General features: G+C 38.4%; 1 protein-coding gene and 1 long non-coding RNA gene across 5 annotated transcripts; both read left to right on the forward strand.

The window, feature by feature from the left end:
- Positions 1 to 12150: 12150 nt before the first annotated feature.
- On the forward strand, positions 12151 to 47385 carry LOC114308709 (uncharacterized). 4 transcript variants are annotated; one of them, XM_082878078.1, is made up of 6 exons: positions 12151 to 12270; positions 14822 to 14918; positions 44968 to 45022; positions 46243 to 46464; positions 46582 to 46659; positions 47125 to 47385. In XM_082878078.1, the coding sequence occupies exons 1-6, from the start codon at positions 12171 to 12173 to the stop codon at positions 47323 to 47325; spliced, it is 753 nt and encodes a 250-aa protein (XP_082734204.1). In that variant the 5' UTR covers positions 12151 to 12170; the 3' UTR covers positions 47326 to 47385. The 4 variants fall into 4 exon arrangements, with proteins under 4 accessions (XP_082734204.1, XP_082734202.1, XP_082734205.1 ...); XM_082878079.1 differs by having other exon boundaries at positions 12153 to 12270; positions 47128 to 47385; XM_082878076.1 differs by having other exon boundaries at positions 12152 to 12270; positions 46243 to 46659.
- On the forward strand, positions 17914 to 19290 carry LOC145795138 (uncharacterized). The gene is made up of 2 exons (XR_014335450.1): positions 17914 to 18175; positions 19242 to 19290. It is a non-coding gene; the product is annotated as an uncharacterized LOC145795138 (long non-coding RNA).
- Positions 47386 to 72089: the final 24704 nt, after the last annotated feature.

Consider the following 72089-nt stretch of genomic DNA (forward strand, 5'->3'; position numbering starts at 1 on the left):
TTTCAGAGCTGGAACATGTGTCATTGCATGCCATATTTCACCCTTGTCATGCTTTGGTAGAGTTGCACTTTGTTCCTTAGGTTTGATCCCTTGCATTTGTGCATGTTTGCATGCACCCTGTCGCCTCATTTTTGTCGTAATGGCCACTGATTTGGGTGTGGCTGAGCTCCACCTATCTTGGTTTAAGTCCATCTTGCATTGTGTATGCCCTCTAGTCCATGTTTTCGCATGTTTGATCATTGCATTGCGTATGCCTCGTTCATAACATTGCGTATGTTTGTGCATTGTGTATGCATGCCACATAATCCATGTGCATTGAATATGCCATTGATTAGTCCATAGCATTGTGTATGCCATTTGCATGCTTGCATGTCATTCCATGCATCTTCGCATCACTTAGTTGCATAGCATTTAGGTTGCATACTTAAAGTTGCATTGTGCATGCCATCGTTTGTTGCATTGTGTTCGGAATAGGAGTTAGTACGAATACGGGAAACGAGGGACGTTTCGTACTCAAAGTGACGAAACGTGCCTCGATTCTCGGTCGTCGACACTCTTGACTACACATGATGGAGTGTAGGCATTTATGTGTTCATATGTGCATTCATTCTATATTAAGTTGTGCGATTCGATTCCTCGGCCATCATGCATCGAGATGCGTGATTGGTGGCCCGAGGATCGAGACCTACACTCCCTAGAGCTTATGCAATGACGGGGAGAGTGGTCACGGACACATGTGTTGCGAATACCTTGTTGTGCCTCTCTCTTTCCCTTTGTTGCAGAAAAACAGAATCCAGGAGCAGAAACTGGTCGGCCGACCAGCTTTTCTGGCAGGCCGACCACCCTTTTTGGTTTTTCTCACATAAACTGGTCGGTGGGTGGTCTCCAAGCCCAATAGCTGGTCGGTGGCCCTCCCACCGATTCCCAGGGTGAAGTTTCAGCCCTCTGGAGCTTTGTGCAAATTTCTGAAATCAATTGCAAACAAAGGCGAGTCGAGGCATCGCAATGGATTTCTCGACAAGGCGACTCGGGTATGCATGCATCCTTTATCATTCGAGGTAGAGCTGAGGCAGTCCATTCCACATAGTTTACATGCTAGTTTATTTGCTTCCTTAGTTAATTTGTTAATTAGCTAGTGTTGTGTAATAATTAGCTGTAATTCATTATTCATTCGGGTTGTGTATTATCCATTCGGACCCTCCGAGAGAGGGCAATGGTGTAATAAGTGTGCGTGTGTGTGATGCATGTCTTCCAACCCCACGTCTTTCTCTCTTTTATTTACTAGCTTATGATGGTTACTTTTAGGGCATGTTTCAATTAGCATCTATATGTTCGCATGTTTGCATTCATTCATCTGTATTGCATGCACCGGGCTCGGTGCATCATGCTAACTGCATTGTATTTCAATTCTAAGTTGAATACATGTATCGATTGTTGCATCTCATATGCCATCTTAGAATAGCCGAGCCTATCTTAGTTGCATTCTTGCATGTGTTGCATTAGGCATTCTTAGCATAGTTAGGATTCATGCATGATTTCTAATTAACTTCTTTCTTTGTTTTGGAGTACTTGGTAAGTGCTTATGCTTTAGCATCCTTGCATGTGTGTGAGTGACTGCCATGATAGCATGCTTACCATAAGGCTATGTGTTTATGTGATATAACTGTCTGAATGCCCGTGGCTGAAGGTTGGGTTGCTTGAGTTGGAATAATTCGTTGAAACCCGTGTTTTAGCCTACTTGCGAGTAGCAAACTTCAATCCATTTTCAAAATAAGTGGATACGCGATGCTTTGTTCCAACTTAGGCAATCCAGTCTATACTTGTATGCTGTGCGCATCACATAGTAATTCTAGGCTAATAAACCGGAATAAGAGCACATGTGTTTTCAAAAACTCGATATCGTGCTTAGTAGTGGCCGATCTTCGATCGGGCAAGCGGGGGCGCTCATGAAATGACCTTCCCCAATCGTACCCAAGTTCCTGAGCTGAGGCCACTTTGGTGATGACGGACACGTGGCCTTAGGCACGAGTCGGGGTTTCCTAAATTCCCCTAAAATAAAATATTTAGGTGGCGACTCTGTACCTGGCAAAGCAGTCCATGTTTGGTACTTCTTTCTAAAAATCAATTTTTTTTAAAAACGATTTTCCGGATTTGGACTCTTTGGTGATTTATCGATCTTGCATTGCACTTTGTGAGATTAGATTCAGAACCGTGACGTTTGAGTCCGAACTGTAGTGAGCTCAATGAACAAAATGAGATTCCTCCCGGGATGTTCGGGGACGTCTACACCTAGGCACGATTTGGGTGTAAGCGAGTCCACTTGTTTGGCCGTCCCTTTTGAGGTCTATCAATGTCACTGACCGGTAAATAACCGGGAGGTGGACATAGGTGGTAAGGTCTACAAAGCAACAAAAGGGGAATAGTCTGGTGTTCAATCCTTGTGGTTGGGTAGAAGGATCTCTTTGGGGGATTCTAGATGTCTAGTCTAGCTATTAATTCATAGAACCTTGTTGTAATATTGTATGTTATGTTACTCAATTTGTTTTGTATATGGTTGATTAGTTGATAGAAGAAATGGGTGTGTGTGTGTGTGTTTTTACTGGGCATTCCAAGCTCATTGTGTGTCAGGCCAGGTGATGAAGCAGTTTACAATGGTAAAGGTTATTTCGAAGGCAAATAAGATGAAGTGTTGGAGTTGTGGTTCATATGAAGACTTAGACTAGTAGTTTTTTTTTTCCTTTTAACTTTTGGTTTGGCAATGTTTTGGTAATCCTGTAATGGAACATAAACAAATTATCTGTGATATTAACTCTGGTTATATATGTATATTAAGATGTTTTGGTTATCTATCCTACTTGTGTTATATTATTGTATGTATTTAACAGCCCGGAAGTTGGGGCGTTACAGTTTGATAATTTTTTGTAAAATACTAACTTTAGAATCTAGAGTGGTAACCCATCTAATGAACCTTGTTATAACTAGTTTGTTAGAGGTATTAAAATGATTATAAGGTGATGATGTTATTACTAACTTGTTGGAATGCCCAAGGATGAAAATCGATCTGATATGTTTTCCATAGGTATGAGGGGAATATTTACTTTTCAGGCTGAACCACTGCTCATTATTAATAAAAAACTAATCCATTGTCAAAAACTTGTGGTTGCCACAGAAAACAACATTTAGGTGTATGTGATGCCAGCATTTGAACTCTTTGATGATCCACATACATAAGAGCTCATTTAATTCAAAAGGCAAAATTACAGTCACAATGCTAGGTATGACATCCCTCTCATGGGTTACTTGAAAGCACATTTATCGTGCATGACACAATATATTTAAAGTCTAGAAACCAACCTATATTTGACAATTGAGGTTGACCATTTGTGACTATACGTTCTTTAAAAATTTCCTCAACTATCAAATTGAACACAATAACACAAAAGTGGCAAATAGAATAACAATTATCACCTACAGAGGGAATTGGCAAAAAGCTGACCATTCCCAATGCTCTCTCGATCAACACTATCAGCACCAATGTTGCCAAAACTGAAAATCAAATCTCCAAACAAGGCTCGGCAAAGGAGGAATCTGGAAAATACACAAACACAAACTTAACATTAGCAACATCAAATGAGAAAAGCAAATGGGAAACAAATGCAAACAGAAAGACTAGAACTCAAGACCCCCACCAACATAAGATCACCATTAGTCCCAAAACTTATGATTTTATAAGTCCAACAATCTATAGCAAGCTATTCAATATACCAACTAATAACAACCCACATGCATGCAATTTTTGAGAAACCAAGATAAATACGGACTCATGCTCAATGAACTACCTGTTCCATCTGTCCCTAATGCTCTCTCGAATTATAAACAGCTTGTATGCTCATGCGTGCCAGCCACTAGTTGATGATGTTTAGGGATCAACATTCTTAATATAAAAAATTTCAATTAAAACAACACATCCAAAGAAAGAAAAAAACATACAAGTAATAAGAAGGAAAAAAGAGAATGAAGTATAAATGTCAACCTCTGGGTTCCTGCGGACCCAATACATATCCCCATCAAAATCACCATTTGCAATTTCACTACCTACTAATCTCCGAACCTTAGTTGAGAAAAATATAGCATATTTAGCATTTCCGACAAAGTCTTCCAAGGCCTTTACATAGACAGCTTTCAAAACATGAATATCTACAAAGTGAAGACCAGGTTCCTGTACACTAATACTTGCACTGAAAGTTGACCGTTTTCTTTGCATATCTCATTAGAACAGGAAAAGATAAAATGATTACCTTCTTCATTTGTTTTGAATTCTTATATAATTGTATAAATAATCACACAAGTTTCAATTGTAATTACTTACATAAGAAACTAAATTCCTGTATGAATATAGTTCATTTATCAACTTGTCTGTCTCCACGGAATTTTGGTTCAAAACTATTTGATACGTGACAGCCTTTGGAAAGTGGATATCATGACGTTCAATTTTTACTTTTTGAGCTTCTTATTACCATCAAATAATTTGCTAAACTAAGTAACAGTTAGATATTATAAACATCTTGGCAATGAATATGCCTACAAGATAACACAAACTTCATCACTATTTAACTCTTCAGTTGGATCAGCTGTGCCCATTAAGTAAAAGCTTTCACTAATTGGAAGCTTTCCTCTTTTAAGCCCTTTTCTTTCTTCCTTTACCAACACGGACAAACGATATTGTATGTACGGTTCATTCAGAGGAGTTCTAGATAAAATCATTCGCGCCACAGTAAAATCATCATCCATTTTACAATTGAAATTAAAAAGTACTTTTCACGACATAATTTTGCATGTCATAGAAGGTTGTTTATAATATATTTATGACATACTTTGTAAGCCGTATATAATCTTTTACAATATTTTTTTGCTTGCCATAAATCACTACACTTTTCATGGCATAATTTTGCATATCGTAGAATGTTATTTTTAATATATATAGATTCATTATATTGTTTCTATATCTTCTAGTATATTTTACCTGTTCTATTCAATTCCTTATATCATTACAAAATCATTTCGTACTCTATACAACATTAAACAATATTACAAAAAAACAAAAGCCTAAATCGAATAACTCCATTTTCAGATAAATCGAACTATCTCTCGCTATGAATATTGAATTATGAACAAACACATATATAGAGAGAAATTGATGAATTGTATATGACCTTCCTCTTTGAATTTCTTGGTGCATGGTCTCAATCTCAGCTTTAATAGCATCTCATTGTTGCCACTCCGAGTGAGCCCTCACAAGGTCATTATTTTTTCTCTTCTATTTCTCACTTAAAAAAAGAAAAAAGAAAAAAAAAGTGTTCAGGTATCCATAAATTTGAACCTATAAGCTAAACATTTAATTTTATTAGTTTCAACCTATTTACTTTGTTCTAAACAAGCCACATTATGATGATTACTTGCCCACTTCTTCATTCAACAACAGCATAGCAGAGAACATAGATGACTTAAAAAGACTAACACACAATTTCTCTAGAACTTACAGAGGCAATTAGACAATAACACAAAAGGGGCAAATAGAACAACAATTGTCACTTACAGAGGGAATTGACAAAAAACCGACCATTCTCAGTGCTCTCTTGATCAATACTATCAACACCATTGCCGCTAGAACTGAAAATCAAATCTCCAAACAGGGCTTGGCAAATAAGGAATCTTGAAAATACACAAATACAAATTTAGCATTAGCAACATCAAACGAGAAAAGCAAATGGAAACAAATGCAAATAGAAAGACTATAACTCAAGAACTCCACCAACACGAGATCACCATTAGTCCCAAAACTTATGCTTTTATGAGTCCAACAATTTATATCAAACTATTCAATATACCAACTAATAACAACCCACATACATGCAATTTTTGAGAAACCCAGATAAATACGGACTGTATGCACAAGGAACTACTTGTTCCATTTGTCCCTAATGCTCTATCAAATTATAAACAAACCGCATACTCATGCGTGCCACCCACTAGTTGATGATGTTTAGGGGTCAGCATTCTCAATAAAAAATTTCAATTAAAACAAGATATTAGAAGAAAGAAAAAAAACATACAAGTAATGAGAATGAAAAAGAGAATAGAGTATAAATATCAACCTCTGGGTTCCTGGAGACCCAATACATATCCCCATCAAAATCACCATTTGCAATTTCACTGCCTATTGATCTCCGGCCCTTAGTTGAGAAAAATATAGCATATTTAGCATTTCCTACTAAGTCTTCCAAGGCTTTTACATAGAGAACTTTCAAAACATGAATATCCCCAAAGTGAAGACCAGGGTTCCTATACACTAATACTTGCCTTGAAATTTGACCGTTTTCTCTGCATATCTCATTAGAACAGGAAAGATAAAATGATTACCTTCTTCATTTGTTCTGAATTCTTATGTAATTGCATAAATAATCACACAAATTTCAATTGTAATTACTTACATAAGAAACTAAATTCCTATATGAATACAGTTCATTTATCAACTTGTCCGTCTCCACACAAATTTTGGTTCAAAACTATTTGATATGTGACAGCCTTTGGAAATTGGATATCATGACATTCAATTTTTACTTTTTGAGCTTCTTATTACCATCAAATAATTTGCTAAACTAAGTAACAGTTAGATATTATAAACATCTTGGCAATGAATATACATACAGGATAACACAAACTTCATCACTATTTAACTCTTCAGTTGGATTAGTTGTTCCCATTAAATAAAAGCTTTCACTAATAGGAAGCTTTCGTCCATTAAGCCCCTTTCTTTCTTTCTTTGCCAACACAAACAAACGATATTGTATGTACGGTTCATTCAGAGGAGTTCCAGATAAAATCATTCGTGCCATAGTAAAATCATCATCCATTTTACAATTGAAATTAAAAAGTAATTTTCATAACATAATTTTGCATGCAGTAAAAGGTTGTTTATAATATATCTATGACACACTTTGTATTCCATGTATAATATTTTACGATATTTTTTTACTTGCCATAAATCACTACACTTTTCATGGCATAATTTTGCATGCCGTAGAAGGTTATTTTTAATATATATAGATTCATTATATTGTCTCTACATCTCCTGGTATATATTTTATCTATTCTATTCAATTCCTTATATTATTACAAAATCATTTCGTACTCTATACAACATCAAACAATGTTACAAAAAAACTAAAGCCTACATCAAATAACTCCATTTTTAGAGAAATCAAACTATCTTTCACTATGAATATTGAATTATGGACAAACACACATATGGAGAGAGATTGACGAATTGCATATGACCTTTTGTAGCTCGTCTTTTCGCGTTCCTTTCGGAAGACGACATGCCCTTCAATTCGAACTCTACCTGTGGTTCTGAATCTGATCTCACAAGTACAATGTGAATTAGATAAACACCAAAGAGTCCAAATCCGGCAATTCTTTTTAGAAAATTGATGTTTTGAATAAAATGCAAAAAATATACTGCTTTGCCAGATTTTAGAGTCGCCACCTAAATATTTTTTTGGAAAATTTAGGAAACCATTATTTTTTTAATGCAACTGTGGCCGACCGATAATTAATATTTTTTCAATGTTTTCAACCGAGAACCGATCGCTGCACCTAATGAAGCCGACCGTTGTTCAACGGTTCGGTTCAGATTGAACGATTTGACTGGGTCAATCAATTTTTTGTACAGCCCTACCATCAACCAATTCCAGTGGTTCCCGCTACTCATTACATATGTGGAGGAGTTCGTACAGGGCTACAAGGTGAGACAAATGTGCACGATTTATACGTGGCTGGTGAGGTTGCTTGCACAGGTTTGCATGGAGCTAACTGACTTGCTAGCAACTCATTGCTCGAGACACTAGTTTTTGCTTGAAGATCTGTGCAACCTTCAATAGATCACATGAAGAGCTCTAAAATTGGCCATAGTGCTTCAAATTAGTGGGGTCGACTAGTTGTGCCCATGTCGTTTAGAAGGGATGTATTAGGTAAAATTGTAAGGAGAACTATGCAGGTAATGAAGGAATTGCAATAAATTATGTGGGAATGCGTTGGCTAACTTTTTTTGTGTCATTTTACTTTGGTCCAAATCTTAAAATAATTATATACCATTTATTATTATTATTATTATTATTATTATTATTATTATTATATGATGTATTATCACAGACAACCATAATTATATATATTTATGTGGTATTTAATTCAACGTTTAGGGTTTCATAAGCTATAAAAAAAATTCATTTATTTGTTGTCATCTGTCATAGTCACCAACATTAACATTGAACCTGCAAATGTATGAATTGGTATATTAATTAGTGTATCAACATATAATATTGTCATTTTAAAATTATGATTCAACCTATTATATAAATTATAAAGACCTAAAATTTCTAAAATTATACCCACACTATCCATTAATACACTAATTAATATATCAATTAATACATATAGTATTATTCAAATACAATACAATCACTGTATATAATTCGGCCGGTCGGTTATAATATTTATATTTTTTTTGTTTAAATCCGACCACCGACAGAAAATTGATGAAATTTTTCAAAATGAAACCGCAGTTGACCGTTAAAGTGGTTGAGACCTTCCGTATGAATAATGGGTTGGGCAGGTCCAGGCAGGTTCACAGGTAATTGGGATTTTTGCACACCCCCTAATTTAGATGATCGAAACATGACCCATGATGGACCCCACAGGTCTAACCTCACCGTTAAAAAAAAAAGACTATTAAAATTATTTTATATCGAAACAAATGGAACTTTAATTTATAAATAAATAAAAAAAAAACAATATCATTAATGACAAAAAAAAATTTGACTTATTTGAAAATTCTCAAAGAGCAATTTAATAACCTTGAATCTTAAAAAGCAATTATTGTATACAATGGCCCTGTTTGGGAACTCGTTTAGGAACAAATTATTTTAGTAATTTTTTGACTTTTTACGAAAAGATGTGTAGAAAAATAGAGAGAGTGATGTGATAACTTATAATGACTTTTTGACTAAAATATATAGTTGACAAACGAGATTTAAAATTCACAAAAAGACAAAATAGGCTAAAATAGTCAATAAGACAAAATGTCACATTAAATCCACAATCATTTCATATTTTCTCTCACAAATATCATATCTAACTACAAACAAATCCAACCATTTTCTCAACACATAAAATTTTTAACCTCCTAAAATAGTCAAAAACTAAAATAGCCTACTAAAATAAACAACTTCTCAAATGAGGCCATTGTTAAGTGAGTAAGATTAGACTAGTGGTTCATGCAGATATTTTTTGGTGCAGTGAGAATATCAAATGTTTATGACTAGAGTCAATAGAATGATTACAACATTTTCTTTATAATTTAACTTACTAACTCCTAATATCCTATCATATGGTAAAAAAAAAATTGAAAAAATGCCCCATCTTGAGTCGGGTCGGGCATGATTTAATAATGGTATATATATATACCAATCTAGCTTGAACCCAACCCGATTGAATGTCCACCACACGTAGAACCAATTTTGGTTTTGGCACCATTTCGCTTATGTCAGCATCATATTTTGTATGCCAAAGTAGCAAAAAGCTTCTCCAACAAGCTTCACATTTCACTCATGTTACTCTTGCTCTCCCTTTCTCATTCTCTCTCTCGTTCAATTGGATCGTCATTTTTGTTCCTCACGAAACACTCGATCCAAGTAATTTTAACTTCTTGTTATTAGGATGAAGAAAGCCTCTCGGAGATCTTCCATTTAGGAGATAAACTGTTTCCAAAGTCAAAAAAAATCTTGAAAAGAGTTTTAAAAGCCATATCAAACAAACTCTTAAGACTTGTTTGGCAACCATTTCGTTTTTATTTTATATTTACAAAAATTTAAAAAATTGCCATAAAGTTTTGTTTGATAATTTTTTTTGTTTATAAATAGTTGTCTTAGTTTGTAAATTTGAGGAAAAAACGTAAACTTAAAAAATGAGTTTACGTTGATTTTTAAAGAGAAATTTAAAAATTTGACTAACAATTTTTTTTCCAAATATTGTTTGGTTTGAATTTGAGAGATGAGTTTTAGAAAAAAAATTTCTCAAAAATTGTTTGGTTTGAGATTTTTCTCAAAAAATTTCCAAAATCACTTTCTCTCTCTTACACATCAATCAATCACTTTTTCTCTCTCCTCTCTCCTTCTCAATCACTTTTTCTCTCACACACATCTACTAAATTCTTTTAAAATATCAAATCATCCCAAACTCCCACAAAAAATTTATCTCTCAAAATATACAACCAAACAAACCAAAAAATTTCTAAAACAACTCTCTCAAATTTTTTTCAAAAACAACTCTTCCAAAAACAAACCAAACAAGCCCATATATTTTTCAATTATTTGTTTTTTCAATTAATTTGTTTTTCAAATAATTTTTTTTGAATTATTTTTTTTAATTATAGTGTGCATGATCCTATTGTCATAAATAATAAAAAATAAATATAAATATTTTAGGTCTGAACAAATATATTTTTTAAAATTTTCAAACATTTTGTTTAAACCAAATGCGGTTGTAGTTTATGTTTTTTTTTAAAAAAATAAACAAAAACTAATTAATAAAATTTTGTAAATATAAACTAAAACCGTAAACGTTATCAAACGCTACCTTAAATTTTCACTTTTAAATCGAAATTTAAAAAATAAATCAAAGACTACCTATTTTTCTTTCTCCTCTTCTTACATCAAGAGAAATAAAAATAGAATAAATAAAAAAATAATCTTACCGGTAAGATAAAAAAAATAAATAGAATTTTTTTCTACCTGTTCATCTCCTAAGAATAGTTTGTCTATCTCTTGAGAGAGAGAGAGAGCCCACCGTTGCAAACCGTCATCATTGTCTCTCTGTTCTCTCTGCCTCGCATTCCACCGGTGAACCTCTTCCATGGCAAACCGCCATTACCGTCTTCCTCTCCCTCTGTTCTAAATCCTCTTCTCCAACGATCGAAACCCTAACCCTAACTCTAACTCTAACCAAAATGATCCTCTCCATCTTCGATCTATGCCTCCCTCTGTTCTGAACCTGTTCTCCTATCCTTCTCTCTACCCTCTCTGCTGCCACACTCCACATGACAACCACGCAACCCCCACCGGCGAACCTTTCCGATCTGGGTTCCTAGATATTGAGAGAAAGAAATTGAGAGATCAAGAGAGAAACCCCCTATCTCTCTCCTTTTTCCCACCGTCTTCTTCTTCGACCTCTCTCTTCCTCCGTTCTAAACCCTTTTATCCAACGATCGAAACCCTAACCCTAACCAAAATGATCCTCTCTCTCCCTCTTTGATCTGTCTCTCCTTCTGTTCTGAACCTGTTCTCCAATCCCTCTCTCTAAAAATTGATCCACACCCGAAACCCTAATGAAAACCATCAAAAGAAGATGAAGAAGATCAACCCGAAGCCATGATGAAGATGATCCAAACACGAAGATGAAGCCAAATTCCTCCTCGAATTGCAGGCATTTTTTATGATGTTATATCGCTAAAATTCAATTTCTTTGTTTTATGAGTTTGTTTTTTTGTTTTTGAAAATATATTTTATAAGAGTTTACTTGAAATTTTAAAAAAATAAAATTAGTTTGACAAAAATAAATTCTTATATATCAAAAATTTGACAAAAAGAAACCTAGGAATATTTTAATTGTCTTCTATCCTGTTTGTTTTTGTCCTAATTTAAGGATTTCAAAAATCTTCTATCTTGTTTTTTTTTTGTCTTAATTTTTCAGTTTGGTTGTAGGCATGGACATTTTTTTTTTTTTATACATTTTCAAATTCAAACAATTGTGCTTTAAGTTGTGGTTGGTTGTTTATTTTTTTGCTAAATGTTTTTGCTATTTGTTTGTTTACTATCATTTGAATTAGTGCTGGGTATAAGATTATCCGACCCGCACAATCTACCTTACCCGATCTTACCCGCACATGTATAGACGATTTCACAAATACAATAAAATAGAGTATGATTTAAAATATTTTAATTTTTCGGATTGAGGGCGGATCGTGAGTATGACCCGCACCCACCCACAACGGCCCGCACTAACTTTCTTTCTTTTTTTTTTTTTTTTTAAGCTGGACCGTTCATATTCCATCATCCATGTATATTTTTTGCCCCAAACAAAACCAATTGAGAACAAAACAAAACCCTAATCTCACTCTCATCTCACTGAGAGCACTGAGAGGGAGCTCTCTTCATCTTCTCATCTAGGAATGGCAATGGGGGGCAATGGGGTGGATATTTATTCCCCATCCCCATTCCCTTATAATAAATTTTCCCCATTCCCCATTCCCCATTCCCCATGGGTACCACCCTCCCCATTTTTTAATGGGTATGGATTTTCCCCAACCCACTTTAATCCCCATTTTTATTTTTTATATTTAATGTTAACAACCACTTTTTTTTTTTCTTTTTTTTTTTTTTTTTTTTTTTTTAGGTTCACAACAAAAACTAAATATACCTTCAATCTTTTTTCTTTCTTTTTAAATATATTTAATGTTAACAATTTTTTTTAAAATTTTTTTTTATTTTTATTTTTTTTAAGGTTCACAACAAAAGTTAAATATACCTTCAATCTTTTTTCTTTCTTTTTTAATATATTTAATGTTAACAATTTTTATTTATTTATTTATTTTTTTTTTATTTATTTATTTATTTTTTTTAAGGTTCACAACAAAAGTTAAATATACCTTCAATCTTTTTTCTTTCTTTTTTAATATATTTAATGTTAATAATTTTTTTTTTATTATTTTTTTATTTTTTATTTAAGGTTCACAACAAAAGTTAAATATACCTTCAATCTTTTTTCTTTCTTTTTTAATATATTTAATGTTAACAACCTTCTTGTTTTTCTTTTGTCTTTTTTTTATAAAGGTTTTAGCTAAATATATCTTCAATCTTTTTTCTTTCTTTTTTAATATATTTAATGTTAACAACTTATTTTTTTATTTTATTTTTTATTTTTTTAAGGTTCACAACAAAAGCTAAATATACATTCAATCTTATTTTATTTTATTTGGTTCAACAACAAAATCAAATACACATTAATTAATTAATTAAAAAGTTTGTTTTATAATAATCAAATATATAATTTTGAGAAAATCAAAAAGTTTGTTTGAAGAAAGTGTTATAAGACTCATATTAAATTGCATCAGGGCATAAACAAGGAATTGTTAGCCACGGACAATTTAGACATTAAACCATCTTTCTCTTAGCAAATTTGAACAATTCATTTTAATTTATCCAAAATCTAATTATACCTTTAACAAATCTGAACCACTCATTTTAAGATATCTATGTATTACCACACCCAATCCATCATCCATCTTCTTCCTTTAGTCTCCTACGAATTTTGTTGTTTGTTACTTTTAAAAAACAAAAAATATTTTTTCAATTAAATTTTTACTAATTTCACAACACCATCACCACTATTCTCACTTTCACTGTCACACTACCATCACCATAGCCACTACCATCATCACTGCCGCCATCACCCCACCACTATGTAACAATTTCTACTTTCACCTTCGTTCCATCACCACCACCACCAAATATAAAAAAATATATTTTGAATTTTTTTTATAAAAAATATTTTTCATTAAAAAATATTTTCTATCTAAATAAATGAAGCATAACATTGGGAAACAAGCTGATTTCAGTTAAATCTGTTCATAACTAAGAAAAATTCTTTTAATTTAAAAAAAATTATTTAGTATGACTTTGTATCCCCTTTTTTGTTTTTCTAGCAAATAAATCTATGTACCTATCATTTCTAACCAATCACAACTCATGCTTGTTTTGATTCTCTACAATTTCCTTATTTTCAAATACATTCATATATATATATATATATATATATATATATATATGTTGTATAAATTGTGTGATAACATAAAACAAATAGATTCATACTCGTTAATTAAAATTTCAGAACAAGCAAACCATTCTGAAAATTACAATACACAACAAAATAAAATAACATAGAAAAGCAAACCGAAACCTACACTAGACAATGTCCTTAATTTTTTTTAAATAAATTTAAAAAATTCTAGATATGCATAAAATTTGACAAGAATAATGTGACAATGTTAATTAATGTGTATTTGATTTTATTGTTGAGCCAAATAAAATAAAATAAGATTGAATGTATAGCTTTGGTTGTGAATCTTAAAAAAAAAAAAAAAAAAAAAAAAAAAGAATGGTTGTGAACCTTAAAAAAAAATTAAAAAAAAAAAGAAAAAAAAATTAAATATATATTTAGCTTTGGTTGTGAATCTTAAAAAAAAAAAAAAAATGGTTGTGAACCTTAAAAAAAATTAAAAAAAGGAAAAAAATTAAATTTATATTTAGCTTTTGTTGTGAATCTTAAAAATTAAAAAAAAAATGGTTGTGAACCTTAAAAATAAAATAAAAAAAGATTGGAGGTATATTTAGCTTTGGTTGTGGATCTTAAAAAAAAAAAAAAAAAAAAAAGAAAAAAAAGAAAATTGGTTGTGAACCTGAAAAAATAAATTAAAAAAAAAAAAAGATTGAATGTATATTTAGTTTTAGTTGTGAATCTTAAAAAAAAAAAAAAAAAAAAAAAAACATATGGGGAAATTAGTGGGTACCCATCCCCAACCCATCCCCTGTGGATATTTAAAGAATATCACCTACCCTACCCAATAGATAAGAAAAAGTGGGGAAAACCCATGTATTTGGGTTGGGTCTCCATGGATACCCACAGGGTAGGTTATCCATTGCCATCCCTATTCTCATCTCATCTCATCTCTCTCTCGTTTTTCATCTGCGACGATCGACCTTTCGCAATGACTCTCTCTCTCTCTCTCTCTCTCCGGCAACTCTGAGGTAAGGCTCTCTCTGTCTCGCTCTCTCTCCCCGATCTGTGATTTGTATCTCTGTCTCTGTCTCACTCTCTCTCCCCGATCTGTGTTTTTTTTTAGGCAATCAGATCTGTCTCACCCTCTCTCGTTTTTCAGCTGCACAACTCGCACCGTTCGACCTTCATCTTCTCATCTCTCTCTCCCCGATCTGTGTTTTTGTTTTTGACTGCAAGTCTGGGTCTATTAAAATAATAATAATAAAAAAACAAGTCTTTGGTTTACATTTGCAAGTAAACTTTAATTTGAGTGCCCGCATATACACTTTGCTGCTGTTGTTTCAAAATGTCGTTCATAGTCTGATCTGAACAATTTGTTTGATTAGGAGTTCTACAATTTGTTCATGAGAAGTGTATATTGTGTTTGAATTTTCATTTCTTAAAAAAATAAATAATAAAATTGTTGGGGGAAATAAAAGGTGAACAAATTTACTTCACAAAGTGTACAAAGAAACTGGATCTTAAGTTTTTTTCCATTTAAAAAATAAAATTTGATTTGTTAATAATTCGTAGGGTGTGTTTCACGCTGACTTTTCTTGGTGTAAGCAAAAGCTGATGAGTGCAAAAGCTGATGAGTTCAAAATCTTATGAATCTCAAAGAAGTCATATGATATTGCCAAAGTGGATTGAATCTGGTGGGTGGGTTTGTCTGTTTGAATTTTAATTGAATTTTAGAAGTGGATATTGAATCTGAAATTTGCTATTCTGGTTCTGCTATTCTGCTGCTATTATGTTATATTTAAATTGAATCTGAATTTTTTTCTTCAAATTGTATCTGAATTTTTTTTTGAATCTGAATTGAATTTGCTATTCTGCTGCTGCTATTCTGTTACTCTGTTAATTACTTACTCTGGGTGGGTGTTATTGAATTTGAATTGAAATTGAATCTGAATTTTTTTTTTTGAAATTGAATCTGATTTTTTTTTTTATATTTATAATCTGAATTGAATCTGAATGAAATTGAATCTGAATTTTAATTCATTAATTATTAATGTTGGAGCATTTTAGAAAATTGAAAGAAAATTACCCAAAATAAATATTTATAAAATGGGGAAAAAAAACTTAAAAATTAATTTTTAAAGGAAAATATCCAAACCGCAAACCGTCCGTAACCGTTCGCACATCCGCAAACCCTATCTGCACAAACCGCAAACCGCATTGCGGGCGGTTGCGGTTTGACATTTCCCCAAACCGCATACATGCGAGCGGGTCAAAAATGAACCGCAACCTGCACAAAATTGATCCGCGAACACCCCTAATTTGAATAACCATGCATTTTACTTGATATAGTCTTATATATATAATTTTTTTTTTTTGGGTACCAAATTCTGAAGTCATTCTGTGGTTGGCTGGGCTCTAGAAATTAAGTCAGCCCAAATTATTTTTAGATCCAAACCAAACCGGCCTTATTTTTTATTGAGTGGGCCTCTGAAGGCTCCAACTACTTGTGTGGGCCTCTGAGGGCTAAAAATTGGGCCTGGCCTAAATTGTTGTTTAATTTATTTAGTGGGCTCTGAAGTCATTCTGTAGTTGGGTTTCTTTTTCTGCTGGGGCTTTAGAAATTAAGTCGGCCCAAATTATTTTCAGATCCAAACCAAAAACGCCTTATTTTTTATTCTGTAGGCCTCTGAATTTTGAAAATATTTTGGGCTGGCCTAAATATTTGTTTAATTTGTTTAATGGGCTCTGAAGTCATTGCAGTTGTGTTTCTTTTTGGGCTAGGGCTCTAGAAATTAAGTCGGCTCAAATTATTTTCAAATCCAACCAAAATGGCTTTGTTCTTTATTGTGTGCCTTCGAAGGTCCCAAATATGTGTGGGCCTCTGAAGGCCGAAAACATTTTGGGCCTGGCCTAAATGGTTGTTTAATTTATTTAGGGGGCTCTTAAATCATTCTGCTGATGGGTTTCTTTTTTGTGCAGGGGCTCTATAAATTACGTGGGCCCAAATTATTTTCAGATCCAAACCAAACAAGCCTTATTTTTTATTGTGTGGGCCTCTGAAGGCCAAAAATATTTTGGGCCTGGCTCAGACTGTGCCCTATAGTTTACAATTTGAAATTGGGCGAATGTATGTATAGCTTTCTCTCTCTGGCTCTTCTGTATTGCTCTCCTCTCTGGCTCTCTCTCTCTCTCTCTCTCTCGCACGCGTGCGCGCGCTGTGTCTCTTTCAATATTCGACTACAACTACCGATGGCTGTTGTGAGTTTCCTCTCTCTCGCTCTCTCTCTCTCTTAAATACTTTTGAATACTCTGTCTGTCTCTTGTTTGGTTTGTCTTTCAGAATTTTTTTTTGAGAAACTCTCTCGTAAATACTTTTGAGTACTCTGTCTATCTCTTGTTTGGTTTGTTTCTCAAAAAAAAAATTTTGAAAATTATTTTTAAATTTTTAAAGGTAAAATAATGTAAAAATGGTAAGTATTTTTTTTATTTTTTTAAATTTATTTCATCAAATTAGTTTAAATTATTTAGAAAAAAATTTTGAAATAAGTTTATGAATATCAAACCTTTCAGATTTTTTTTTTGGTTTTGAGAAACTCTTTCTCTCTTAAATACTTTTGAATACACTGTCTATCTCTTGTTTGGTTTGTTTCTCAGAAATTTTTTTTGAAAATCATTTAAAAAATTTTAAAGGTAAAATAGTGTAAAAATGATAAGTATTTTTTATTTTTTTAATTTCTTTCATCAAATTAGGTTTAAATTATTTAGAAAAAAATTCTGAAACAAGTTTCTGAAAATCAAACCAAACAGGGTGTTCACCATGGGGGCTAAATAGTTTAGTAACTTGCTTTGATGACCATGGGGGGCTAAATAGTTTAGTAACTTACTCTGATGCCATCCTTTGGCCCCCTTAATATGATGAAATCCTGCCTCCACCCTTGGTGTTTACTATGATCGAAATAATTTTAGTTTTTGTCTTTTGTTATATTGTTTTGTTTTGCTAACCCTTTTAATTTTTCTATGTAGCTACACACCACTAGCCTTCTGAACAACTTGCAGAGATGGACTCTTGATGGTAGAGTCCTCAACAAGTTGACAGGGAGTGACTTTGATTATTTTAGAAATTTAGCACTTGATCTTGGGTTAAATTTACCTTTGATTTCTGCAATGATTAGTAAATATGATGTAAATGATGCCTGCTTTAAGTTTGGGGGGTCGCTGATCCTCATACCCTTGTTTTTGGGTTAGAGGATATATTATATATAACCGGGTTTCTCGTAGATGGTAGGTGTGGGTGAGAGGTGTGGTTAGAGGTAGTCCGGGAAGATGGCGGGCACTTCGATGGCTTGGGATCACCGGAGGTGGAGAGGAGGAGGTCAAGGCAAGCTTGGAGAGGGAGAGGTTGGCAGTGACAGACCTTTGAACACTAATATAAAGTATGAGGGAGTGTTTTAGCATGGAACTTGGTTGTATTGTTGTTGTTGTGTCTCGCTGCATATACGATACGTTATATAGGCCGCAGGAGTATTGGAGCCCAAGCAAACTGTTGGACAGGTGGCTCGTTCTCCTCAACCCTGCCAGAAGTGATATAAGCCCTTCTGCCGTCTGTGGCTTGCCGGCAGGCGGAGAGCAACGTTTCGTGGCAGGCAGAAAGTAACGTTTCGTATATGCATCGGATGACATGAACGTAAGGTCATTGTTGCCTCTTCTCCAAGCCTGGTCAAGATAGAGTTGTCTTAGCAAGAAGACAACTATCTCGACGATCGCATGACCTCAGCTGCCAGTCCAGTATCCTCTGATGATCCCGAGCAGTAGTGCCCGGGTCCTGCTCCCAACCCAGGCATCCAAGTAGATAAATGGGCCAGGGCCCACCTTAGTGTTTAAGAGAGCCAAGGGCTCGCTTCCAAGTGACCAAGTAGGAGAATGGGCCGCGGGCTTAACTCAATGTTTAAGAGAGGGGCTTGCTTCTGAGTGATCAAGTAAGAGAATGGGCCGCAGGCCTATCTCAATGTTTAGGAGAGCCATTGTTTATCAATCCAAATACAAGTGAGCCGGGGGCTAATTGTATTGTTGTTTGGCCTTGGAGCTAGGTATGAAGGACCATGGGCCCTGCGGGGCCATGGTGCTGCCTGTTGCAGGGCTCTTCATATCTAGATATATTTGGGCTTGTATATATGCTCCCGCTTAGGCTAAGCATATAGTTTTGGTTGCCTTGGCACATGACGCCCGTAGGGCTCGCCATGTAGTAAACATGCGACATGCCCGACGTGGTGCCTTATTGGTCTGCCACGTGGGTGGGGTTTTGGTGATGTGGGCTTGCCACGTATTAAGCTTGATACAAGTACCCACAGTAGGCCTGTCACTGGATGGGATGATTCTGACCCTGCCCAAATATGTAAGACATATTTGGGATTGAGTAACATATTGAGAGTTATCAAGAAGGGGAAGGAGGTGACTACCTCAAATGTTTCTTTAAGATGGCTGAGGGAAGTTTTTATGACTGTCCCCCCTCATGTTGAGGAGAACAGTCTAGAATTTGATTGGTATGTTCGGGCGTATGTGCTATACGTCATTGGGTATGTTATAGCTCCAGATCCAGCCGGAGCTCATGTTTCAGTCTTGTTTCTTCCTCTCTTGGAAAACGTCAATGAAATAAAAAATTATGCGTGGGGGGCTGCTATGTTTTCATACATGCACTCTTCAATGACAAAGTTCAAGGATAATCTCCATCCTAGAAAGGAGATTTCTGGCTGCTTTTATGCATTAATGGTGAGCAACAATTTCATTTTTTAATTTGTTTGTTTATTTTTGGTTTTAGATATTTCGCTGATATGTATTTTTTTTTTCTGGCACAAATTTTTGCTCTTTTACGCAACCCTGCTCTAGTTTTGCAATTTAACATCCCTGAGATTAGGGATGCAATCACAAAGTTCCCTTTGATTGTGCAATGGTCAAATATCTTTCTTGCAATGACAAGGGACAACTAGAACCACCACCAGATGAATAATTTTGTTCAATTCTTTAAAAACCTGGGAGGCAATGAAGTAAGTTTGTTCACACAAGTTATTTAATCAATTGGTAGTTTTTTTTTTTTTTTTTTGGGGTCTATAATTCACTAGCTTGATTCTTTTTATTTTGTTACCGATAATGTGGAAGCCTGCCTGTGGACTTTATTCCACTTCCTTTGAGGGGACAGGAAATCATAAGCATGTCCCGAACAATTCTTATTTGTTTTGAGAAGGTTGTCTATGATCGGCCTGACTTAAGCCCTAGGCAGTTTGGTTTGGAGGAGGATTTTTAGTGTACCTTGACGGACCCTCTTGTGGAAATAAGAACCATATCTCGGGGTGGGCCAAAGGTCAACCGAGATTGGTCAAAATTTGGTGATTATCATCGATTTAATCAAGAGTGGGAAAGAAGACACATTTTATTAATCAACTATCAAGGTATATTCAAGAGAGGTGATTGTCCGTATGCAGCTCTCAGCTGAGGACAACAAAAAATTATATATGAATCAAACAAAATTATAACTATTAAAATAGTTTTTTTAAAATAAATAAATAAATCAAACTAAAAATCAATCTAACAAACCTTTAAGTCTTAGAGGAGTTGTACCCTCGTCACACGAGGGGCCTGGAGAAAAATAATTAGAACCAACAAAACAGGAAAAAAATTTTAAAATACTATGAAAATTTTAAAATAATTAGAACCAACAAAACAGTGGTAGCTATGAAATATAGAACATCAAAATTAAAAATATATGAATCAAACAAAACTAAAACTATAGAAACTATGTGAATCAAACAACACAGAAGGACAAACAAAAATGAAGAGGGAAACTTTATCTTGACAGTGCTGCAAACTACCTGTTGAATTGGGAGTTGTGGACCCAATTGCTACATCATCCAGACCACCTTCCCCAGCAAATGCACCTATGAAATATAGAACATAAAAAATATTGAAAAAATAGTTCACCTAAAAACAGTTCATCAAAAAAATTCAAAAAGCAGTTAACTTAAAAAGTTCCCACTTCCCAAACTAAAGTTTAGTGTGGAGTCCCAATCCATCGGAAAGACTCTCTTCACCTACAGCAAAATTCAAAAAAAAGTTCAATGTTACATAGCTGTAGAGAAAAGAAGAGTATCAACTACAGTTGTAAATAATCATAGACTAGTTATAGAGAAATCATGGGTCGAATGGCGGGCTTATAACTACCTTCATTATATACAAATGTAGAAGGTGGCGGATGTTCTGAAGGGCTGGTTTGCTGGGGGATTTCAGAAGTGGAAGGATTGGGCCCTTCATTATATACAAAATTCAAAATTCAAAATTTAAAAAACAGTTCAATGTTATAGAGCTGTAAAAAAAAGAATAGTATCAACTACAGCTATAAGTAATCATATTTATAGAGAAATCATGGGTGAAATCAAGGCTGTAAGGTAAAATAGTGTAAAAATGGATATTTGCAAATTTTAGTATTTTAAATTTTTTTCCTGTTTTGTTGGTTCTTATTATTTTTCTCCAGGCCCTTGTGTGACAAGGGTACAACTCCTCTGAGGCTTGAAGGTTTGTTGGATTGATTTTTAGTTTGATTTATTTATTTATTTAAAAAAATTATTTTAATAGTTATAATTTTGTTTGATTCATATATAGTTTTTTGCAATGTTTTAAAAACCGGACCGGTGAGCGAACCGGAAAAGAGACCGGGTGGACGGGTCACCGGTTCAACCGTCGGGTCAAACCGGTCGAACCGTGATGTCATAATTAATATTATATAATTAAAAAATATAATTAAAAATTATAAATAAATAAAAATATATATAAATACTCAAATAAAAATAAAAATTGTTGTATAATATTTATTAATAATATTTAATAAAGTCATAATTGATAAAAAGAAAGTCACTTGTTTTAAAGAAATTAAAATTTTTAAGCATTCCCTCCAAACAAATTGATTCAATGTTAGGTTTAATTTTGGAGGGAAATGAAATTTTCAACTCTCCCTCCTATCAATATGTTTCAAATAATTTGATTGAATCCCACATAGAATTTTGTAGGTTCTTTTTGAAATTTTTTTTCCTATAAATAGGAATAGACTTTCATAATCTTCTCCAACTTCTAATGAGACTCTTCCTTATGAGAGGAGACTCTTGAAGTAAGAATTTTTAGTCAAAATTTTAAAATATATATAATATATATATATATATATATATATATATAAATATATAAGAAAGAAAGAAAGAAAAGAAAGAAAGAAAATATAAAAAAAAAAAAAAATTTGCCGGTCTGACCCGCCAAAACCCGGTCCGGTTCACCGGTTGTCCCGGTTCAACCGCCGGTTCCGGCGGTTTTCAATTTCCAGGCCGGTTTTGCTCATAGTCCGGTTCTGGAGGGTTGACCGGACCGGAGCCAGGCCCGGTTCCCGGTCCAACCGGTTCGACCGGCCGGTCCGGTCCGGGTTTCACAACATTGGTTTTTTGTTGTCCTTAGCTGAGAGCCGCATACGGACAATCGCCTCTCTTGAATATACCTTGATAGTTGATTAATAAAATGTGTCTTCTTTCCCACTCTTGATTAAATCGATGATAATCACCAAATTTTGACCAATCTCGGTTGACCTTTGGCCCACCCCGAGATATGGTTCTTATTTCCACAAGAGGGTCCGTCAAGGTACACTAAAAATCCTCCTCCAAACCAAACTGCCTAGGGCTTAAGTCAGGCCGATCATAGACAACCTTCTCAAAACAAATAAGAATTGTTCGGGACATGCTTATGATTTCCTGTCCCCTCAAAGGAAGTGGAATAAAGTCCACAGGCAGGCTTCCACATTATCGGTAACAAAATAAAAAGAATCAAGCTAGTGAATTATAGACCCCAAAAAAAAAAAAAAAAAACTACCAATTGATTAAATAACTTGTGTGAACAAACTTACTTCATTGCCTCCCAGGTTTTTAAAGAATTGAACAAAATTATTCATCTGGTGGTGGTTCTAGTTGTCCCTTGTCATTGCAAGAAAGATATTTGACCATTGCACAATCAAAGGGAACTTTGTGATTGCATCCCTAATCTCAGGGATGTTAAATTGCAAAACTAGAGCAGGGTTGCGTAAAAGAGCAAAAATTTGTGCCAGAAAAAAAAAATACATATCAGCGAAATATCTAAAACCAAAAATAAACAAACAAATTAAAAAATGAAATTGTTGCTCACCATTAATGCATAAAAGCAGCCAGAAATCTCCTTTCTAGGATGGAGATTATCCTTGAACTTTGTCATTGAAGAGTGCATGTATGAAAACATAGCAGCCCCCCACGCGTAATTTTTTATTTCATTGACGTTTTCCAAGAGAGGAAGAAACAAGACTGAAACATGAGCTCCGGCTGGATCTGGAGCTATAACATACCCAATGACGTATAGCACATACGCCCGAACATACCAATCAAATTCTAGAATGTTCTCCTCAACATGAGGGGGGACAGTCATAAAAACTTCCCTCAGCCATCTTAAAGAAACATTTGAGGTAGTCACCTCCTTCCCCTTCTTGATAACTCTCAATATGTTACTCAATCCCAAATATGTCAGGGTCAGAATCATCCCGTCCAGTGACAGGCCTACCATCTACGAGAAACCCAGTTATCTATAATATATCCTCTAACCCAAAAACAAGGGTATGAGGATCAGCGACCCCCAAACTTAAAGCAGGCATCATTTACATCATATTTACTAATCATTGCAGAAATCAAAGGTAAATTTAACCTAAGATCAGGTGCGAAATTTCTAAAATAATCAAAGCCACTCCCTGTCAGCTTGTTGAGGACTCTACCATCAAGAGTCCATCCTTGCAAGTTGTTCAGAAGACTAGTGGTGTGTAGCTACATAGAAAAATTAAAAGGGCTAGCAAAACAAAACAATATAACAAGACAAAAACTAAAATTATTTCGATCATTGTAAACACCAGGGGTGGAGGCAGGATTTCATCATATTAAGGGGGCCAAATGTTGGCATCAGAGTAAGTTACTAAACTATTTAGCTAGCCCCCCATGGTCATCAAAGTAAGTTACTAAACTGTTTAGCCCTCCCATGGTGAACGCCCTGTTTGGTTTGATTTTCATAAACTTGTTTCAGAATTTTTTTCTAAATAATTTAAACCTAATTTAATGAAAGAAATTAAAAAACTACTTATCATTTTTACACTATTTTACCTTTAAAAATTAAAAAATGATTTTCAAATTTTTTTTGAGAAACAAACCAAACAAGAGATAGACAGAGTATTCAAAAGTATTTGAGAGAGAGTTTCTCAAAAAAAAAAAAAAAATCTAAAAGGTTTGATTTTCAGAAACTTGTTTCAGAATTTTTTTTTCTAAATAATTTAAACTAATTCGATGAAAGAAATTAAAAAAAATAGAAAAACACTTACCATTTTTACATTATTTTGCCTTTTAAAATTTAAAAATAATTTTCAAAATTTTTATTAAAAAAAATAAAAAAATAGTTACCATTTTTACATTATTTTTTCTTTAAAAATTTAAAAATAATTTTCAAATTTTTTTTCTGAGAAACAAACAAAACAAGAGATAGACAGAGTATTCAAAAGTATTTACGAAAGAGAGTTTCTCAAAAAAAAAATTTGAAAGACAAACCAAACAAGAGACAGACAGAGTATTGTAGGAAAGCCCTCTTTCGGCTCTCGACGAGTTGCTTCGAGATCATGAGTTGTGACCTCGATCTGAGTGTTGTAGGAATATTGCGCTATGAAGGCCTCGGCAATTTCCTCCCAGTTTCTCTTCACAGAGTCTTCAAGTTTAGCATACCAGATTGCCGCTATACCCGACAGGGTCCGGCCGAAGAGCGACAATTTCTGCAGTCTGGTGAGACCCATGTGTAGACACTCCATTTTTGACCACCCTTAAGACTTGGGCACTACTAATGGTTTACTTGGTGGTGAAAGGTGTGCAGGGCAAAGGTCGATTTCGGCGAGAGGAGAGTGAAATCCTAACCTCATATCCCATTTTTGGATTAAAACTATTTTGAATGGTTTTTAGACCTTAAAACCCTCTCTTTCAAAATATTTTTGAAAAGAAATTTCTACGATGTTTCGAGGCTCTCATTTTGTTAGATGTTGCGCTTTTCGGTAAACCAAGCAAGGACAAAGTTAAAATGAATGAAAGAGAGATGAAATCTTTGAAAAATCTTTCAAAACACCTTTGTTTAGGGGTTTGGAGTTGAAGAAAAGAGGAGAAGAGGGAAGAAACCATGTTGGAGAAGAAGATAGGCATGAATCGCTAAGAAAGAGTCGAGCAGCCCTCGCTAAATCAGACCTATCCTTTTGAATACTTGGATATCAACTATGAGGCCACCACCGTTGGAAAGCTTACTTCTGGGGCTTCATATTTCACTTAAGAATCTCCTAAAGCCGAGTCCGGATGGGAGAGATATGGTTGGTTGAAGTTGGGTATCATTCTGGTTGGACCGAAACTGAGTAGCTTCACCAAAACATGCATAACTTTTTGCAAACTTGGAATTTTGATGCAAGGCTGCCACCATTGGAAAATTTACTTCCGGGGCTTCAATTTTGACACAAGAATGACTTGAAAAGGAGTTCATATGAAGGAGTTATACTCATTTGAAGTTGGGCCTGAAAAGCAGATTTTGTTGGCCGATCGGCCAAAAAAATAGCAGATATGTTGCAGATCGGCACAAAAGATGGCCGATCGGCCAAGAGTGACCCAAACTCAGATTTTTTTAAGATATTTCATCTGTTTCCAGCAAGCTCCAGTTGTCCCTAGCTTAGATATTTCGACCAAGCTTGATATTTTGCTATATATGAGAGCCTTATATCTCATTTTTAAAGGGTTAGAACATTTCTTGAAGGCTTAGAAATTTGAGAACTTCTCACCCTAGAATCCTCTCTCTCTAGAAGTTTTGTAAGCAAAACTCTCTCCCTCCTTAGAATTCTCTCTTTCTCCTCTTGTTTTAGGCTTAGAAGTGAGAATTTCCTACACCTTTGCCTAAGCACCCTTAACCAAACTTAACCACCATTGGGCTGAGGTTCTTTGAGGATCATTTGGAGCTCCAAAAGGTTGATTTTGGCTCAGGTTTTGGCTTGTTTTGCTGTTGTGCATCAAGAGGTATAAACTCTATCCTTTAAACTTGTTTTGCATAGCTTGTTTTGCCATAGTTTTCAACTACTTTGGGGCTGTTTTTGGGGTGGTGTTGAACTACAAAAACCTTTGTTTTTCCTCTGTTTTTTAGTTCTAAAAGTCTTGGTTTGTGCCTTGTTTGGCTAGGGGGTTGTCTTTCCCTTTGCTCTTTGGCTTGTAAAGCCTTTTGCGCCAACTTCCTAAGCTTTTGAAACCAACTTTTCGTGGCCTTTTAACCACTGAAATCTAGAGGATTTTTAGGGGTAAAAATCCTATTTTGAGGTCCCAAATGGGTGGGGGTTGTCCCCCCTCTTCTCTTGTTTTGCATGTCTTATTGGCCTATCAAATGAGCATGTGTTTTTACCATTTTGAGGCTTATTTCATGCACTTTTTTGTGACTTTTAGGACCTGCCTTAACCCTGTCCATGGCTGGTTTGGTCACTTTATGCATGCTTCACACACTTGTAGTGCAAATCCTCTCACTAGCCTAACATGCATCATGCTTTTGGCTATCATTCTAACATGATTTTGGCTTAACTCTGAGAAGCTTTTGTTCATGTTTTACCATGCTTAAGCTATGATTTGTGTTGTTTTGGTCATGCATGTATTGCTTTGTATAGCCATGGTTCAATCTTGCTCACTAGCTTTGTGTATTGAGTTTACTAGCATGCATTGCTTGGACTATCTTCATGATTTGACATCATTTGCTATATGATTTCAAAGCATATTTCATGGTCATGCACTCATATCTTTCACTCTTTCAATGCTTTGGAGGGTTGGTGCTTTATGTTTTAAAAATGAGCCATTGTGTATGCCATCTTGCCTAGGCTTTTGGGCCACCATTTCAGTATGTATTTGGTCCTATTTTCCTATGATACAACTCTGTTTTTGGTTGTTTAGAGCATTCCGCATTTGTTTCTTACACTTGTAGTGTAAGTCCTCTTTGCTAGCCTTGCATGCCTAATGAGTGAGCTTATTATTCTAGCATGTGTTGACTTGGTATTATCCCATTTTTGGTGTTATTTTGACATGCCATATCTCTAATTTTAGTGGGTGAAGTCATCTCATGCTTGGGTTTGGTAAGTGTAGTGTAATCCCCTTCATTGGTCTTGTATGCGTCATGTTTTGTGCCTTCCATTCTAGCATAAGTTAGCCCTATTCAAGCATGTTTCTAGCCTTGTTTTGGCCTATCTTGAGACTTTTTTTAGTCACCTTGGCCCTTTGGGGCTTGCTTGTTATGGCCATGGTGTGAGTCCCTTGGCTAGCTTTAAGCTTTGAGCCCACTTGCATGCTTTATTTGTCATATATGCATGATTTAGCATCCTTTGGAATGCAATTTCAGAGTTTACTTCATTGCTACATTCTCACATTTGTCACCTCTTCATCATGTTTGAGAGTTGTACTATTATGCTTAAGTCATGGGCCAATGCATTGAGCATGCATTTCCTTACTTTTGAAGCTATCATTTCAGCATTTTGGCCACTGTTTTGGACCCTCTTAGGTCTGTCCATATGCGGTTTAAGTCCACCAAGTGTTGCATCATATAACCCTTGCCATTGCATGCTTGTTCCATAGCATGTTGTTGCATGCTTGTTTCATTGTATTGTTGTTGCATGTTTGAGTTGTTCGCATGGTTCTTGGCATGCTCATATTACATTAGCTTAGCTTGCATGCTTAGGTTGCATTGCATTGAGTTGGTATGCTCATGTTACATTACGTTGTTTGCATGCATTGCATTGTATTTGACATACTTGCATTGCATTGTGTTTGGTTTGGGTGTTAAGCCAAACAAGAGAAACGAGGGACATTTAATACTTAAAGTGATGAAACGTGCCTCAATTCTCGGTCGCCGACGCTCTTGAACACGCATGATAGAGTTCTAGGAATTTATGTGTTTTCGTGCATTCATTTTACATTGAATTGCACACTTGGCTCCTTTGGCCATTATGCATCGAAATGCGTGATTAGTGGCCTGAGGGTCGAGCACTACACACCGTTGAGCCTTAGACATGATAAGGGGTGTAGTTGCAAATATTTTCTTGCAAATGTATTGCCATGTCTCTGTTTGTATTCTGCTGCAGCAAAAGGAGGAGTTTGCAGGAAGAGATGGCCGATCGGTTATCTAGTGTGCCGATCGGCTACAAATATTTGGCCGATAGCCTCAAAAGTGGTCGATGACCTTTATCCACTGGCCGATGGCCACCCCTCTTGGCCGATGACCTCTCAGAATGTCCATGAGGTAGGTCAGAAGCATCACAGAAGTTGGCACAGTTTTCAGAGGTGCAGAACAGTGCAAACAGAGGCAGCATGGGGCATGGCAACGAATTTCCGAGAGAAACCGACAGAGCGTGCATGCATCCCTCGTCATGAGGCCATTTCAGTGCTTTTGATAACTTAGAATAGTTATTTGTTTCGATTTGGTTGTGTAATAATTAATTAGCTTGTTAGTTAGTTAGAGAGGAGAATGTCCATGAGGTAGGTCAGAAGCATCACAGAAGTTGGTACAGTTTTCAGAGGTGCAGAACAGTGCAAACAGAGGCAGTATGAGGCATGGCAACGAATTTCCGAGAGAAACCGACAGAGCGCATGCATCCCTCGTCACGAGGCCATTTCAGTGCTTTTGATAACTTAGAATAGTTATTTGTTTCGATTTGGTTGTGTAATAATTAATTAACTTGTTAGTTAGTTAATTAGTTGGTTTGTATTATTTATTCGGACCCTCCGTCGAGAGGGCGAATTTTGTAATAAGTGTGCGTACTTGTGTGAATGTCTTCCAATCCTACGTCTTTCTCCCTCTTACTTAACTGCTTTCGATGGTTAGTTTTAGGGCATGTTTTGATTAGCATACTTATGTTTGCATGTTTGCATTCATTCATTTGTCTTGCATGCATCAGGCTCGGCGCATCGTACTAACTGTATTGTATTTCAATTTCAAGTTGAATACATGCAGCAATTGTTGCATTTCACATGTCATTTTAGAATAGCCGAGCCTATCTTAGTTGCATTTTTGCATGTGTTGCATTAGGCATCTTGGCATAGTTAGGATTCATGTATGATTTCTAATTAGCTTCTTTCTTTGGCTCGGAGTACACTATGAGTGTTTAAGCTTTAGCATCTTGCATGAGTGTGAATGTTGCCATGTCAGCATGCTTGCTATGAGGCTAACTGCTTAAGTGTTTAATTGCATGAATGCCTGTGGATGAAGGTTAGATTGCTTGAATTGAAACAATTCATCAAAATGCGTGTTTTAAGCCCACTTGAGAGTGGCAAAATCATGTTTTCTAAGCCCACTAGAGGGTGGCAAATCCACGTCTTCGCCTATTTGCGAGTAGCACCTTCAAACCATTTTCAAACAAACATGAAATGTTTTGTTCCAACTTAGGCGTTCTAGTCTATACTTGTATGCTGTACGCATCACATAGTAATTCTAGGCTAACACATCGGAATAAGAACACATGTGTTTTCAAAAACAAATATCATGTTAGTAAAGGCCGATCTTTGATTGGGCGAGCGGGGGTGCTCATTGCATGACCTTCCCCTCTCGTACCCAAGCCGAGACAACTTTGGTGATGACAGACACGTGGCCTTATGCGCGAGTCAGGGTTTCTTAAATTTTCCTAAAATAAAATATTTAGGTGGCGATTCTGTATCTAGCAAAGCAGTCCATGTTTGGCACTTCTTTATAAAAATCAGTTTTTCAAAACGATTTGCCGGATTTGGACTCTTTGGTGATTTATCGGTCTTGAATTGCACTTTGCGAGATTAGATTCAGAACCGTGACATTGAGTCCAAACTGTAGTAGCTAATGAACGAAAACGGATTTCGCGCCCTTTGCGCGCGGAGCTCGGGACGTTCAGGCGGTCTACACCATGGGTCGCAGGATGTCAGAGAATAGCCGCAAATGGCCCATAGGATCCCTGGAAGCATCAAACCGGTCTATAAGCGGCATTTTGAATCTATCTGGCAAAGTCATTGCCGAATCAGTATAGTCGTCCTCTATATCTGGGATCGAATTCACACCTTGAGCTCGTTTAAAAAGCTTCTCAAGCTTGCTGACTTTCAATGCTGTAGGGTTGACCTCAAACTCAAACGGTGCCTCTGTTTGGTAAACTGGTGCGTTGGAGGTCTGGAGTGGGATCGGCTCTGCTGGAATGCCCGTGTTTTCCTGGATATTGATTGTGACACCAGGTGTCGGAATTCTCGCTGGGGGTGCATGGGATGCTGAGGCTACTGCAGGTTGTGGTTGCTGTTGTTGAAGCCTCTTTATTACCTCGGCTTGGCGGGCTACAACCTCGGCTTGGCGAGTTGTGGTCTTAGCTTGTCAGGCAGCATCCAACTGCATGTTCTCAATAGTCTGCTGGAGTTGACGAAGCATATCTTCCATGTTGCCTAAAGAACTTTGTACAACTGGAACTGGTGAATACTTTTTGTTTGGAGTAGAAGTGGATGACTGGGCCTGGCTGGGTACAGGCGAGGTAAACGGTGATTGTTGTATTGGCGAACTCTGCCGAATCCTCCTCTGTCTAGTAACCGGCGAGATTGAAACAAACACTAGTTGTCCCTTGACTAGATCCCAGATCTACAGATCCTTCTAACTCGGGTCCAGAGTGCTTGGGGGCTAACTGCCTCGTCTGAAGCAATGGTGAAAGACTACCTTGCAAAAAGAAAATGAAGCAAAAGAAACAAAAATAAAAAAACGCACAGCACCTTAGCTCAGACAAAAACAACACGCAGTTGCAATCTTAAGCTGGATAACTGTACTCAAACACTGATTTCTGCCCCAAATTTCTGCCTCAAAACTGATACCCTTGAATTAATACCCAGACTTGCAACTGATACATATATTCCTGTAGAGTTTCACTCTAAAGCACATATCAAGCAAGTGAGTCAAAACACCCCTATGATGGGGTAGGGTTACCCTGTCCAAATTTTGTCAGGAGCTAGGGGTTTACTATGCAAACAAGCGGTTTCAAACAATTCCTGCATTCGGGTGAGCAACTTGTCCTAGTTTGGAACAGTTTCTATGGCTTCCGATATGCAACTAGGTCGATTGTTCAAAATGGGTACCTCAGCAAGACTACCTAATATACCTCTCACACCTATCACCGAGAAGTGAAAGGAGGATCAAACGGTACAACAGTAGTCCAGATCCAAGGGTTGTGTTCCCATCGTGGCAGAGCTCGCAACCAGCAGCCTTTTGGCAAGCTTTTCCAAGCAAGACTCCGACAAACCGCTCAGGAATAGCAGATGACAAACACTGTGACTTAGACGCACCGATGCAAATGCAAATGCAAAGAAACACATAAGTGTAAATAAAACAACATATCATGAGTTCGAGTCAAGTTTTCCAATTCCCCAGCAGAGTCGCCAAAAACTGTGGACTCACCTTTTTCCGCACCCCTCCTTTCGGAAAGGGTTTGAAAAGATGGCCTCACAGTTCAGACTCCCGCGATTCTGAATCTAATCTCACAAAGTGCAATATGAAACTGATAATCACCAAAGAGTCCAAATATGACAAACCTTTTTGGAAAATCGATTTTAAATCAAAATAATGCCAAAATTGGACTGCTTTGCCAGATACAGAGTTGCCACCTAAATATTTTGTTTTTGGAGAAATTTAGGAAACCCTAACTCGTGCCAAAGGCCACGTGTCCGTCATCACTAAAGTTGCTTCGGTTCGGAAACTTGTGTACGAGAGGGGAAGGTCCTAAAATGAGCACCCCCGCTCGCCGATCAAAGATCGGCCTCTACTTATTATGATATGTTCTTTTATAAACATTATGTGTTCTTGTTTTGATTATTAGCTAACATTACTATGTGGCGCACACAAGCAAGTATAGAATAAAATTATTGGAACAATTCAACTCATGTTTGTTTTCGAAAATGGTTTGAATTTGCCACCCTCAAGTGGGCTTAAAAATGTGGATTTGCCACCAAACATAGTGGGGTTAAAACATAATTTTGCCACAACAAAGTGGGCTTGAAACATACATTTGTTGAATTGTTCCAATTCAAACAACAAGACTTCATCTACAGGTATTCATGCAGTTTATTATTTAAGTACATAGCCTCATGGCAAGCAAGCTACACATGGCAATATGGCAATCACACTCATGCAAGCATGCTAAAGCATAAAACTTACCGAGTATTCCAAATCAAAACAGAACAAAAGCTAGTTAGAAATATGCATGATCTTAACTATACAAAATGCCTAATGCAATACATGCAATATGCAATTAATATGCTCGGCTACTAATATGTCATATGATTTGATTTGAACATGCTATCAAACACATATTCAAAGAAGTATTGAAATTGTAATGCAGTTTGAATGATGCACCGAGCCTCGGTGCATGCAATACAAATGAATGGATGCAAACATGCGATCATAAGGTATGCTAATTGAAAATGTCCCTAATCTAACCATCGAAAGCGATTAAATAAAAGGGAGAAAGACGTGGGGTTGGAAGACACACACACGCACGCACATTTATTACAACATTGTGCCCTCGCGAAGGAGGGTCCGAATGAATAAGCTAAGCTAATCTAAACTATTTAGACTAAACTAATAAGGCTAATTATTACAAATCAAAGTAAAGAAATAGCTAAGTTAAGCTACTTAATTGTTACAACAAACAATTAACTAATCTAAACTCATCAAATACATATTGCGCTAATTAATTACACCAAATTAATTAAGTACAAAACCGGCTCAAAAATAACAATAGACACTATGTTCTAACTAGTTAAATTTGAGACGCATCAAATGCACATGCGCGCGCTTGTTTTCCACCCGGAATGCCACTGCTTGGCTGCTGACTGCCTCTGTTTGCACAGTTGAATTCTGGTATGCTGTAAGGGCACTGTTTTGAGAGTACATCAGTGGCTGGCCGGCCACTAATGGAGGTTGCCGGCCATGTGCCTGCTACAAAAGGGCACTGTCGGCCATCAATGAAAGGCTACCGGCCATCAGTGTATGGCCTGCCGGCCACTGATGAATAAGTTCATTCTACTGCAACAGAGCATAACACGGAGCAGGAAAGTAGTTTCACAGGTTGTATGTACTGTGTACCACTCCTTATCATCAAAACATCTCCAATGAGTGGTACTCTTAGCTCCAAAATCACCAATCAAGCATTTTCAATGCATGATGGCCAAAGAACCAAGAAATACAATTTCATTGTATACAAAACAAAACTCAAGGCCATCCCTATCATGTGATTAAGGGTATTGGAGACTAAGGAGATTGGCTCATTTCATCACTTTGAGTACAAAATGCTTTAATCTTCCTTGTGTTCAATATAACGTCCGATTGAACATATGCAATGCAACACAATATGCTTATCTTGCTCAAGTTTTACTTATCACTTTTGTTTACTCATTTTAGTTACCGATCCATTCTTTAACCGATTAGTCCAAAAGTGAGTGTTCTCTAATGGAAGTGGTGTCAACCAAGGGATGATTCAAGGCAAGAGAGAGGTCATGCCGTTGGTTAGTAGAAACCCTCAAAAGAGGATTGAAACCATTGAGCACAAACCTCAATTTCAAGCTTAAACACAACTCTAAGGCAAAACAACCCTCAAAGTAAATGAAAAAGTGAAGAAATAGGGGAAGTTGCAGATATTTCAGTCCTGGAATTAGGCATGAAAAAACATTAAAACATGCAACCAAGGCATACAAATGATGTTCAAAGCCCAAAATCACTAAGTTAGTGAAGGAAATAACCCTATAGCTATGCAAAACAAGCCTCAACTGATGCAACCAGCCCAAAATAGAGCTAAAACAGGTCGAAATAGTGGCAAAAACATGTTGAGATTAAGCTACAAAATGTTAGAAAAATATGTTCACATGTTAAACTATCTAGGCATGCAAACAAGACGCAAGGAAGGGAGACTAACCCTCCTAATTTTGGACTTCAAAACAAGGTTTTTACCACTGAAAATCCTCTGAAATTCAGTGGTTAAAAGGCCAAAAAAAAGTTGATTTAAAAGCTTTTAAATGAGGCACAAAACTTAACAAACTAAGTAACAAAAGGGTGAACCATCCCTAACTCAAAAAGGGCCTCAAACCACTATTTTTAAACCATAAAAATAGAGATTTTTGGAGGTCAAAACCAGCTCAAAAATAGTATGTAAAGATGGCAAAACATGTATTTAAAAGAAGTTTAAAATACAAGTGTTATACCTCTTGAATACAAGATGCAATTTAGAACAACAAAACAAGCTAAATCAAGCCAAAATCCACTTCTAGAGCTCAAAAGGACCTCAAGAGACCTCAGCTCTAAGGTGAGAGTGTTTGGTTTAGGGTTGATATTCCAAAGTGTAGAGAAACTAGACTTAAGGCACAAAATAACAAGAGAGAGGAAATTCTAGAGAGAGAATTTTTGTCTTCAAAATTTTCTAACCCCTCCACATGGAGGAGAGGGGTTATATATAGAAAATGCGAATTCCCTTCACAAAGATCCAGCCACACACGTGTTAGAAGATGCATCAATTTGTGCAAACAGCTGGCACAAAGTATCACAAAATATCTATTGGAACACTGCTGGTCGGCCGGCCATCAGTTATGGCCGGCAAGGCTTCATTGATGGCCGGCAGGCCAAAAGCCACAGGCGACAGCTCACAAAAATGGCCGGCAGGCCATCACCAACCTCATTCTGAAAGGACCTAAGCATGGTCCAAATATGAGGCAAAAAGGATGCAGGGTTTGAAAAACTCAAACCCGTTGCATTCCGCCGCGGACTTCAAGCACTCAGTGAGCAATCAGACTTGCCACCGGATGTACTTGCAAGATCATCCAAGTCTTAAAAGGCCGTCAAAAATGGGATGTCTACAAACACGTGCTTTGATACCACTCTGTCACGACTCAAACCCGCCCCTATAAGTTTAGCATTGTAACCGGCTAGTAATCCTTGGATTACCAAAGGCCTCTGAACCGAATAACGTATAATCAAGGAGTTGCGGAAGCAAATATACAAAATACAACGTCGATTGAGCTGTGTAAACAGACATAGGACAAAATAATGTCAAACTTTATAAGCATACATATCACGTCACATAGATACAGTAATTATACGTCACCCCATGAACAGATAACCAAAAACAAACTGTTCATTAAACAAGAGAAAACAAAGTATTGAACGTTCAAAAAGACATGGCCACATGACTTGACTTGGTCCAGAACCTCCGCGGGAGGTGCAATGTGTGGCTGACAAAACGGAATCCCAGGCCATCAACTCTGGCCCTGATCACATGCCTAGTCAGCTACATACATAATATAAATAGTGAGCGAAAATCCAGTGAATAATAACAAAGTAAAGGGTTTTCATGAATGATGTCCCATATTAGCTCCGAAAAATAGATTCATATTTATTTCAGAAACAAAAGCAGATCCATATTCATAATCTTGTCCAAATCATACACAGAAATTAAAGTTCATGCTAAATCGTACGTGGTACATCCATTAGCGCTAACAGAACAGATATAGAACAGATGTAGAACAGATGGTGGTTATGAGTAACCAGTTCCATAAAGGAACCTCCGGATTCGGGTAACAGATAACAGATATGCTGAGCCCCGTGATGGAGCCTCCGGTATGGGTAACAGAGTGCAGACATATTAAGTTCCATAATGGACCCTCCGATACCGGGTAACAGCTAACAGACATCACATGATGCTAAGGATGCCACGAATACATTGTCAGAAATTGGACAATCATTCATTGTGCAGAACATATCATTTTAGAAAACAGATCATAATTCATCATACAGAAAATAAATAAAGTTGAACATAGCTTTACTAAGCTATTACTCACAAATGGCTTTAGGTGCAGATAGACAGAGCAGACTAATCGAACGGTTTACGGCACGTGACCTACATCAACACATAACAAATACACATTTGAAACACACGTTGGAATATGTCTAACTCATTACGTTTCATTCTTAGTGTGTTTCTACATTTCACCCTCATTATTATGTTTTAATCTTGGCTTAGTAATGCCTAGCATGCAATGAGGATGCCAAAATGTACTTGAACTCATTTAACAAAACTTGCTGAAAATAGGGGTCCCGCTCGAGCGCAACTTCCCTCCGCTCGAGTGGACATACAATGTGTGAGGGGATGCTCGAGCGCAACTTACCACGCTCGAGTGTTCTGCAAATTTTGAGAAAGTACTAGTTATGTGATTTTTACGCTCAACGAACACTCGTTGGTCGCTCGAGCATAAGACTCATGTCCTCGCTTGAGTGCAACTCTTGCTGCTCGAGCGATCTGCAAAAACATGAACTTCTGGGAGCTAGTATTTTACGCTCGAGCGAACTTCTGGCCGCTTGAGCGGAGATGTAAAAGCAAAAGTGGCCGCTCGAGCGCAGGATTTGACGCTCGAGCGGAGAGGTTGAATTCTGGAATTTCCAGATTCACCTCTAAGCTCCCAAATTTGACTTCAAAGCTGCAATTTTTGTTCTTTTGGGCCAAAAACTTAAGGAAACATTTAGAAACTTGTGTAACAATATGAAATGAAGATTAATTCACAAAATTAAAGCCCAAAACCAAATCAATTCTTTAAAACTAAGCTTGAAATTTTGTATATACAACATGCAAGCAATGATATAAGATATTGTCTTTCAAAACATGAGTAATTTGGGATTGTAAGTGCAAAACTATGGTGAGCTCTCAACATTTAACAAAGATGACCTCTTGCATGTATGGATTGATTGTAAATTAAACTCAAAATTCATGAATTATGCATGCATGCATGAATTAATCTTTCATTCTACATTCTTACTTTAATTCCCATGCTTAATCTTCTAATTCTCTTGAATTCTTGCACTAAGTAATTCAAATTCATGTTTGAGGAGTTGAATTTCCTACCTTAAGCCTTGAGCTAGCAAGTGTTGGAGCCAAATTTCCCTCCAAGGTTGAGTAATTCTTGATTTTCCCTCTAAATTTCCTACAATTCACTCTAATTGTTGAAGTTCCTCTCCCAACTCTTACACTCTTTTCTTTCTCACGTTTGAGTCAAAAGATGAGGATATGAAAATGTATATAATAGCCTTGAGTCTACAATTTGCCTTATATAGGCTTGGGTAAAGGTTTAATTATTTATTGATCAAACTAATCGAGTAGACATTAAATTATTTTAATTTAATCGTTCCAATTTGAAATTTAATTCAACCTACCATAAAATTTTAAAAATTCTAATTAACACATAAATCAAGTCAATTTCTAAATCGGGTACCTATAAGGCCTTCAATTTCGCAATCGAAATGAAAACATGAACGTATCTTCCTACGTTAAACAGATATAAACACAAATAAGGCAACATATGATGCAAAATTTTACTTTAATTACTCCTTGGGCATAATTAAGCATGGATTAATGTTAATTATGGGTCAGGATTGTTACAGATATAAGCCCACTGTGTTCCACCTGTTCGAAAATAAAGTGGTACCGAGAATAAACTTCAGGATGCCTCTGGTATACTGCTCCATCTCCTCTAATGTCTTGGGCTCGCTCCCTCTAAACTGCTCAGCAAACCAGCTATATCTAACCATAGCTGTCTAGTACAAGGGTGGACGCGCTCCTAGTAGTTCGATCCAGGCCGCTTCACACTCCCCCGTGTCGGTGTCGAAAGGGATCAAATCACCCCCTACTCCTAAGCCGGTGATCATAGCAAAGTCGTAGGGAGTCATCGTCATCTCCCTGGTAGTGGAGAAGTGGAAGGAGTTGGTGGTGTCCCAGCACCTCTCCACTAATCCTCCCAGAAGAGGACGGCTGGCAATGACCCGTGTTAGGTTGGAGCAAAAGCGGCCGAAGCCGGTCTCGTCAACAATGTCGCAAACTCCAGTAGGGAGCTCGTCGTACCAATCTCGTGCAGTCGTAGCTCTGTACCCTCTGAAGGCACGAGACTCCCCATGTAGCAAAGAACAGATGAATCAGATAAGATAGTGATGAAAGTATAGTTAGATGAACGACAGTGCAAAAAATGCTATTTAAAGATAGGCAGGAATGCATGAAAATAGATTTCATACATCAGTAGCGCTGGCTGACAAGTGGGAGGCTGGCTCCCTCAGTAGGAGGTCCTCTGGCACATTGCAAGCGAGGTCGCTGAATTGCCTAATGCCTCCGGGAGGCAAGATATGCATGCAGGGATGGTACCTTCAATGGTAACGGCTCCGGCTTAAGCTCAGGCTCAAACTCTGTCTCAAGGTCGGTCTCAATACCCTGAGCCGCCTCGCCCGCCTCGGCAATGACCGGCCCCTCTGCCTCGAGAACGGGTGGGAATACGGGGGGGATCTCTAGAGGAGCCTCTTCATGTGGTGAATCATCTGCCATCTGAAAAATGGGTGAAAAATAGGTGAAAAATGAAGAAAAATGGAGAAAAGAGGGTAAACTTAGAAAAAGTCAACCCTAGGAGAGAGAAAATGGGAGAAAAAATCGAAGCCCGGGAAAGTTCACGACACCCGAGAGAAACTCAAGGGGAACAAGCCTAAAAGGGTGAAAATGAGGAAAAAAGCGTCGAAATCAAAATCCAATCGGTTCAAAAGGAAGAGAATCAAGAGGGTTTAGTGAAAAAAATATGCGTAGGGCGTTGGAAAACATGTAAAAAGCTCGGACCGAGAGAGGGAAAGTGTCTAGAAAGAGAGGGAAGAATTTCAGACCTAGAGAAGTGAGAAAATGAGGAGTCTTGGTCTATATTTAAAGCCCGTGGGTGAAATGTCCAAAAAACCCCGAACTGCCATCGGTGGCCGGCAACACCTCTTGATGGCTGGCAAGTGGCTGGCATCCTCCCTCTGTGGCCGGCAGGTGGCCGGTGGCCTTCCTCTGTGTCTTGATGATGTTTTGTGTCTTTGTTTTCCAGAGAGTGCAAGGAAGGTTCGCTGTTGTGTCCAGATTGTCTCTACGGAAGCTCAAAACTGTGTTCTAACGCATGATGTTCATAACTTGTCAACATGAACAAGGTGTATCCTTTTTTTAAACATATTACAATTCCTTCGAGAGGTAAATCAGAAGGTGCCATCGATATTCGTTTTATGTCTTCGTTCTCTTTTCGTTCTCTCTTGTTGTATAAGAATATACATTTCACATATATTTTGGCATAGAATATGCATTTCATTTATACGTATCATGCATGCGCGTCTTGCTTCAGTTATGATTCACGCATAGAATATGCTCTTGCTCTTATTTCATGCATAGAATATGATTTTGTTTCTTGCATAAAACATGTTACGTCAGTTGTTTATCTGATATGGAACATCTTTGTGCATCTATCGCACTTGCTCACTTTGTGCATCTATCGCACACGCTCATTCTTCTTTGCAGCTTTAGTTTCATCTCAGGACGTGCGAGCGCGAGCCCGAGCGGTCTTTTCTTATCTCAGGACGCGTGATGCGCGGCCCTAGGCGTGTTTCATTTCGGGACGTGTGAAATACGATCTCGAGCGGTTTCTTATCTCAGGACGCGTGATGCGCGGCCCTAGGCATATTTCATCTTTGGACGTGTGAAATATGATCCCAAGCGGTTTCTTGTTTCTCAAGATGCATGAAACGCAGCCCTGGGCGGGTTTTATCTCGGGACGTGCGAAGCGTGAGCTTGAGTGGTTTTCTTCTTATCTCAGGACACGTGAAGCGTGGCCCTGGGCATGTTTTATCTCGGGACGTGTGAAACTCGACCTCGAGCGGTTTCTTATCTCAAGCCGCGTGAAACTTGGCCCTGGGCAGGTGTTATCTCAGGACGTGCGAAGCGCGAGCTTGAGCGGTTTTCTTCTTATCTCAGGACGCGTAAAGTGCGGCCTTGGGTGGGTTTTATCTCGGGACGTGTGAAACATGACCCCGAGTGGTTTTTGTTTTATCTTAGGACGCGTGAAGCACAGCCCTAGGCAGGTTTTATCTCGGGACATGCGAAGCGCAAGCCCGAGCAGTTTTCTTCTTATCTCACGATGCGTGAAGTGCGGCCCTAGGCGGGTGTTTTTCTCGGGACGTGTGAAACACAACCTCGAGCAGTTTTTGTTTTATCTCAGGATGCGTGAAGCATGGCCCTGGGCGGGTTTTATCTCGAGATGCGTGAAACGTGAGCCTGAGCAGTTTTCGTTCCATCTTGGGATGTGTGAAACGCGACCTCGAGTGGTTTTATTTCTCCGGACGCGTGAAACACGGCCTTGGGTGGGTTTCATCTCAAGATGCGTGAAACGCGAGCCCGAGCAATTTTCTTAGTTTCTCAAGATACGTGAAATGCAACCCTGAGCGGTATTTTCTTTCCTCGTCCCGTGTTTTGGCGTGGTTAGAGTGTGTTTTGGGTCTTTTCGCTTTTAAAGCTTGAAGCTGCTCATTCATATGTTGTTGCATCATATTGCTTATTACACTTGTTATTTGCTTATTGTATCATCTTGCACGATCATAAGTTTTCAAAATAGTCAACTTCGCGAAGCGTGTGAGTCCAGCTTTCAAAGTTGCATTGTGTATATCATTTGCATTTTGCCCCAGAACTACGTTGGTTTGATTCCTTGCAAAGGGATACGTAGGCAGCCTGCAGGTGTAACCATTTATTTCTGTCTTAATTGTTTGTCCAAGTGTTACGGCCTTGTCAAAAATGGGTCGTCTCCGGGCTTTGATATTCACTCACGTCATTTCATGACTCCGAGTTATGTCAAAGAGGGGCAACTGTAGACACCCAATTTTTGATGACTCTTACGACTTGGACGCCATCGCATGCACACCCGATGACGAGTCTATTTGCTTGCCAGGTGCTCGAAGTCCTCAGTGGAATGCCACAGCTTTGAGCCCTTTAAACCCTACACCCTTGTTGTCTCATTCTTGGACCAATCCTTGGTTCTTCAAGCCTGCAGCCTCTAGTGGCCTGCCGGCCACTTGTAGAGGCTGCCGGCCATCACTTTTGGTTGCCGGCCACCCGTGTCTTTTGCAGATATTTTGTGACAGTTGTGCCAGCTATTTGCAGAGATGCATGCATCTGCCCCCATGTATAGGGCTGAATGTTTTTGAGGGAGATTCATGTTCTCTATATATAGAGGGCCTCTTTCTCATGTTTTAAGGTTAGAAAAATTTCGAAGCAAAATTTTTCCTCTCTCTACCAAATTTCTACACTTTTGCCTATACACCCTTAACCTTTTGCCTATACACCCTTAACCAAACCTTCTCATCTTTGAGCTGAGGTGTCTTTGAGGCTTGTTTGAGCTCTTGAGGGTGTTGTTTGATTGGTTTTGTTGCTTGGAATTGATTTCATCTTCAAAACGTACAAGGCTTTGCCTACTTGCTTGCTTTAACTATTCTTTTTCTTGCAATTTTCCAATTGTTTTTGGGCTGTAAAACTTTTGTATTTTTGGGCTGAAGCTTGGGTTTTATGGCCATTAAAGGTTGAGGCGTTGATAGCCCTTCTTTACACCTTGTTTTGAAGGCCTTTGCACTTGTGTTTCCCTTCCCTTGTACTATCCATTTTTGAGTTTTTAAACACTATTTTTCAGAGTTATTTCAATGGCCAAAATCATGTTTTGAAGTCTAAATTTGGAGGGGTTAGCCTCCCCTCCTTGTGTCTTGCTTACTAGCCTAGCTTGTGCTATGTTTTAGCTTATTATTCTAGCTATTTTTGTCTTAATTCCAGCATGTTTTAGGACTTATTTTAGGCTGTTTTAGTACTATTTTTGGTTGATAGTTGCATTTGAGCTTTGTTTTGTATGCTTGTAGTGTAATTGTCCTCAGAAGTTTGGTGTTCTAGGCCTTAGACACCACTTTATTTGAGTTGATTGAATTTATTTATGACTTTCCATACTTGTGATCACTCCTAATCACCTCTGCAACCTCCCCCTTTCTTGGCTTTTGTTTTGCTTTGAAAGTAGTTCAAACAACTTGTTTGTTTAAGCATGAGATTGAAGTGTCATGCTTAATAGTTTAATCCCTTAGAGGGTTCATTACCAACTGTATGATGTCTCTTTCATGCCTAAAACACCTCTTGGTTTGAGCCTTCTTTCCATTTAGAGGACTTAAACTCACCATTGGACTCAATTGATTAAAGGATGGTTGGTAATTCAAATGGAGTAATAAAATGGGGATAAAAATGGTACAAGATAATAATTGGTTTTGTATTCAATCAGACGTTAATTGAACACATGGAAACTTGAGGCACTTCATACTCATTAGTGATGAAATGATTTAAGTTTCCAAGGTCACTATTTTCCTTGATCATCCATGATAGGGAGGTAGTTTTATGAGTCTTATTTTGTTGCATTTATTGAACTTGCACACTTTGGTTCACAAGCCATCATGCAATGAAATTGCTTAAGTTGGTGGTTTGTGGCTTAAGTTTACTGCTCCTTTGATTTGTTCATGAAAATGAGGGGTGAGTTGTGCAGACAACCCTTGAGAATACCCTGTGCATGCTATGTTTGCTCTCTGTTGCAGCAAGATGAACTGTGCATCAGTGTTCGGTAGGCCACTTTCCATGGCCGGTAGATGGTCGACAGGCCACCTTTGATGGCCAGCCGGCTATAACTGGTGGCTAGCAGGCCTCATCACTGGCCAGCCGGCCACTGATGCAAAATTTAGCAGTGTGTTCTTGAAGTAGAGTAGAGCTATTCAGGAAGTGGGCAACAGTGTAAGTATTTTCTATGCAACAGAGGCTTTTCGGAAGCAAAACGGTGGCCTTTTTGGGTGGAAACCAAGCATGCGTATGAACATCCCTCGCTTCTCGAGGCATAGTGTAGCTTAGTACTTAATTGTTTAGCTTAATTACTTCTTTTAATTGCACTTGTTTTGTAATTATTTAATTAGTTAAAGTAGTTAGCTTGTTGTGATGTTGTAATCATTAATTAACTAGAATAGTTAGTTAATTCATATGTTGTTGTAATCATTAATTAAGTAGCTTAGCTAATTATTCATTTCGGTTTGTAATGGTTAGCTTAATTAACTTAGCTTAGCTTGTCAACTAGCTTAGTTTATCGGGACTCTCCTTCGTGAGAGCACAATGTAATGTGTATGTCTTCTAACTCCTTGTCTTTCTCCCTTTTATTTCCCTTTTATTTACTAGCTTATGATGGTTAGTTTAGGGACATCATATTTTGTTTAGCATGCTTCATGTTTGCATCCATTTGTATTGCATGCATCGGGGCTCGGTACATCATTCTAACTTACATTGCTAGTTTAAATACTTCTTTGAATACATGCTTAGACCGCATGCTATTTAATTTATTCCTATGCCATATTAGTAGCCAAGCCTAGTAATTGCATATTACATATGTTGCATTAGTCATAGTGCATAGTTAGGATCATGCATTGTTCTAACTTTTTTATTTTTTTGGCTTGGAGTACTAGGTAAGTTTTTATTTGCTTTAGCATATTACATGAATGTGATTGTTGCCATGTCTAACATGCTTGCCATGAGGCTAATTGCTTAATTGATATAACTGCTTGAATGTCTGTGGATGAAGGCTAGTTGCTTGAATTGGAATAATTTAAGTAAATGTTCATATGCGATCACTCTTTCAAGTGGTACATATTCGAAACAATTTTGCAAACAAACATGAATCAAGTGTTTCAATTCTTGCGATTTAGTCTATACTTGTGTGTGTGCGCATCACATAGTAGTGCTAGCCTAATAAACCGGAACGAGAGCATATAATGTACATAAGATTCATATCATGATTAGATAAGGCCGATATTTGATCGGGCGAGCGGGGTGCTCAATTCATGACCTTCCTCTCTCGTACCTAAGTTCCTGAGTCGAGACAATCTTGGTGATGACGGACATGTGGCCTTTGGCACGAGTCATGGGTTTCCTAAATTTTTTCAAAATAAATTATTTAGGTGGCGACTCTGTATTTGGCAAAGCAGTCTATTTTTGGCATTTTTTGATTGAAAATCGATTTTCCAAAAAGATTTGCCGAATTAGGACTCTTTGGTGTTTATCTATTTCACATTGCACTTGTGGAATCAGATTCAAAACCGCGGGGGTCCGATACTATAGGGCTTATTTCGACTTCCGAAAGGGGGAGCGAAAACGTCGAGCTACAACATGCACATTATTTAGTGTACTTCAATACGTTACTTTGTTTCGCACTACGTAAAGTTTTATCTGTAGGTATATTTCCCATGTAACTTGGCAGCAGTTTTTTTTTTTTTTTCCCCCTTTCCCTTTTGGGGTGTCAACTGGTTCGAATTGCCTAGAGCCTGCCTACTATACAAATTCTGGCTCAAAGGTTTTGTTTTGTTTTGTTTTGTTTTTGTTTTTTTTTTTTTTTTTTGGGTTGTTTGGTCAATCTTATATTCAACATATTTAACTAGTTTATTCTTTTACTCTTAACAGTTATTTTGTGTGTGTGTGTTGATGTTGTTTGCAGTTTAGTCTTGCTTAGAGGACATGACTGGGCATGTATTCAACATGTTGTAATGGATGTCCATGTACTTTTTCTAGAAATGGAAGTCTCTAGAGGGCAGATCGGGCTGTCCATGTAATTTTTATAGATGGAACCATGGATTTGTAATTCACGGATTTTCATTAGACTTTTACATTCTTGTGTGCAAATTTTATTAGATTTATGATCAGAAAATTCTGAATCCACTGCAATTACAGATTTGGCATCTTTAACATTTCGTGGGATACATGAGTTTGCATTATGGTTAAAAAATTCAGTATAAACATATGATATGCATATGGCTGCACCTCTAACTGATCCCATCATACCACCACTGCATTTGCTGTGTGGCTGTAACTGCTACCCTTTTTAGCATCGCTTTTGTCTGGCTACTATACAACTTAAGCCTCTTATTGAATGATAGGTTGTGGATTCACTTAATAGTCATCCCACTGTTCGGCCAATGCCACATCAACAACAATCTCATACATTTTCATCCCAAAAGATGAGCAATCATTTAATCAAAGCCTTTTTGGCAATACAAGACCTTATTAATTAAAATACTTATTCTTATTAAATGTAGGTTCACCTTTCAAAGAAAGAGAAGAAGAAGAGTAAGGAGAAGAAGAACTAACAAGGTAAAAGTTTGATGTCCATTTCTTTGAATAATAGGTTGGAACTGTTTATTTGAATAGGTTTATTGAATAGGACAAGAACTTGAATATGGAAAATGGAAATGCTTCATATGATATTCACCATCCATGCAGTTACTTCGATACATGCATGTTTGGTTCTCTTTCATTTCTTTCTTTTCTTTTATTTTTTGTCATTATTATTATTGTTTATTTTTTTAACTAACCTTTAAGTGTTTTGAATTGCTTGAAGAGTTAATGTTGCTCTTCAGAGAGAACTTCACAAACCCAAGTCTGATCGCTCTTGCATACATCTAGAGTTCGATATATTAGGAACTGGTATTATGTAAGTTTATGGCTGCCTAATTCATCTAATCGAGGTTCAGATTTAATTGTTTTATATGTATTGGATCATTGTGCAAGTAGTTCATTATATAGCTTTTTATGTGCAAGGAAAAATTAAAATGAAAAAAAAAAAATGAGGACGAATTTCGTGCTAATAAATTCTATTCTGCATTAAGATCTGTATTTGTTCAAGAATAGCTAGGTTTTAGTAGTTGACTGACTGTCTTGAGTGCAACTGTGCAATACATGTATATTGTGCATGTCTGGCATTATGTATTTATGGGTTGCCACCTTGTTGAGCTATTCATCTATGTACATTTTGAAAGGTTTTATATCTACATTGGAAAGCATTTATCCACATAAAATTAAGGGAGCAATGAACAAGTAAAAAAGAATGGAGTCTTTAACCTAGAACTAGAGGGGGAATGGTGAACAATGACATTTGCATGCCTGTGATTCAAAATTCAAGCTAGGACGCTGTTTTTTAAAATGGATAAATTTTAGGATAAAATTTTAAATGTAGATTTTTAAGATAAATTTTTGGAACTTATTTATCACACTATATTCTTTGTTCATGTTATTACCTATGTTTCTTTTTATAATTTATGGTATCAGTGTTTTGTTTACAAGCATTCAAAAGTTGCACATGCTAGTGCTTGTTATGCTTCTCTCAATTTCGATGTAACTGGGGTTTGCCATAGCACAGAGGAGCATCCCAAGCAGAAAGGAAGTTTTGATAGTGGTTTATTCGCTCCATCTTGTACAGGGAAAACCTTTGGTGATTTATATATGATGAATAGAGTTTCTACTAGGTCCATCGAGGAAAGCAATCCTGAAGTCCAAAACTTCAGCAATAATGAGCTAATGATTTCTTTTGGCAGCAATGCACGGGAATAGTTGCTGATGTTATGAATAATGTTCCTATGGAGCAAACATTTAGTTTCGAAACTAATCTGAGTAGGGAAAACAGTACAATAGGGAAGGATGCAAAAGAGGAAAGCCGGTTACTTGGTCCATCTTGTTTTCCCAAAACATGCGCTGATGATAATCATTTGAGCAGGGTTCATACTGGTGGAATTTGGGATGGGCCCATGATGGATGAGGTTGTAAATTCTGAGCATGACAAGTTAACTATTGGTTTTGGCAGCATGAATACCCAATTAGGTGGGAATGTCATGCCTGGCAATATATGGAGACTTGATGAAGAAATTGTCTTGCAGGGTACTTCAGCTGAAATTTCAGCCCAGCAGCAGCAATCTGCAGGTTGTTTTCCCACCTTCGGTATGCTCTCAGATAAGGTACAAGTATCAATCTTGAAAATAGAGCATGTCACTAGTGAAAACTGTGAAAACTGCCAGTTTATTTTTGAAATTTTCGTAAGAACTACTACTATAGTATATCTTTTCTGTAAACTTTCATCATTTCTTTTCTTTTTTTTAACATTTTATTTGAAGGTTTGAAACTAATATCCTGAGGCAATATTGTGCAAAGCATTAAGTGTTCATTGCTTGGTTTGATGTATACATGTAATTTTAATTTGGATTTTTAAGATACTTTAACATTGCTTTTTTTTTTTTTTTTTTTTTTTTTAATTTGAAGTTATAGTGCATAATGTGATGAACTGATAGCAATCTTTTGCATTTTTTTTTTTGTTCTTCTTTTCGAGATTAACTTTTATTCTTATAATTTAGTCCCACAACAGTTACAAAAATTGGGTTATTCAGGTTACTTGTTAATGCTTGACATCATTTTTTTATCTTTAGCAGGAAGAAAATGAACTCCTTGGAGTTGATGGCAAGTATGACAGCATGTCAAGTTTTCAAGGGGCACAATCAGGTCATATTGAACATGTGGAATTTAATTTCCTGACCATGCAAAATTTGAATTCTCTTCTAGGAGACTCCAAATCTGTGTCCTATAACACACGGATGGTTTCGATATTCCTATGGTCGTTTGTTTGTTGAATGAAAATTTATGTGGAAGTTCTATTGAAATTTATGATAATCTGCTTGCTGAATTTGTCATTTGACAGGTTTGTTGCCTTATTTTGGTTTAGGATAAGCATGCAATGTTTCTCCACATTTAGTCAATATATGGAAATTTCAACAAAATTTTATCCATATTATTGCTATTTTTTACCTTTATTACAGGTATATTTTTAGTTCAATCACATAGAATTAGCATAATTTTCACACAAAAAAAGAAAAAAGAAAAAAAAAAGGGCTATAACGGCGTTTTTAAAATGTTGCTGTTGGAAATTTCAAAAAAAAAAAAAAAAAAAAAAAATCTAATAGCCTTTTTCAAATGTCACTATATCACTAACGGTTAGATTTTTAAATTATAAAGACGTCTATAATGGCATTTTTAAAATGTCGCCGATTGTAATATAACGGAGTTTCTTAAGCACCACAAGGCTATAGCGACGGCCACATGTTCAGCGTTTGGTAGTTAACGTTACAAAAAGAATTAGCGGCGTTTTTTATAGTTACAACGGCGTTTTTTTAACACCGCTAAATGCCGAATTTCTTGCAATGTATATTGTTCATTAAGACATCAAGATATATGCCTATTTTCAATTTCTGAATAATGTCTGGAGAGACAGTCTATATGCAAATAAATGTGATAAAAATTTAAAAGTTATGTGGAAGTCTTTTACTTGTGTCTCCTTAATACTATACACAAATGTATCTTTTGTGGAATAAATTCTATTTCATTTAAATTTCTCATGCTTATATAATATAAGCTTGCCTATCGTGCAAAAAGTTATTGTCAATATGTTTCAATAATGTTCTCTGTTTTGCCGATCTTCCTTTAAATTAGTAACACACAGTTCAAATTTCCCTTGGTAAGTAAATTACAACCTCAGTGCTTCATAATCTGGCAACTTGGCAAGTACCGTATGTCAAATATGTATATACGTATACATGCGTATAGATATAGGAAGAAAGTTATTGAAATGCATAGGATTCATAAACTTGATTTCTAGTTCAGAAAGGAAGGGTAAAATTGATTTGAGAATCAGATTAATAACTTGTGTTAGGGGTTGAATTTCATTTAAGTTTCTTTTTTGATACTTTCTTTATAGGATAAATTACAAATATATTTTTTAAAATTTGTTTAAAATACTAATTACTTCTGTAGTTCTAGACCTGCAAATTACAAATATATCTTTCTTTATAGGATAAATTACAGATCTGAAATTATATTTCTTCCCTTTAAGTTTCCGATCATATAACAAATAATCTTTTCATTAATTAACCATTAACTCAATTAACAGATTTTAATAATATCAAAAATATATTTCAATTAATAATTCTGATAATTTTATTGTTGTACAGAAAGGTAGTTAGGAAATTTATTTTTTTTATTAACACTGTTCAATGACAAATTATAATTTCAAATCTCAATTATAATTGTAATTTATCCAAATTTTTATATAAAAAGTTGGTTCTTTACTATTAAACTAGGGTTGCGTTTTCACCCCTCAATAATGCAAATTGGATTGGAGGTTCCTAATCCGGTTAATGTTTGGGAGCTCTAGAAAAAAAGTTCTAATAGCTTTAATGTGTGTGCAGGCCCCATTTGATGTGATGTTTTGGTCTTATAATTTTTTTTTCCCCCTATTTATACGTCACTTGAGCTAAATTAAAACTCTAATTTTATGGAGACACTATCGTCTCCAATCCACCAAGTGGTTCAGTTTTTTTGACAATCTTTACTTCAATTTGATATTAAACCTTGGGTCATGCTCCGGAGCTCTAATTAGAGCTGCAAAAGGACAGCTCTAATGAGCTGTCAACCAATAAAAAAAAAAAAAAAAAGGTGAAGTAAAAGACAAAAAAGAGAGAAGAAAAAGACAAATTAGTGCTCTATTAGAGCTCTTCTTTTAGAGGTCTAAATCATTTTTGTAAACTTTTGGCTATATATGGCAAGTGCTATCTGACATTTTACAGGTTTGATTTCCTAAAATTAGCTTGTCTATCAAATTAAAAAACATGTAGGGGATAAAGTTTCTATCTCTCACATAGCATGACCAACTCAACACTTTTAATTAGACGATGAAAATATATTTTTTTTGTTTGAAAAGTGATTTTAAAAATCTCATTATTTACTTAAACTCCAATTATAAATTATCATTTTCTTTCGTAAAGATTTTCCTTCAAAAGATTTTATCAAAAAGTGAATAATTTTTATTCATTAATAAATATTTAATTTTCAAATTTTTGTTAAATATATTTAATATTAAACACATTTTAAAGGTGTGATTTTGCTCTTTTTAATGATACCAATATCATAAAAATTAAATTTACATATTAAAAATTATTTGTAATATAATCAAACATATAAATAAATAGTGCTTTAGAGATACTCCTGTATTTTTCATTCTCCCTCCAAATATGGGCGATCAATCCATCCTTCTCCCATATGGAGATTGATTTAGAAGTTAGGTTGGAGGTGAACATCCTTCATAGATAAAGAAATGGAAGATGGATTGGAGAGGCCCGAAGTAGTTCATTAAGCAGATCCACTTTTATTCAATCCAAAATTTTATCATAATTAAACCCGAACAATTGGAGGAATTGAGGTTATTGTTGTTGCTGAATCACGACAGTAGATGTTGTCGAATAATTCGAGAGACGAGGGTTACTGTTGTGGCTAAATCATAGTAGTAACTATTAATATCGATGAGATATTATTTTCGAGTCTATTTTGATGATTTGTACCATTGATATTATAAGATTTGTCAACTATATCATCTATATGTAAAATCATACTATGATCGGATTCTAATTGTTTCAAAAACATTAACGATAGTATCCTAAATGTACCGCCTATTTGTTTAAAAAAAACAAATATATATATGATTTTATTATGAGATTATAAATATAACATTATAATTTACTCGATAAATTTTATAATATTATAATATAAATTATTCAAATCATTAAAATAAACTCAGATTGCATATTTCCTCCATCTTTTTTCTCCGCTCTGATCTCCACCAAATCCATGAAAACGATTAGGACAATGACCACCAGATCCAGCAGATTGACAACACCAGCGCCGTATGCAGCAAGAATGAAGAATTGAATGATTACTTTAGTTTACAAACACAAAAAACGGATTCAAGGTAAACCACGTTTGTGAATCATTCATTACTGTTAGGAAAAATTGATGTAAAAAAGTTTGACATAGGTAAGCCCATAAAGGATGTAACCCACCGTTTAGGGCCCAATATATAATTCAAATATTAAAGCCCAACGTTGCTGGAGTTCAACATGGCATTAAGAACCAATAACATCTAAACACGTGGCAAGAGAAGGACAAGCCACATAAGCAGACAAAGATCCTGCAAAGTTATTGCACTGCACATCAGCCATTAATGAAGCCCCTTATAGCATTTATTGCGATAACCCCTCTCCGTCGAGACAGAACGACCTCACCATGAACAAGGCAAGCTAGAGCATAGACTTTCGGCCAAGATGACAGGTCAGAAGGGACAACGAAATGATTACCAGAGGATATAAGCAGACGTCGAAGACAAGAAGAAGGTTAAGCCTTCTATCTCTAATCTATCTCTACATTTCATCTCTCTTTATAACTTGATCGTCGGAGGGTTCGCTGGGGGACTCCCCGTTCCCCGTTGAACTCTTGTGCAAGTTCCACTGTAGGCTTAGTACCTCCGACACTGGTTTGGGAAGCGTGGATCAGTCCGACCCGTTCCATCTGGAACACGCTGTATCATCAGTTGGCGCCGTCTGTGGAAACCTTTTGCTTCGTGTGCCAGTTGTGCTCATTGTCGCCGGAGACCTTTTCCCAATAATCCCTTTCTGCCACCCACCAAGGTAGATAGTCACAACTAGATCCATGGCTTCTCACCACAATGTCGCCAAGCACCAAGCCGACCCTCCCAATCCAAACAACCCGCCGCAGTATTTCGCCAAGCTCACCAACAGCATTAACCGCTTGGTCGAACAAAACCAAGCCTTGATTAATGCTCTACTCCAAAGAAACCTTCCTATGCCTCCACCACCACCTCCAGATATCCCACTCAACCAAGAACGAGCCCCGAGCCATACTATCCAGCAGCCCAATCCACCAAACTTGGAAAGCTTACGACCCATTCCCCTAGATATAAACCTACCACCCCAGGTCCCACCTCCATTGGTCCAGGTACCCACACCCGAGGGAGAAGCCAGTAGTGTCCAGCCCCCGCTGCATTCCAGCAGTGACAACATCCCACTCTGGGACGCGGAACTCCAAGCCATGAAGCTCCAACTCCAAGGAGTCATGCAGAACATACAGCATAAACCATCTATCACAGCCAACTCACCATTCGTTGCCTCCATCAGGGACAAACCTCTACCTCCTAAGTTTAAAATGCCCTCGATTGACTCTTTCGACAGTGCAACGGACCCAGTCAATCACTTGGAGACCTATAAGACCCTCACGATCCTCCATGCATTCCCTGATAAAATCATGTGTCGAGCTTTCCCCGTCACGCTTAAGGGGTCAGCCCGACTGTGGTTTAGTCAGCTACCGACAGACTCTGTCTCTACCTTTCAGCACCTGAGTGACTCCTTTCTCAGCCATTTCATTGGTGCCCAGCGCCAGCAGCGTCTGGAAACCCAACTCCTCAATATCCGTCAGACCAAGGGGGAGTCGCTGCACAGCTTCGTCACCCGCTTCAACACCGAAGCCTTGCAGGTAGCAGAAAACGATGACAAGGTCATCCTCACGGCTTTCATGGCCGGTCTACGATCATCTAACTTCCTTTTCTCCCTCTCTAAAAGCCCCCCGACCTCCATGGCAACCCTATTTTCCAAAGCCCAAAAATACATGAACTCCGAAGATTCCCTAGCCACCTGACAAGATTCTACAGCCAAAAACCCGACCCCCAGAGATAAGAGAAAAGACTCAGAAACCAGGAACACCCAGTACACTCACCAAACACCTCAGTATACCGATCGACCATCCTGAGCCGATTGGTCGGTGCCAACCTGACCGCCCGGCCGGTTCGAATGATACACACCCCTCAACTCCCCCATGGAACAAGTCTTGAACCAGATTCAACGAGATTATTCCCTAAAATGGCCCCAACCGTCACGGTATCCTTCCAACCGGCGAGACCAGTCCAAATGCTGCCGCTTTCATCAGGACCATGGCCATAATACGGAGGAGTGTGTTAACCTCAAAGACCAGGTCGAGGGCTTGATACGTTAGGGACGTCTCAGTCGGTTCATGGAAGCCCGCCCTCAGCAGAGGCAAAGGACTGAACCCATTAGAAACAACCGCCGGCGCACCCCTCCTCGACAACCCGCACACCCTAACAAAGGTCATGATCGCCCTCCACAACAACCCCGAGCACAAGGTAACCCCGCCTCCCCTGTCGGAGAGATCCAAGTTATTGCTGGTGGGCTTGCTTGTGGAGGACCATCCCACTTGGCTCAGCGGGCAAAACTCAGAAAAATAAGGCAGGGCTTAGACAAAGAAGTTGCCACATTGGACCGCCCTTCCAAACAGCCCAAGCAGTGGATGAAGCCCATCACCTTTACGGAGGCCGACTGCACAGGAATCCGTTACCCCCATGACGACCCCCTCATCATCTCTGTCCTCCTCTCCAATTACAAAGTCAAACGGGTTCTCGTCGATAACGGCAGTTCTTCAGACATCATCTTCCTAAATGTCTTTCGCCAGCTCAAGGTCGGGGAAGAAAGTCTGTCCCCTCTCCAAACCCCATTGGTCGATTTTACTGGAGATCGGGTGACCTCTATCGGCTCCATCGATCTTCCCATCACAATTGGAGAATACCCGCAGCAGACCACAAAGTTGCTCACTTTCCTCATCGTCGACTGTCCCTCTGCTTACAACATCATCATCGGTCGCACCGCCCTAAATGCTTTCCAAGCTATTACATCCACTTTCTATCTTGCCGTCAAATTCCCTACCGACCTTGGGGTCAGCACAGTGAAGGGCGAGCAGACCGTGGCCAGGGAATGTTACGTCGCATCACTCAAAGAGGTCTAGCTAAAGGAGGCTATGATCATTGAAGGGCTCGACATCAGGGACGAGGATGAGCTGGTCAGAGGGGAACCAGTGGAAGAGCTTGTCGAGGTCCTTATCGATCCCACCAACCCGACAAAAACTGCCAAGATCGACAGCCAACTACCCTCCCAGGCCAAGGCCGACCTTACTGCCCTTCTCATTGAGCACAACGACGTATTTTCCTGGACCCACTCCAACATGTCGGGTATTGACCCCTCCTTCATCGCCCATCGTCTCAGCATTGAGTCCCATTTCTGACCCTTCCGCCAGAAGCAGCGCATCTTTCACCCGGAGCGCAATACTCTCATCGCTTCTGAAGTAGATAAGTTCCTTGAGGCACAGTTTATCAAAAATATGGACTACTCCAGATGGCTGTCAAATATGGTCCTAGTCCGTAAAAATAATGGTAAATGACGACTCTGTGTCGACTACTCCGACCTTAACCGAGCTTGCCCCAAAGACAGTTATCCCCTTCCTCGCATAGATCTGCTTGTTGACGCCACGGCCGGCCATCAAATGCTCAGCTTGATGGATGCCTTCTCTGGGTACAACCAAATTCTGATGCACCTGTCTGACTGGGAACACACCTCCTTCATCATCGACCGACGAACCTACCATTATTGTGTCATGCCATTTGGGATGAAAAATATCGAGGCCACTTACCAACGGTTGGTCAACGCCGTCTTTCATCATCAGATAGGCCGAAACATGGAAGTATACGTCGATGACATGCTAGTCAAGAGCAAACTCTCCACTGATCATCTGGCCGACCTGCGAGAGACCTTCGGCACCCTACGAAAGTATCAAATGAAGCTCAATCCGGAGAAATGCGCCTTCGGCGTAGGATCTGGTATCGAAGCTAACCCCGAAAAGATCATGGCCTTGATAGAAATACAGACACCCAGAACGGTTAAGGAAGTTCAAAGGCTTACTGGCAGAGTCGCCGCCCTCAACCACTTCATTTCCCGTGCAACGGACAAGTGTCTCCCCTTCTTCAAAGTTCTTCGGCAAACTTTCGAGTGGATGACTGAATCCGAAGAGGCCTTCCAACGGTTGAAGCAGTGCATGGCCAACCCCCGCTTATTCTTCCAGGCACTCACGGGCGAGCCTCTTTTTCTCTATCTAGTCGTCTCGAGCACCGCAGTCAGTGCGGCCCTCATCAGGGAGGACGGTCCTCATCAGCGCCTGGTTTATTACATTAGCCGGGCTCTCAGAGGCGCCGAACAGAACTACCCATTGCTAGAAAAAATGTCCTTGGCCCTGGTCACCGCCTCAAGACGACTCTGTCCTTACTTCCAAGCCCACTCCATAGTGGTCCTCACTTATCAACCTTTGAAGAAGATAATGCAACAGCTCGAGCTGTCCGGCAGACTCATGCAATGGTCGGTCGAGCTCAGCCAATTTGACATCTCCTACCGACCTCGAACGGCGATCAAAGGGCAGGCTGTTGCCGATTTCATCTTGGAATTCACTAATCCCACTCCAACCACAGCCCCACCACCCCCGCAACCCCACACTAAGGTAGAAGACCCCCATTCTTGGACCCTCAACATCGACGGATCATCCCGCAAAGAAGGCAGTGGGGCTGGTCTCATCCTCACCGCCCCCGAGGGTGGTTATTTCAAGTGTGCTCTCCGCTTCTTGTTCGACGCAAGTAATAATGAGGCCGAATATGAGGCATTGATAGCAGGTCTCCGCCTAGCCAGAGACATTGGTGTCAGCCATATCCGGGTGTTTAGCGATTCCCAGCTTATTATCGGACAAATTACGGGGGAATTCGATGCCAAGGAAGACACAATGCGGGCTTACAGGGATATTGCACTCCCCCTTGCCCGCCTCTTCAATACTTTCCACATCAAGCACATCCCTCGGGCAGAAAACTCCAAGGAAAATGAGATGGCTCAATTGGCTTCTGCAGACCAGTCTGACCTCAGCCATGGTGTCCGCCTCGAGTATTTGGCCCACCCTGTCATTTCCCCAAACCAGCAACAAGTCCACTTCCTCCAAAACGAACCTATTCCATGGGCGGCCGACATCTTTCTATTTTTGACATAGGGGGAACTGCCAGACGACAAACAACCGGCCACCAAAGTCAGGGCCCGGTCGTCCAACTGCATTCTCATCAGCCTCCTCTTGTACAAACATGGTTTTTCACGCCCATACCTGAGATGCCTTAATCCTGCTCAAGCGACCTACGTGATGAGAGAAGTCCACGAGCGTATATGTGGTAATCATTCGGGTGCCAGGTCACTAGCCCACAAAATACTTCACACTGGTTCTTCTGGCCTACTCTCAACCAAGATGCCACTGAATTTGTGCTTAAATGTGATAAGTGCCAACGCTTTGCTAACATCCTCCATGCTCTTCCTACAGAATTGATCACACTTTGCAGTCCTTACCCATTCGCCAAATGGGGGATCGACCTAGTTGGCCCATTGCCCACTGGCCGAGGCCAAACCAAATTCGTAATTGTCGCCATTGATTACTTCACTAAGTGGGTGGAGGCGAAACCCCTTGCCACAATTACCGAACGGAACACAACCAGATTCATCTGATAGTCGATCGTGTACTGATTTGGCATCCCTTAAGCCATTGTCTCCGACAACGACAAATAATTCGACAATGCCAAGTTCAGGAAATTCTGTGTAGAACTTCAAATCCAGCCATGTTTCTCTTCCCAAGTCATCCCAAAGCCAATGGCCAAGTTGAGGTTACTAACCGTTCTCTTCTGAAGATCATCAAAACTAAGCTGGAAGCTGCTAAGGGACTCTGGGCTGAGGAATTACCAAACGTACTCTAGGCTTACTGCACTACCGCTTGAAACCCCACTAAGGAGACCCCCTTTCGCTTAACATACGGCGCTGAGGCAGTCATCCCAGTGGAAATCGGTCTGCCTACCCTAAGGGTTCTACACCCGAATCCAGAACTAACTGAAGAACTTCGTCGGCAGACTTGGACCTAATCGAAGAACTCCGAGAGACCCACTGCTGTCAGACGGGCCTCATATCAACAGAAAATGAGAACACACTACAACCGCAAAGTCCGACCGAGGGAGTTTGCCGTGGGGGATCTTGTTTTGCGCGAAGCAACTCTTGCCACCAAAAATTCGGCTGAGGGCAAGCTAGCAGCCAAGTGGGAGGGACCTTACGTTGTTAAGGCCAAACCTCGTCCGGGCACTTACCGACGTCAGGACATTGAAGGTTGAGATCTTTCCCATCCGTGGAACGCCGAGCACTTGAAGCGTTATTTTCAATAAAGCCCTATTTTTGTATTGATCAATTGCTGTATTTTCCTTTTTGACAATCTACACACTGGGATGTTTTTGTTCTTTTCTCACATGGTGTAAATTTGTGATCAATGGGCTACACTTTAAATGATAACAATCTTATATCTCAGTTATCTGTGTGGTATTTCAATAACGCCCTGCCTAAAGACTCAGCCAGACTGAGCATGAAAAGCTCAGCCAGACTGAGTTACTTAAAGCCTCAACCAGACCGAGCATGAAGAGCTCAGCCAGACTGAGTTACTTAAAGCCTCAGCCAGACCGAGCATGAAGAGCTCAGCCAGACTGAGTTACTTAAAGTCTCAGCCAGACTAAGCATGAAGAGCTCAGCCAAACTGAGTTACTTAAAGCCTCCCCCAGATTGAGCATGAAGAGCTCAGCCAGACTAAGTTACTTAAAGTCTCAGCCAGACTGAGCATGAAGAGCTCAGCCAGACAGAGTTACTTGGAGCCTTAGCCAGACTGAGCTAATTATGGCTCAAGCCAAACTGAGCACGAATGAAGAGCTCGGCCAAGGCCATTCTTGCAACTTCATGTTTGTGGCATAGTTGCCATACTTAGTCAAATTTCAGGACCATGCTTTTATGCCTCTTAACATTCTTTACATTTTTTAATTTTCATTTCCCAACCCAGTCTTTCATTTCTCAACACTCTTACAACATGCCTTAAAACTTCACATTTTAAGACATTTCCATTTCAACGTTTTACAAGTTAGAGTGGCTCCTTGCTGGGTCATGATTTAACACTTCACATTTTTTAACATTCTCACAAGTTAGACTGGCTCCCTACTTCTCAACCTTTACTATGATTTTTACATAAGCCTTATGTGAATGACCACTCTCATTCTTTTTAGATCCACCAAAAATAAAGACAATAGTATGAAAAACACAACTAATAATTTCATTTATTCACAAACTTACACATAAGTTTACTACAGAAATTACAAAAAAAAAAAAAAAAAAAAAAACAACAACAACAACAAAACAAAACAACAACCAAAATTTTATTTACAAATTTTATTCACACCAATCATTCATCTTCACTTGAGGCAAGGTCCTCTTCGTCAACACCCTCGTTTAGGGGGGTCTGGGCCACGTCGTCTTCGTCTATCCTTACATTGCTGAAGTCCAAGTCTGGGAATAGCTCTTCTGCTTTACGCTTGAAAGTCTTCCAGCCGCTGTCCCAGAACTCAGCCATCTCATGCTTGTGAAGTCCGACTACTGGAAGCTCTGGATCACTTCTTCTTTACTCCTGCTCCCAGCGGTTGCTCCCGACGGGCTAGCCCCTCTATCCCATCTCTCGCCAAGCTGCTGGTGATTGCGGCATCAATGGCCATCTGGAAGTCGGCAGACCCCTTGAATTGCTCTACCGCTGCAACACATAGGTCGGGGTACGCCGCCCTCTCAGATGCCAACTTGGCCCTTTCTTCCTCCAAGGCCTTCTCCAACCCTGCCTTCTCGGCCACTGACTTGGCGCGCTCGTCTGCCAGCGCCCTCTCCAATCCAACGATCTTCAAATCTACTTCTTCTTTTTCTTTGATTGACTGCACGCTGCAGGCTTTCTAGGCCTCTTCCACTTTCTTCTGCTCACCAACTAACTGGAACTCGAGCGACACCACCTTGCGGCGTTCCGACTCCAGCTCTAACTTGGTGGCGAGCAGCTTAGCATTGGCACGGTCAACAGAATTGCCCCGCACCATCTCCAACACTTCCATCTCCTTGGCTTTCTGGGCCTCTTCTAGCCCCCTAACACACGCACTCCACGCGGTCTTCCTCCACCCTGTAGTCTCCCTCCTCAAACTTTCAAGTTGGGCCTCCAACTCCTCAAACTTTGTCTTCAGTGGCCTCACTTCGCCTTTTGCAGCGGCCGCCTTGTTCAGTAGGGCTCCCGCTAAGGCAGTCGCCTCCACCTGGGTAGAGCACAACCCCCTTAGCAGTTCGGCCTCAATGAAACCGGCCGCCGAGTGCACGACCACGTCCTTTATCACCTCTAAGAGGTGATCTGTTGCAATCCTGGCTTCAACTCCTTCTCCTTCTAGTCCCCCAGACACTGCTAGGGCATGGTAAATGGTGGTCTTCGGCCTAGCCCTCCCTCCTTCTCCTTGGGGCTGAGGACCCCCTTTAGGCTGTTGCTCTACCCCCTGCTTAAGGCTAGTCGCCCTACCTTCCACTTGTACTTCGGGGCCCATGGCAGTCTCCACCACACCCCTTGTTTCCTCCAGCCCCACCTCTGGGGTGACCTCTACCACCCCCTTCTTCATCTTCTTCAATGCTGGCCCCTCCTTACCCTTGTCCACCCTCCTTTTCTTCTTCTCCTTCAACACAGCCTCCATCTCCTTTTTACTCTTCTCCTTCAGAGGATCCACTGGGGGTGGTTGTGGCTCAAAACCGCTCAGATCCTTCTCCTCCAGCGGCTTGGGGCGCAGTCGGACTCACTCCCTCGCGATCGGTTTCGAAACAGGCCCCAACTTTGCCTCTTTATACTTGTCTGCTCTGGCGAACAATCTCCTCTCCTCCTCCTCCTCCTCCTCCTCCTCCGCCTTCCTCTGCACCTCTAACTCCTCCCTTTCCAGATCCTCCCCCAACGGTTGTGGCCCCAAGTTCAGGGCAAACAACGTCAAAGGAAGGACCAACTCGTCCCATCTCACTCCCTTCTCTTCCCTCCATTCCCTCACCCTCTTCACTCGGTCCTCGGTCGCCTCGTCCAACTTGGGCTCGACTGATTTGGTGGGGACCTTCCACGTTGTGCGAACTCCTGCCCCACCGTTCGCCGTCACAAAGAACCATCTCGGCCTCCACCCCTTTACCGAAGATGGAAGACCTGCCACTAGACCTCGCCCCGCCACTGATTGCAGAGTCACCCAAGTCTCCTACTGACCGGAGGCCTTGTAGCAGGAGAAGAACTCCTCTGCTGTCATTGTCATCCCTCCGGTCGCCTGCTACCAGACACTCGTGCAGGCAACTACTATCTTCAAGGCATTTGGCATCAGCTGCCCTGGCTCTGCTTCTAATTTGTTTAGCACATCCACCACTATTTGGGGGAGAGGTAGCCTCAAACCCCCTCGTAACGCTTCCTCGTACAGGGTAAATTCATCCGGCCGCGCATCCGATGCCCTTTCCTTGGATGTGGGCAACCTTAACCCTATCTCTGAGGGAATTTGGTACTTCCTCCTTATTCCCTCCAACTCATCTGCTGTAAGTATAGATCTGTCCGATTTGGTGTGCCAGTGGTTCGGCTCCACTTGACTAATAGATCTCGCAGCTGCAATCATTGTCCTTGGGTGAGCCCGCACCGCCTCACCAACTACCCCTCCTTCCCTTCGTTTCGCACGGTACTGTTCCGCCAACTCCACCGCGTCATCGTCGCCTAACACATCAAGCCTTGCGGTTATTGCTTCCTCTTGGGCCATCTCTCTTGTGTGTCTGCGAATGGCTTCGGATGCGGGCACAAGAAAGTTCACAAAGTGTTGCAGGGGCGTATCACTGGCAACAAACGAGTTTACTTCTGGGACGTTTTGGTTTTTTGCAAAAAGATATGTAAAACAGATAATACCAAAAGCCCAAGGCTTGCATATATTCCAAGGGTCACAATAAAAATTCGCCAGCTTGAACATTTTCAAAAATCCGCCAAAACTGTCTTTTCTACACCCTACCTATCGCTTCATCTCTTGCTCAACGCCTAACCTTCCCCATTACGGGATTTCGCCACGTGTATGACCACGATCCACGGCCCCTTTTCCCTTCCTTGTCTATTTCACTTCACTTCATCACGTGCCCCGCCGCCCCTCGAGCCCCGCGCACCGCCACTCACCCTTCGCGGTCACCTCACGGTCAGCCCTCCTCATGGTCAGTCCCTTCACTCGGTCCCCCTTCATGGTTGGCCCTCCTCATGTTCGGTCCCTTCACTAGGTTACCCTTTATGGTCGGCCCTCCTCATGGTCAGGCCCTTCACTCAGTCCCTTTCATGGTCGGCCCCCCTCATGGCCGGTCCCTCCACTCGGTCCCCTTCCAAGTCGGCCCCCTTCATGTTCGGTCCCTCTACTCCGTCACCCTTCATGGTCGGCCCTCCTCATGGTCAGTCCCTCCACTCCTTCACCCTTTGCAGTTACCCATCGCCGTCGGCCCACCTCTCGGTCGGTCTTCTCCCTGCCAGTCTCTCACAACCATTATTTTCTTTATTATTCCCTTCGTTGGAGTGAAGCTGCACTTGGGAATGAGGGACTACTGACACGGGTAAGCCCATAAAGGATGTAGCCCACCGTTTAGGGCCCAATACATAATTCAAATATTAAAGTCCAACGTTGCTGGAGCTCAACATGGCATTAAGAACCAATAATATCTAAACACGTGGCAAGAGAAAGACAAGCCACATAAGCAGATAAAGATCCTGTAAAGTTATTACACTGCACATCAGCCATTAATGAAGCCCCTTACAACATTTATTGCGATAACCCCTCCCCGTCGAGACAGAACGGCCTCACCATGAACAAGGCAAGCTAGAGCATAGACTTTCGGCCAAAATGACAGGTCGAAAGGGACAATGAAATGATTACCAGAGGATATAAGTAGACGTCGAAGACAAGAAGAAGGTTAAGCCTTCTATCTCTAATCTATTTCTACATGCCATCTCTATTTCTAACTTGCTCATCGAAGGGTTCGCTGGGGGACACCCCGTTCCCCGTTGAACTCTTGTGCAGGTTCCACTGTAGGCTTGGTACCTCGGACACTGGTTTGGGAAGCGTGGATCAGTCCGACCCGTTCCATCTGGAACATGCTGTATCATCAAAGTTAAATGAATAAAGATACAAGAATTTTTACATGGTTCCCTTAATATGAGATACGTCCACGAGATTAAAATCCAATTTTATTAACAACCAAAAGTTTTTAAACGATTACAAACTAGACACGAATGGTCTCACAAATCACCTTTAAATGAATTCCAAATAATCACAAATAATCAAGAAAAAAGACTTCACCAAAATAGATGAATAAATTATCTTCGAAACAGATTGTAGAAAATCGAAAATAATATACTCAAATCAACTCCTTCTATTTTGAGCCGAAGTTGTCAAGAAAAATCCAAACAGTATTTCAAATCTTTTGTAGAAGAAACAACAAAGTGAAGCCCCCCAAAACAAATACACACAGCCACTACTTTTTCCAAAATTACGCTACCGAATTTTTCAACAATATTATAGTTGCCGCAGCAGACCTGGGAAAAAACAAAACAATACTAAAAAAATGTTGTTGACTCTTGAACTTTTTATCAAAATCCTAGTTACTATCAAATAGATTTTTAAATACCCATTAGGCCTCCAAAAGTCAAATATAATATATATAAAAATATATTATAATTAACACCAAACCAAATTAAATATTTTTGGGGCACTTACCAGTTAGTTCCATACACAAAATTCAAAATTCATCTAATCTCAAAACAAAACACTTGCATCAATTAGTTCTATATATTTTTAATTGTTAGCAAAAAAAAAAATTTATTTTATTTTATTTTTATAACTTTGAAAATGTTGCTAAATCCCACCACCATCGGATTTCAGTCAAACGGTCATCGGAGACTCGCTGGAATATTCAACTTTACCGAGAAGTCACCGAAGTATTGCCGGAAGTTTGCCGGAGTGTTACGAACGTCACTGGAAGTCGCCGGAATATCTAGAATGTCCATTGAACTTTAAGAACATCATTGGAGACTCATCGGAATGTTCAGAATATTGCCAAAAAAAAAATAGAGAAATTATAGTGAAAAAAAATATAGTAAAATGTGCTAAATATTGATAAACTGAAAAGAAAAAAAAAAAAAAAAGAAGAAGAAGAAGAAGAAAGAAAGAAAGAAACAACAACAACAACAATAGAAAAAAAAATATTTTTTAATTTTTGTAGGATTTAAGCAAATAATCTCAAATATTGATCAAACTGAAAAGTAAGCTTTGAAACTGTAAAATGTTGTAGTTTCAAAGTATGATTCTATTAAGCATTTATCCTTATTAATCAAACTGGAAAACATGTTATGAAACTGCAAAATTTGACAGTTCTAAAGAATGTTATGAAATTGTAAAATTTTACAACTTTAAAGCATGATTCATTTTAGCACTAAAAAAAGCTGCAATTATAAAATTTTACAATTTTCACTGCCTGTAACTAAAACTTAAAAACAATTTGTTCAAAACTTGAAAATTTTCTCCATTAAAACAAGAAAATAGAAGTTGTAGCAGAGAAACGGTAGAAAAATTGAGAAATCGGAGGAGAGAAACAGATATAGAGAGAATATTGTACTCCAATAACTATTTTTGGTTTAGATCTAGTTGGATCTCATGTAGATTTACTCAGATCTAATCTGAGTAGATCTACTCATCTTCTTCGCCGGAAACTCGTCTCTTTCGCCGTCGGTGAGGGTAAAGTAAGGAGTCGATAGTTGATGGTTGTCGATGAACCCCAAGCAATGATAGTCGTCGGTCACCAGTGACTATATATTAGAAAGAGAAAGAGAAGATGTAAGGCATGGTCGCCGATCACTAGAAATCATGAAGACAAAGAGGTGGAAAAAAATAAATGCACTGAGAAGAATGAAGAAGAAAAATACGTAGTGGACTTTTGAGAGTATTCAAGAGGTTGTGAGACTAAATAGACTTATCCTCTTTTAAATAGGACTTCCAAGTAATTTGCCTACTATTTTTAATAAACCAATTGGGTCCCATATTTCACTAATGAGGTATACTTAACCCCCTATCGACTTAGGTGGAGACATCAACCATACCCGCCAAAGTTCGACACTTCAAATGTTTGTCCCTCGACAAAGTCTTAGTCAACATATCCAAAATATTATCATCTGTGTGTACCTTTTCGAGTTGTAACAATTTTGAATCTAACACATCACGAATCCAATGGTATCTCACATCAATGTGTTTTGATCTCGACTGAAAAGTAGAATTTTTACTTAAATGAATAGCACTTTGGTTATCACAATAAAGCACATAGCTTTCTTTTTTCAAATACAACTCTTACAAAAAACTTCTTCAACCATAACTTTTCCTTACAAGCTTCCATAATGGCGACAAATTCATCTTCGGTAGTTGAGAGAGAAACACATTTTTGTAATTTAGATTGCCATGCCATAGCTTTCCCTACAAATGTTATCAAATACCTCGAAGTAGATTTCCTAGAATCAACATCACTGGCTATATCAGAATCTGTGACCCATCAAGTATCAGCTTATCATTCCCAAAACATAAACACACATTCGAAATCCTTCGAAGATACCTTAGAATCCATCTCACCATTGCCTAATGTTCTTTACCCGAATTAGAGAGAAACTGACTCACCACACCAACGGCGTGAGCAATATTCGGCCTTGTACAAACCATGACGTACATCAAAGAACCAAAGCTAAAACATAAGGAATTTTCAACATCTTTTCATTGTCTTTCTCACTTGTAGGACATTGATTTGAACTAAGCTTGAAGTGACCCACAAGTGGACAACCAATTGGCTCTGTTTTATCCATGTTGAACTTCTCCAGAACTTTTCAATGTAGCTTTCTTGAAACAACCAAATCAGCCCTTTTTTGCGATCACGAACAATTTTCATACCAAATATTTGCTTTGCCGGCACCAAATCTTTCATAGCAAAAGATTTGCTCAACTCTAACTTCAACGTCTTAATCTTGGTAGAATCCTGACCCACAATTAATATGTCATCAACATAAAGCAAAAGAATAATAAATTTGTCATCCGAAATTTTTTTGACGAACACATAATGGACCGAAGTGGTTTTAGAAAACCATTATTCATCATGAAAGAGTCAAATTTTTTGTACCATTGCCATGGGGCTTGCTTGACGCCATACAAACTTTTCAGTAATTTGCAAAAAAATTTCTCTTTCTCTTTTTCCACAAAACCCTCTGGTTGCTCCATGTAAATTTCTTCTTTAAGACCACCATGAAGAAATGCAGTCTTCACATCAGGTTGTTTAACTTCAAAGTTCATGCTTGCAACCATGCCAAGTACAACAGCAATAGAAGACTTCTTTACAAACATCAAGAAAATTTCATCAAAGTCAGCACCTTTCTTTTACCCAAAGCCTTTAACAACAAGGTGTGCCTTGTATATTAGATTCTTACCACCATTCTTCAATTTGAAGACCCACTTATTTTTTAGAATTTTCCTTCCCTTAGGCAACTGTCGCAACCCAATCCCGCCCCTATAGGTTTAGTGCCGTAACCGGCCAGTAAGCCTGGGATTACCAAAGGCCTCTGAACAAATTAAACAAAATTAAAGGGGCTAGCAGAAGAAAATACAAACAAATAATGTCCATATAGTTGTGTAGATGTACATGTGGCAAAAAATTTAAAACTTACATTTACATGCATATATAATATCATCAAAATGTCAGTCTTACGTCATCATAAATACAGATAAACCAAAAGAAACTGGCCATACAAGCAAAAAAAAGTAACATAAATTTGCATAATGTCCACAAAACTCGACCACAAAACATTTCGGAATCTCCTCGAGAGGTACACTGGTTAGCTGACTCAAACGAACCTCTAGGCAAACCTCACTGAGCCTAGCCCCGCGCCTGATCACTTACATACATAAATAATAGAATGAACTAGAGCCCAGTGAATAACACTAGAGTAAAGGTTTTATGAATGAAGCCCAAACAGTTTAAAAAATCAGAGTTCGTATCATAAACAGATTCAGATTCATATACTTAATCGGAAGTCAGGAGCAGTTATATATGGTACATCCATTAACTATCATATCAAATTGGTCCTGGGACCCACATGCATAGTCAGTATCGACGACCCTAAAGATCCATATCTTGTGCACAAGTAGCCATAATATTGTTTCCCCCAGGCGAGGGCCATATAACATAGACCATGGTATTGTTTCCCCTGGGCGAGGGCCACGTGAACTAAGGATGCTACAAATACATTTTAGAACAATTGGACATTCATTCATTATTCATAAAATAGTATTTCATAAACCAAATCATATCTTAACATTCGCAAATTACTTATAATCAAATGTAGCTTTACGAAGTTGTTACTCACAGATAGCTCCAATAGCAGAATGTACAGAGCAGATAGATTGGATAGTATATGGCGCGTGACCAACACAAACACATAACAAATGCACATTGAAGCACAAGCCTGGAAAACAGATAACTCATTCCTTTTCTATCTTGGTATGTTTCTAATTCATATCATCATTATTGTGTCTTAATTAAGGCGTAGAAATGCCTAAGATGCAATGAGGATGCCAAAATGTAACTTGAAACACTTAGTCAAATTTTCATAAATAAGGTAGTCCGCTCGAGCGCAACTTCGATTGCTTGAGTGAGCTGTAAAGTCTAGAAAAGTATTGGTTGCATGATTTTTACGCTCGATGGACGCTCGAGCCAAAGACTGAGTAAACAGGGTCTTCGCTCGAGCGCAACTTTGGTCATTCAAGCGGTCTACAAAACTTTGCAAAAATTCTAGGAGTATGAATTTTACACTCAAGCCAACTTTTGTTCGCTCAAGCTAAGATGGAAAACAAAGGGTGGTCGCTCGAGCGCAGCTTTGGTTGCTTGAGCGGTGATGCAGAATTCTAGAAAATTTTGATTGGTGTTCAAGATGCAAAACTCAAGTGTAAAGCTTCAAAACACATCCTTTGGCCCCAAAACTTGAGAAAACATGTCTAAACTTGTAAAACATCAAAAATTAAGGATCATTTCACAAAATCATGGCCCAAAAGTAAGCCAATTACACCAAAACCAAACTTGAAATGTACATGTATGTAACATGCATGCAATGATTTCAATTCGAAGCTTCCAAGCATGCATAAATGAAGTGTTTTGTGGTAAAAGCATGTTGAGCTCCCATGAGATAGCAATTGTATGCACTTGCATGCAAAACTTGAGTGAAAATGAAACTCATAATTTGTGAATTATGCATGCAAGCAAGTATTGAGCTTAAATTCTTTAATCCTAGCTTCATTCTTTCCTTAAACCACCTAACTCACTTGAATTCATACATTAACCAACTCAATTACAAACTTAAAGGCTTGAATTCTTACCTTGGGTGTTCAATTGTGTTCTAAGTTGTTAATTCTTTGAGTTTCCAAGCCAAATTCCTCAATATTTCCAAGAAATTCCTCCTCCCCCAGCTTTGATCTCAAATCTCTCTTGGTCTCTCTCTCTCTCTCTCACACGTTTAGGATCTCAAGAAGACAAAATGAGAGTGTTTTGTAATGTGCTAGAATTATATTAGCCTTATATAGGCTTGGATTAGTTAAACTTAATTAAACTTGATTAGGCTTCGTTAACTTTATCTTCTTTTTATTTATTTATTTGATTTCGAATCAAATTTTAATTAAACATACCATAAATTTCCAAAAATTCCAAATAACACATAAACTGAGTCAATTTCATGATCAGATGCCGATATGGCCTTCAATTCACATATCGAATCGGAAATACCAACAGATATTTCTATATCAGGCAGATATAAGCACAAATAACACAATACACATGTAATTAATGTATAATTTCCTCATAATTACTTGTTAGGCATTCTTTATCATGGATTATGGGCTAATCACAGGTCCTGGTTGTTATAGTCTTTCCCTCCCTAAAGAGTTTGGTCCTCCAAACTCGTATTGCCTTCATTTTGGAAGAACATTGGTCCAGTGGAAATAAATCCGGATATCTCTTCATCATATCTTCTTCTGTTTCCCATGTTGCATAGGTTCCACCATGATTCGGCCAATCAACTTTCACTAACGGAATTTCTTTGTTCCTCAATCTTTTGATTCTTTAGTTAACAATTTGGATTGGTCGTTCCTCATAGGTATAATCATCCTTCAATAGCACGTGTGTCGGTTCAATCACATGTACTGGATCCCTCAAATAATCCCAAAGCATTGAAATATGGAAAACATTATGCATTTGCTCCATGACCGGAGGTAGGGCCACTTGATATGTTACCAGATTAATTTTCTCAATAATTTCATACGGGCCAATATATCGCGGTGCCAATTTGCCTTTAACCCCAAATCGCGTCTAGTCTTTCATAGGAGTTACTTTGATAAACACATGGTCACCAACTTCATATTCTCTATCTCTCATTCAGACATCCGCATAACTCTTTTGGAGACTTTGGGTGGTTTTCAAATGTTGCTGAATCAGCTTCACTTTCTCAGTCGGTCTATCGCCTACTTCGGCCCAACAGATCGGAGATCGGCACTTCCTACCATACAAAGCTTCATAAAGAGTCATTCCAATACTTGAGTGGTAGCTATTGTTGTACACAAATTTGGCTAATGCAGATAAGCTTCCCAATGCCCTTGGAAATCTAACACACACATTCTAAGCATATCTTCCATGGTCTGTATCGTTCTTTCCGACTGGCCATCCGTCTATGGGTGGTAAGCACTACTCAACTTTAGTTCGATTCCTAGTGCCTGTTGCAAACTCTGCCAGAATCTTGAAGTGAACTTAGGATCTTTGTCAGATACAATGGATACTGACACACCGTGTAATCTCACAATCTCATTCACATAAATGTTAGCTAATTTATCTGCATTATAAAAAGTTTTCATAGGTATGAAATGTGCTGATTTAGTCAACCGATCAACAATTACCTAGATAGAGTCCATACCTCTAGAAGAACAAGGTAGACCGACAATGAAGTCCATCGTAATATGCTCCCATTTCCATTTCGGTATTGGAAGCGGCTGAAGTAATCCAGCGGGTCATTAATGTTCGACTTTTACTCGTTGGCAGTGCAAACATTTAGCTACAAAATCACTGAGACTTTTCTTCATTCCAGGCCACAAAAAATTTTATTTCAAATCATGGTACATCATTGTGTTCTCGGATGCATAACAAATTTGGAGTTATAAGCTTCAGTCATAATGCACTTTCTCAATTCTAAACAATCTAGTACACAAAGTCTTCCTTGAAATTTCAGGACATTGTCTTCGAACACAAATTCAAGCCTTGGTTTTGAATTAATCTCATCGACAATCTTTTTCAAAAGTTCATCTTGTAATTGCTTTTCTTTAACTTCCTCAACTATGGCCGGTTGTATAGAAATGGTGGCTAGAACTCCGCCTTGTTCACGCAAAACCACTTCAATTTCATTTTTTTCTAGATCACACAACAATCCTTTCTAGCCAGTGAGTAAACATGACAAATTTCCAATAAACTTTCGGCTCAAAGCATCTGCAATTGTATTTGCCTTTCCAAGATGGTTCAGAATCTGCAAATCGTAGTCTTTTATCAACTTGAGCCATCTTCTCTGTCTCATGTTCAATTTTTTCTGAGTAAAGAAATATTTCAGAATTTTATGATGCGTATACACTTCACAAGTTGTACCATACAGACAGTGATGCCAGATTTTCAAAGCAAAAACCACAACTGTGAGTTCAAGGCCATGGGTCAGATAATTCTTCTCATGTGGTTAGAATTGGCGAGAAACATAAGCAATCACCTTACCATTTTGCATTAGTACACACCTCAAACCTTTGTATGAAGTGTCATTGTAAATTTGAAACCCATCAGTACTATTAGGCAAAGTTAAAATTGGTGCAATTACAAACTAGGTTTTAAACTCTTGAAAGGCTAATTCCCGTTGATCATTCCAATCAAATGATACATTTTTCTATGTCAACAGTGTCAATGGCATGGCAAGTTTGGAGAAATCTCTTACAAATCTTTTGTAATAGCCAGCAAGTCCCAAAAAACTCCAAACTTCAATCATTGTAGTTAGTCTTAGCTAGTTCACAATAGCTTCAACTTTTTATGGGTCAACTGCTACGCCATCCTTATTGATCACATGCCCCAGAAACATCACACTATCCAGCCAAAATTCACATTTGAAAAGTTTTGCATACAATTTCTTTTCTCTCAGAATCTGTAACACAGTTCTTAAATGGTTTTTATGATCTTCCCCACTCTTGAAATAAATCAATATATCATCAATGAATACCACAACAAACTCACCAAGAAATTGTTTGAACACCCTATTCATTAAGTCCATGAACCCTGCAAGTGCATTAGTTACCCCAAACAGCATTACCAAAAACTCATAGTGCCCTTATCTAGTCCGGAAGGCAATTTTCTCTATGCCTTCTACCTTAACTTTCAATTGATGGTATCTGAATCTGAGATCAATTTTGGAAAACACTTGGGCTCCTTGAAGTTGGTCAAATAGATCATCTATTCGAGATAGTGGATATTTATTCTTGACAATTACTTTGTTCAATTCTCGGTAGTCAATGCATAACCTCAAAGACCCATCTTTCTTTTTGACAAACAAAACGGAAGCACCCCATGGTGAAGTACTCGGACGGATAAATTTTTTGCCTAGTAGTTCTTGTAATTGGGTTTTCAATTCTTTCAATTCAGAAGTTGACATTCTGTAAGGGGTTTTAAAGATAAGTTGTGTTCTAGGTAATACCTCAATGGTAAATTCAATTTCTCAATCAATCAAATCACGGGGTAATTCATTTGGGAACACATCAGGAAATTCATTAACTACAGGAATAGCTTCCACATTAGGGCTATCAGCAGTCACATTTAAAACATTGTACAAATAACCCCTATATCCATTTCTAAGCAATTTGACGACTTTCAAAATAGAAATCATATACGGAGGTGGAACTATCCCATTCCCAGCAAACACAAATTTAGACAAGCCAAGTGGTCAGAAGACAACAGATTTATTCACACAATCAATAGTTGCATGGTACTTAGTCAACCAATCCATAGCCAATACGTAATCAAAATGAGCATTGTCCAATGGCAGCAAATCAACGTATAATAACACATCCCCAATCATGATGACACATGCAGGATACACATAAGCACACATCATAGAATCCCCAGAAGGTGTAGATACATATAACAAATAATTCATAGGTTCTAGTGGTCTAGTCAATTTGTGAGAAAAAACATGCAACACGAATGAATTTGTAGAACTAGAATCTAACAGCACATATGCATTTTGGGCACAAATAAGGAGTATACCTGACATCATAGAATAAGTGTTCTGAATTGCCAAGCACAAGTGCAAACACTGGACCCTATCTTAAAGTTTCTCTCCTAGTATTGGTTCTTGCATTTGATCTTGGTGTAGAAGCGAATCCGACTGAATCTTTCATCATGTGGCCAATCTTTCCATACCGGAAGCAAGCACCCGATGCACGATAACAAACACCCTTATGTTTTCTTCCACATTCAGAACAAACAGGTATAGATCTACTCTGACTTGAGCTGCTAGTTAATCCTATGTTTTGCTTCTTGTTCGTAGCAAATGAATGACCCTTTTTGAACTTGTACCCAGATCTTTTTCCTTTCCATTTAGTTATTAGAGCTTTCATTTGTTTCATTGCAGCCAGGTTGGCTGGATCTAGATGTGTTTGATTGGGTCGGTGTCTTAAAACTACCAAATATGTGGATGTGCTTGATAGAGCTCTAATGGAGCAAACAGGTATAGATCTACTCTGACTTGAGCTGCTAGTAAATCCTATGTTTTGCTTCTTGTTCGTAGCAAATGAATGACCCTTTTTGAACTTGTACCCAGATCTTTTTCCTTTACATTTCAGTTTTCAATGGTTCCCCATTGTCATTTAAATTTTTGAGTCAAACTGATAATGTTGTTATTGATCGGCTTTACCTAGACTAGAGGAGGCGCAGGAGGCAGAGATTGTTGTCTCTGTTGCTGTAACATTGATTTTGTTAGAGCCTCTAACATTCATTCCATGCGGTTTATTCAGGCCTCGGAAGATTTGGCTGTACCATCACTTCTTGGATTTTCCATTTGCTATAGGTAAACAGAGCACTAATAAACACAAGAATAATTTTTTCACCGTATTCAATTTCAGTTCATTTTATTTCAGTGTCAATGTATATTGGTTTAGATATATTCACATGATATCACACACTCACACATGCAAATGTAATGTCCCTTCTTCTTTTCTAGGATATCCTATAGATCATATGGACTCGTATGTGCGGTATAACTCATGCTCTGATACCACTCTATTAAAACCCAAACTCACCCCTATAGGTTTAGTATTGTAACTGGCCAGCAATCCTAGGATTACCAAAGGCCTCTAAACAAATTAAACAAAATTACAGGGCTAGTAGAAACAAATACAAACAAATAATGTCCATAGAGTTGTGTAGACGTACATGTGGTAGAAAATTTAAAACTTATATTTGCATACATATATAATGTCATCAAAATGTCAGTCTTACATCATCATGAATACAGATAAACCACAAGAAGCTGGCCAAACAAGCAAAAGAAAATAACTTAAACTTGCATCATGTTCACAACACTCGACCACAAAACATTTTGGAACCTCCTCGAGAGGCATACTGGTTGGCTGACT

Source organism: Camellia sinensis, chromosome 7 (genome assembly GCF_055761805.1).
Source record: "Camellia sinensis isolate YWXY chromosome 7, ASM5576180v1, whole genome shotgun sequence".
Classification (NCBI taxonomy): Eukaryota; Viridiplantae; Streptophyta; class Magnoliopsida; order Ericales; family Theaceae; genus Camellia; species Camellia sinensis.

Excerpts from the sequence above, each read along its gene's own strand:
- LOC114308709 (XM_082878076.1), top strand. The coding sequence starts at position 12,171 with ATGTATATTTTTTGCCCCAAACAAAACCAATTGAGAACAAAACAAAAC. Across the intron at positions 45,023-46,242 it reads GGAGAAGAAGAACTAACAAG|CAATGCACGGGAATAGTTGC; the intron begins GTAAAAGTTTGA and ends TTCTTTTGGCAG. Across the intron at positions 46,660-47,124 it reads TCGGTATGCTCTCAGATAAG|CAGGAAGAAAATGAACTCCT; the intron begins GTACAAGTATCA and ends TTTTATCTTTAG.